This window comes from Gastrolobium bilobum, unplaced genomic scaffold (assembly GCF_033153095.1).
Source record: "Gastrolobium bilobum isolate Gb01-03AN ecotype WA unplaced genomic scaffold, APGP_CSIRO_Gbil_v1 utg12578, whole genome shotgun sequence".
NCBI classification, from domain to species: Eukaryota; Viridiplantae; Streptophyta; class Magnoliopsida; order Fabales; family Fabaceae; genus Gastrolobium; species Gastrolobium bilobum.
In genome coordinates, this window is record NW_026897471.1 from 242,295 (window position 1) to 314,383 (window position 72,089).

The window sequence follows — 72,089 nt, forward strand, 5'->3', positions numbered from 1 at the left end:
CTGTCTTCCACACCCTTAAACCTTCCATGTATGTGTCTAAACCTTTCATTCCCTTTCTTTCTCCATTTTTTATGTGCCAGCGCCATCTTTCCTATCTTCTTTGTCATTGCATTTATGCCCTTCATGACATCACGCAGTGAAAATCCACCTTCAGGTTCAGCTATCTCCTCAACCTCAGCCACATCCTCTTCCTCCTCCTCCTCCTCATCCTCCGCCTCTGGCTCAACAATGTGGTCATCTGGGGAAACATAAGGAACCTCAACCTGGGGCATACCATTGAACTCCCACACACCCGATCGTGTGTTCTTAGTAATCTTACACTGCTCCAATAGACGCTTTCCGAACTTGCAATTATAGCCCGTGGTCTTCTTCAACAGCTCAGTCTCCATGGGAACACCAAAGTGAACCAATATCCTCTGTACCAGACAGGCGTATGGAAGATGACCCTTATATTTGGCCTTAAACATAAACCAACAGATATAGTGCCTCCATTTCACCATCTGGGCATGTCGAATAGCCCACATAATGGGAATGTCATGTTCCAACACCCTGGAATGATTAAAAGATCGCGGAAACAGAACGTGGGTGAGGACATAGTGTAGTATACGGGACTCCACAGAAAGCAACCCCACCGTATAGTGCAAGTGTTCCCCACAGGCTCTTCTCTGCTCCTGCACGGCATCCTCTCGTACATATCCTGGAAGTACTACACCACTATCAGCGTCATACGCCACAGTCTGAGAAGAGTCAAAATCATAGCCGAGTATCTCCGACCATGCAGGTGCCGTCATGATGATCTCTATTCCACAGACCCTCGACTTCAGCTCGCCCTGTACGTAGCTGAGGTTATGGTAGAAGGCCCGCACCATAAGCTCTGAATACAGACATAGGGTCTCGGCCAACACCCTCAGATGTGCCGCCTCCAACACCCCCACAATTTCAAATCCCTCTTTATCAAAAAAGGTTGTATCCAAAGATTTTGGAGCACATAACGGCCGGTTCAAATGGTCACGTACGAATGAAGCGTGGACGGCAGGGTCTTTCTCAAACAGATACCCATACGGGAGGTCAACAGTATCAGGCTCTTCGTCTTGTGGCCTTGACGAAGAAGCCGCTCTTGCCTATGCTTGGTGCGTCTCTCAAGTGACTCATTGCTCTCATCACTTGGTCTTCTGCGGCCCGTCATTTGTTTAGGGTACCTACAATGAAACATGTCAGCATTTAACTATATGAAACATGTCATGATGGTAATGAAAACTTGCAACATAAGGGCTGTAAACCAAAAGCAAACTTTTCCCACATACAAACTTTTCAAACAAAAATATTCACACAATGCAAAAAAATAAACCTTAGTGGATTAGGGTTACAAAACCTAAAACAAACACTTTGATTATGGTTCAAAAATTCAGACAGCAAACAAATAAAAAAAATTCCAAAACCTAAAACACAATGCAAGTTAAGAAACCTTACCTATCCTTGAGATTTCACGATTTGGACCGTATTTTGGTGCAATCCACACGCCTGAGGGAAGGGTTTGGGGCGTTCTTCAGCTGCTCCTGCGGATTTGGGGTTTGGGCCGCCTCCTTAGTCGATTAGGTTTACTACCCCCCTCTGCCGAATTTGGGGGGGGGGGGGGGGTTTAAAAAACAAATCCGTCGATATTTAGTCGACTAAATATCGTGCCTTAGTCGACTAAATATCCCAAAAATTTAGTCGATCAAGATGATTTTTTAGTCGACTAAATTTGGTGTAGTCCACATTCTGAATTTTGACCATTTGCTCGACTAAAACTTCAAGGTAGTCGACTAAAAGGGGGAAGGTTGGTGGATAGTTCTGGATCAGGGGCAAATTGGTTATTAATTAATTAATGAGGGGCAAAAGGGTCAAAAAGCCTAATTTTGTAACACTATTTTTTTACTATTGTCTTTAACTCCAAGAGCAACTGGCTAAACTCAGGTACTCTTTCTCTATTCTTCTTTGAATATTATAACATAATAAGCTTTGGAGTTTGGACAACTTATTTTATTAGTAGTGAAGTCGTCGTAGGTTTAAGAAGAAAATTTAAAGGTTAGTCTACATTACATACTTTTCTTAAAATATTCTTCCCCCACATTTTCTATTTCATGAGCTGGATCAATGTTTAAGAAGAAATTGCGAAACTCATTATTCGATCTTAAAATATATGTAGACTGAGTGTGTTCTATGATTGTTTTTTCTCTGACGAAGGAATAGAGAATTTGATGCATTTATAGTTTCAACATTTGGACGTATGTGAGTTTAGAAAGAATACATTTTATTATTATAAATGAGCCAAGCCAAACTCAAGCCAAGCCTTTATCCTTTATAAACAAGCTAAGTCGAGCCTAGAATTTAACTCGTACCAAGCTAATGAGCCAAGTCAAACTCAATATTTTTCATAGGCTCGGCTCAGCTCAGCTCATTTACACCTCTATGTGCAGGGAATGAGGGTCTAAAAGTGTAACTTAAGGGATGCAAGGGTTTGACCCAGTGTTTTAAAAGCCAGATCAGACCTGCCAAGTCGACCCAGGTTTTGGTAACCCGGTGAGGGCACCTGTTCGAGCTGGCCATTGGATCGGTCATGCATCGCGGATCAAATGGAACCTGGCGGTTAAGCTATTTTCTCCATTAAACCGATTTTTGAAAAATTGGACAAAATATTCCACTTTTGACAGTGGTGCCTATGGGAGTAAGTCGTGTTACCACATACCACTAGGCTACCCTCAGTTGTTTGTCAAAATGCACCTTATAATATATTTATTATATAATTTAATATAAATTTAGGACAAAATCTTCCACTTTTGACAGTGGCTAGGAGTTGAACCCAGCCTATGGGAGTGAGTAGTTGATAAGTCTCCAATTTATTATGTATTAAAGGTTAATATGAGCATGAAATTGATTTAAAAATAATTAAAAGTTATGATAATTATAATTAAAGTGTTATTTTATTCTCAGTAATATTCTCATAAAAATTCTTATATTTTGCAATAATTTTCAGCTCAATAAAAAGATAAATTGGAGAGCTCAAGTGGATTTGTTTTGAATTTCTGAATCATATAATTGATTGAAGATCTTATTGAAGATTCTCTTGAATATTTTTAAGGAATTTGTTTCCTTTAAATATAAAAGAGAAGATTTTAAAGATTTGATTAAAGATATGATTGGAGATTATAGTAAAGATTCCATTGAAGATATTATGAGAAATTAAAAGACATAGCTTCATCACTATAAATAAGGGGCTCATTCAGAAACAAAAGAGCTTTTGAACAATTGAGAAGAGCAAATCCTACTTTGGAGAGAGAAACACGTCTTTCATGCTTTGGAGCATCGGGAGCGATTTCAATTCAAGAACAAGCTAGGGGTTTTAAGTATTCTTCACGCCATCACATCAATGGAGTTTGGGAGATTTTCTGTACTTTCTATTGTCTTTGATTTCGCTATGTTAGGCTAGATTTTTTTGTAACTAAGGGTAGATGAAACCCAATTGAATTATTATGTTTATCAATTAAATTGTTCATGTAATTTTTCTTTTTATAATTGAATGAATTTATCTATGTTTAATGCTTTCTATGAGTTTGCTCCTTATAGATTGATTTAGGGGAATTGTATGACAATAGATATGTTGGTGCATGAACCCTGATTTGATAAATTTATCATAATCCTTATGATCTAGGGATAGACATAGGATAATTATGCAATCTTTAGATTCTTGTTGTTAATGCATATTGTCTTAGGGAATAACTGGGGAACTGAGATTCTTCCAAGATTACATAAAATTAAGATAACAAGAGATTGAACCTTAATTACTTTAGAGGAATCTATTGACATTATATTAAGGGCAGTTATTTAATTGTTTAATCCATAACATAAGAAAGATATTGGGAGAAATCGAAACCTTAACTACGCTCTTTCTTGATTTTCAAAACCAAATTCTTTTTCTTTGTTTGCTTTAAATTATAGAATTGCATGTTCTTGCTTGTTCTTGATCTTCTCTCTTTTCATCTCAAATTCGATTATCCAACTAAATCGTTGTTAGCGAACTAGTGCTTGAAAACCAATCCTCGTGGGAACGATCTCGTACTCAGTACACTTTTATTACTTTTACGACCGGTGCACTTGCCGAAGTTGCAATAGTAGTGTTACCATTTACCACTGGGCTACCTTCAATTGTTGATCAAAATGCACCTTATAATATATTGTATAATTTAATATAAATTTAATTAAACTGGTTGAACCAGTGACCCAGTACCTTGACCAAGTCGATGACCGGGCCGAGTTTTAAAATACTAGTTTGACCTCTTATATTGGCCTTAGTGGCCAACCCATTGGACTGGACCAGTGTGACTTATCCAGAACAAAAGCTCACCAACTTAGTAGTTTGCAATGTCAGAGTGTCAAGATGTATGGAAATTACATCGTATGATGTGTATATTTTTAGGATACTAGTAGGTCATTTTATAGCTGACAGTCTCAAGCTTATAAGTTCACTTTCGATCAGTCTTTACAGATTAACTTCAGAGAGTGCAATTGGTCTAAGTGTTTTGCCAAAAGTTGGACTTTAACATTCCTTGGCTGAGTTGATTCCTCATATGTGGCTATGTCGATCTCGCCTTTATGATTGACTACTTGGCATATCAAGTTGAGTGTTGTATAGCAACGTTATGCTTGACTACTATGTGTTTGTTTACAAATCAATCGGCATAGCAATTGGGATGAATTTGATAAGGGAGAGAAGACCTTTCTAAGCTTTTTTGTTAAGTCGTGCACCTTGTTATTTGATCGCTTGATGTGTTTGATCATACATTACGTGTGGAAGAATTTTTGGACAATGTCTTCTCGTCTACTATGATAGTTGTTTCGGTGGCTGATTGTGGCCATGTGTTGTCTTATAAGTGGTGAACATTCCTTGATTCTCGCATTGCATCATGAGAAAGTTTTGGCAATTATAGGCTTGTCTATGTTGTATTAAATGCACGACGAAAAATCTAGTTCATAAAATAATAGTTCATTTTTCTGTTGGCTTTTCTCTATATATTCTTCAACCTATGAAGAAACATGTCTACCAATAGATAGAAAACAAACATTTGGAATGATACCATATTGACGTGTCCATTAATCAACATTAAAATGGATTAATAACAAAAAATAAGGTTGTTGCAAATCAAAAGGATCAGAACAATTCATTTACACCGCTAGCTAAATGCCATACACCATATTTTTTTGACTTTTGCTACTGCCATTTCCACCCGACATGTGTTATATAATTATTAGATCTTTAAACCAATCATAGATTAACAATAGGAAATTAAAGGATAAATATTGAGTTTTACCAGAGTGAAGTTGTAAGACATCGCAACAGTGCAATTACAATGTATGTTGTGTTTCCTTAATTACTGGAAGACTTTAGCGAGGTATTGTGTAAGAACTTGCACCGTTAATTAAGGAAGTTAATTAATTAATTATGTGAAATTAGGAAATAATTTCATAATAGACCCTAATAATTATTATGAGGCTTAAATAATTATGGTAAGTGAGTAATAATGCAAAAAAGTCGCTTTTCGGACGAAAAACACAGATACCGGTTCTGCTACTCGGTATAAATGCGTACCGAAAAAGTATCCCGGAAAATTATAATAAGTGCATGATAATTCCTAGAATATTAAATAGGACTAGTAAAACAAGTTTCAAGTTAAAATAATGAGAACTGGTGCCAGAAACTGATATTGGCTATGAAAAGCGCGTACCGGAAAGGTGCTGCGAAAAAATAAAATAAAAATATGATAAATCTTGTAAAAATGAGTAGGTTAAGAATCCTGAGTTTGGGATTAAAAGGCTAAGCGTAGAAATTAACGATAATACTGTGTGTTTATGACTTAACCACCTATATATAGTGCTTGGCACTAAACCCTAGGCTGATTCTTCAGCCACTATACGTGTGTTTTGGGGCCAGCTGCTGCCACCTTCACTTCTTAACCTCTTTGGCTTGAAAATCTCCCAAGTTTGCACCTTTCTTCTCATTTCTCTTCATCTTTAAGCCTCTGTTGGTTGGGGAGTAAACTTGAGAGTTGGCATTGTGAGGAGTTGTGGATTATATTCAGAACTTCCAGCCACTGTTGGTTGGGGAGTAAACTGAGTTTCCTTGTTTTGAGTTGTTGGAGCCTTGTTCTTATTTGTAGAAGCTCCAAGTAGCTTCTTTTGTGAAGGAAGAACTCATTTTGTTGGTCCATTTTCGTTCCCTTCAAAGTCAGTACCTTGGAGTTGTCATGTGAGCTCCAAGAGCACCTTTGGTTGGCTGTTTCAACCTTGGGTAAGTTTACCACCTTTGATCATGAGTTTAATGGGTTAAAGTTAATGTCTTGGCATGTTTAATAAGTTAAACAAGTATGTAATCTGAGTATGAACCTTAATATACCTAAAAATGGAGTCTTGAACGTTTTGAAGTAGTAAAAGATGAACCTTGGATGGATATATTCGCGAAATGCAGAAACTGCATTCTGTCGCGAAATATCCGGATATGGATATCCGGATATTCTGGATTTCGAAGAACAGTGAAGGCACTGTTCGTACAAATTGTCATTTTGGGTTGGTGGAGCTATGATCGATTTATGTGGACTTCTGTAGTAATTAAACTAAGTCAGAATCAAGTGATTAAGGGCTTATGACTTTGTGAGAAGTCTAAAGATGTAAAACGTAAAGGAAGGGCGTTGTTTTTGAATCATATGCTTGTTGTGCATAAATATTGATAATATTGTTGGTCCAAACAGATTGTGATCTTGCTGTTTGTGGACTCTAAGGTATTGTGGACTCTTGACTTGGATAGCTAGCTTGCAAGGTAAGCTTTCGTGTCCCCGGTTTAGCCATTGTCTGTTCCACCATACTTTATGGGGGGATGGTTATATGCATGATGTGTTTTCATGTATTGTTTTGCTGAAATTCTATTGAACTATTAAGTGCAAATGCTATATGATATGTATGTGGTGTTCCGCCATGGGGTATTCCTGTGGGCGGGTACAACATGGGCTGGTATTATGTGGGTAATAGACGTATTCCTGTATTTCTCTGATCAGTAGAATAGTTATAACACACATGACATGAATATCTGTTGCATTGCACTGATTTTGGAACTGATATTGAAGTACTGCTTTTAGAACTTATATTGCACATGTAAGTGAGCTTGGGGTGAAAGATCCTTGAGGACCCCTTGTCTTACTGAGATTTCTTGTTTAGAGATCTCACCCCACGTTTGGGGACGTTTATTTCAGGTTCAGGCATTATGGGGGCTGATGCCTCTAGCGGCAGGAGGCCAGAGCTTAGTTGATGATTATTGCTGTTTATTATGCTGACATGTTGGATGCTGGATATTCTGCTGATGTTATGTTTTCAGTTGCTTTTATTATGCTGTTGATGTTGAGACTTCTGTTGGGCTTGTGCCTTATTTGGGTGAGCATGGGGTTTGTCCGTGCCACTTTATGTTAGTACTTTAAGTTGAGTTGTATAACTTAGTAGGTTGTTCGGTCTACGTGTTGTAGTTCCGTGACTAGAGACTTATATCTGTTATTTTAATTAATGAGGTATTCAGTTAGCTGTCTTTTGCAATTTACATACAGGCGTGGTCTTATTCAAATGATTAATTAAGCAAGTTGGTAATGATAATGACGTCATAAATGAAAAGATAAAGATATTCCGCATTTTTAATTAAGCGCAGCTTAATACGATGATATGATAACATTACCGGATATATACGAGGTGTTACATATGGGACATGGTCTATAATCTTTGAAATTTGGACAATCATATCACCAATGTATACATCTAGCACCCTTTTCTTATTTGCTCTTCGAAACTTTGCCAATCATGCGAAGATAAGTTGCCTTAGCTTTCTTGAGTCTGAAAGACATTACCTTGTAATAATAGCTTGAAATCTTTGTGATGAATTTCGTTTTTGTCTTGTTGCCTTAGTGCATGGGTGGACGTTTGCTTGTACTCACAGTAGGCATCTATGAGGAAGAAGAGGCAGAAGCCTTATTGTCTACTAGCTCGCTAATGTTAGGAAAAAGGTAAAAGTCCTTGGGACAAACTTTTTTTAGTTCGGTATAATCAACCCATATATGTCAATTCTTGTATCTCCTGACAATATTATGTTTGACAATCAAGTGACATATTTAACTTCAAGGATAAATCTAGCACAGAGGAGGTCCCTTAGTTACTCTTCGATCACTAGTTGTTTTATGAACATACCTAGGAAAATGATGATGACTGAGTTACCCACATTGACGAATATGCTCCAAACCTAGATATTCACTATGCTTTGGACATTACTAAGGGATTGTCATGGCTTGGGTTGGTGTTTTCGTGGTCCTCATTTTCAAAAAAATAAAGATGGGTTCGAAGTATGTTGTAAGACATCTTGAACTTGGGGTGGGCTCTAATGGCTATAGTGACTTTGAGGTATTTCTTTTTTACTCCTTTAAACTCTCCATCTTCGACGAAGCTGCCCAAAATGGTGTGAATGATTCCCCAACAAGCTTCGTTTGAGTAAAACTAATCTTGGCTATTGGGAGCCTTGGAATGTCGATGTTTGGTATCCTTGTTTGGCCAGGGGACTTATCTCAATGGCATTCTCATCGAGATAGAGTTCTCTTGTGATGCGAGGTGTTAGGAAATCAACACCAATTTCCCTTTTCAGGACTTGTTGATAATGGTTTGCAAAAGCAAAATAAATGTTCCAATAACAACTATGAAACAACTAAACACCGAGCAACACAAATCAATTGTTTAATGTGAAAAACCTCCTCAACATGAGGAGTAAAAACCATGGGACCGGATTCAGAGTCCACCTAAATTCTCCACTATCAAAAAGTGAGATTACAAGGGTTCCAACAATAATTACAATCAATAAGAGCACCAACAAGCAACTCAACAACAAGTTGTACCAAAAACACAAGATACATATATATAAACAAGCTTATGTCCGATATTAATTCCAACTACTAGAAGTATCAACTCCCAAATTGCAACAATTAGATTAAAGCGCAACAAGAGAGGAACACACTGTCCAATTTTGAGAACAATCCAACAGTTGATCAAAGAGATATTCCCCTTTGAACTTCATTTCCCGAAACAGAGCAGGAATTATAACTCCCTTTATTTGCAGCTAAACAAATCCCTCTTGAAAGCTCCAATCGACAAGCTACCTGTTAGATATGAAGTGCATTGAGTGTACAACTTGCTGTCAAATGTTCAACACGATCCAAAGGTGAACGAATAAGAAATTGCTCTCGCAAGTATGCTGCCTTATGTAGCACTCTACAGGAAACTATTTCGGTTTGGAATTTTCTGGTGAAGATATAATCCTCCAAATAGAAAAACCACAGTTGGATAAGAAGAGTGATGAGTTGGGAATATGCAAAAAAAATCCCAGCTTGATCCGACGGTAGACGAAGGAGAAAACATAGAATGAAGTAGATTGCTATTGAAATTTCTTCTCCAGCGATTTTCCAGAAAATTGCTCTGTCCTTCTTTTCCCTATGGTTTCTTTCTCTTTCTCTATGGTTTCTCTCACACTCTTTTCTCTATGGATACTGAAGACTTCTTCAAGTAGGAACCCTACTTTTCCTTATTGGGCTGGACTTGACTTTAAAAATAATAAAAGCCCAATAAATCTCCCCCAGTCCAATGAGGGAGATTACAAACATCAATCATCAAGTGGAATTCATGCCAACAACAATCCGACAAAATTCAAACTTCTCTCTAGGAAGTGCCTTTGTCATCATATCTGAACCATTGTCATCAGTGTGAACTTTCTCAAGCTCCATTTCTTTGGCTTCTAGCACATCTCTTATCCAATGATACCTTACATCAATATGTTTGGATCTTTTATGGAAGTTAGAGTTATTGACTAGGTGTACAATGCTTTGGTTGTTACAAAGTAAGATATTTCTCTTTTGAGTGAAACCAAGCTCTCTCAAAAACTTCATACATAGCAACTCTTTACAAGCTTTGGTTGCTACAATGAACTCCGCTCTGTTGTAGAAAGTGCAATTCACTTTAGTAATCTTGATTGCCAAGAAACCGTACCACCTGTAATGAGAATAATTAAATCTCTTGCACCATCATATATGGGGCAGGATCTTTTGATACAAAATCTCAACTGTTGATTTTTTTTTTTTTTTGGTTTCCCAAGGTATCCTCCAGCTGACAGCCGAAGATTAATCTTTTTGAGGCGGGAGATCACATTAACTGTTGATTTCGTGAATCAAATGGTTATAATTTATTGGGTCATATTTATTAATTAATTATTAATTTCCAATAATTTATAGTCGCTAGATTGACGAAAATCAACAGTTAAGATTCAATTTCAAACTTATTTGTTTGACACAAATGTCAAAGGATCTTGTCCATATATATATACATATATATATATATATATATATATATATATATATATATAAGAGATGAATATTTTGACTCTAGTGTAAGACTTACAAGTCTTACTCTTCATCTTAATCGTTAATTTCCGCTCATCTAACGATTATAGTTTAGGAAATCATACTAATTAATTAATTATTAATTAAACTATAAATCACAACTGTTGATTTCTGTCCATCCACGACTGAGATGAGGAGTAAAACTTCTAAATCTTACTCTGGAGTCAAAGAACCTTCTCCATATATATATAATCAATTTACTACGATATATAATTTATATTTTTCCAATTCAATAATATTGTATATAAAATGCGATTTGTATTTATTAAACCGTTAAATTACAATTATTCCTTTTTAAATTATTTGCATTAAATTTTATAAATATTAATAAAAATAATAGTATGATTAAGTGATTCTTATTTTTGTACATTTTAAAAGTATATATTATGTTAATCTTAATTTTGTAATGATATAAAATATTATAAATATGATATAAGACATTTAAATAAGCCACCAAACTCTAAGGGTGGGCACAATTGGTAATGAACCGTGCCCCAAGAATTGGGCCTTGTGTTCGATTCTCTGTAGCAGCTTTTAAGGGCCAAAGGTATACCTTTGCACTCAAAGCCTCGTTTGGGGAATTAGTCTCACCTCCTCTTAGGTGACAAATATTCAAAGCACCCGCTGTATCAATGAAGAGCTAGCCTTAGAGACTGTACTTCGAGGATAAAGTAACTGGAGGGGATTGAATGAGAATACCTCTTGGTAAAGCAAAATAAATAAATAAAAATAAGCCACCAAAACTATACCTAAATAGGCTAACATGTCTTCATGTAAATCAATGGATTTATGCCTTTAAATAAGTTAACAAGTATAATTTCAAAACATAATAATAATAATATATTCATGTTCATTTAAATAAGTTGGATCGTAAATTTTTTTTATGAATTCACTAAAATATAACCTTTTAACTGAGTAGCTTTTAAAAGAATAGTAACTTATTTATACTTAGCCTGTTCTCATCCGTAGTAGGTGAGGGAAGGACCAACTACTTCACAACAACTTTATAATATAATTTGCCAATTTTATTATGAAAATTATTCTCAGCCAAAAATAACGACAAGGCATGTAACACTCCGTTCTAGAACCGGTTTGTTAACATTATGTATGACATTAGACGCAGTTACATTCACAACAATTGAATTAAAGTACGGATAAATTTTTTCCTTTTTATTTATAAATATTCTTGTTTAAAATTAATTTCGTAATTAAAACAATTCGAATAACTGTAATCGTAACTTAAACTTTAAGTGGAACACTTAATGTAGTTTTATTTAAACCATACGTTGCTACCATATTGTGCCAAGTAGTCCCCTTAGACCAACAAGGCTTAAAACTCATTTTTATTGTTATTTAACACTAAACATCTACACTTTTAGTTATTTAAGAAATTTTATCCTACTTTTATAATCCTCATCTCCCAATATGTTTTATATCTCTTCGTTATCTACGGGTGGATTCAAACCGCGCTCAATTCGAAGTACCATAGCTCAAGTTATGAAGTTTTGAAGAAAATGATGTTGAATTACACAGGGGTCCAGTGCTGGTAGTGCTGGAACACCGACTTCCTCACGTCATCCCGCACTGACAGCGCCAACTTTGCCGCTCACAGCGACGCGGTCTGGAGATTTCACCCTACATTAATATTTTACCCATAACTTGAGTTATATTTATCCGATTGACGCAATCTTGGTCTCGTTAGAAAGTTAAGTAAAAGATCTATAACTTTCATCAAGATATAAGGGTCAAAATATATCATATATCATATGAAAAATGGACAACAAGACATAATATCATTATATTTACATTGATTCTCAACCCCAAAAGTTTTCTTTCACCTAATAGACATTATACAACCATTTCAATACATGATTCTTGCCATTTCAAGGCTCACATGATATCCAAAGAGGCTTGAAAGCCCTTCTATCACATATATGCAAATACAATTACATAATGATCAGGGTTCTAGAACTTAGGCTTAACAAAACACATGATCAAAGCTATTTTGCTCCTTTCAACTATCAAGGATGCAAAATGACTATGGTCATGGTCTAAGTCCCCAAAAATACATACTGTTAGTCCACTAAAATATTACTACTAAATGTGCATCCTATACATATCTTTCTACCAAAATATAAGATGCAATCAAATATAAATACATATGAGGCACTTCAAAACAATCATATCACATGCTATCATATGGAAATCTACTCAGGCCTCTTGCCTCGTTCCCGACCTGCATCATCCATGCTAGTACCTGAAATAACAGTTCCCAAACGGGATAAGATAAAACTCAATAAACCCAGGGTTCTTGGAGAATTCCTCCAACTCCAGAGTTCACTTCCTGCATGAAGGGTTAGTATACACATAGAATGAACTACATCATATATCTAGAGGCACTATAAGTAATGATTTAATCACAACATACTCATGCATTCAAATGGCCAAAGAATTAAACAATCAAATCATCACACACGCTTCAATTGCATCTTAGTCCTTTCCACTAAACATACAACCTAGCCCCTAGTGCTTGTCCATTGGCCCTTTCTCCAATGACACACCAATACTATATGAATGTAAACATACCATAATACTAATATTACCACTCAATCATCCATTCATTAACCATTACTTCCATAAAAGCAATGGTGGAACAACAAGAGGGATTAACCTCCAAGATCCAAAGGTTTACCTTTATTGTTTCCAATCTACCTTTGTCCTTCACCAAGTTCCACAATCAAGCTTTCCTCTAGCTCACTTATCCACACCAACCTTTCTTGGTATGACACTTGGTAATTCCTTCCAATCACCAACGTTACCTAAACAAAATCCAGAATTCAATCAACAAAGAATTTATTTGGAATTGTTATTAAAACAAGCTTTCCTACTCAACACCTCTATTTAGGTGCATATTCTATTAACTTATCAATAGTCCCATGGTAACTAAAGGAATCCTTCCATTCACATTAGTCACACAAGGCACCACAATGCTTGACCACAAGGTTAGGCTACTTACCAATCCTTGAAATAATTCAAGTACCCAAACCAAGCTCCATTGGTTCCCTCATGGCTTGATCACTCACAATTGGTCCACTTGCTTCAATCTAGCAATCATATGGACACAATCAATCAAGGCTCAACAATGCAAGAAAATCCACACTTTTAAGCATAATTTTCTAAGATTGTTGAAACTAACTCAAATCACAAACTGACTTCACTTCTACCGTTTATTTACGTTTCCTAACAACTTTTACAAAGGAATTTAGTCTCAATCTCTCTCCAACATATCCCACTATTCATGCATTTTAATAAACTAAACTCTAACTATTGCTCAAACTCAAAATAACCAAATGAGTTAGAGTTCTTACCACAAACACAACCACAATGATCCAAAGAAGGAGTTCCAAGCCACAAGAATGGAAGACTTCACCTCAAGCTCCTCCAATATCAAATTTTTTCCCCTCTACCAAGAAAATATCTCCCTCCACAAGGTTTCCACTCAAAACTAAGTTAGGGTTAAGAAGGAGGGAAATATTTGAAGTGATTTAGGATTTGGAATCAATGAAAATGGTTAAGAAATGAGAGAGTTGTGATCTTAGGGCTTGAAAAGCTTCTCTCATCTCCCTCCCTCTCTTTGGTGGCTATCAAAGAATAAGAAAAAAAAATGAGAGAGTTGTGTGGTATCTTGACTTAACTTACTTAAGTTAAGTTCAATCGGGTAAAAATTTATCTATCTAGTTAACTCTGTTCTCTTTCAAACTTTACCCAAAGGCCTAAAATATTTTTCTAGGAATATTTCTACTTTTACTTTTTTATTTTGGGTATTTTTACCTACACACACTTTCTCCATAATTTTCACCGACTGCACTTTTTATCTCAAAAGTGACCCTAATTAATTTAATTAGGCCTTTTACTTATTTCAACCCACTAATACATACTAAATTACTTAATTACATGTAATTTACTATTTAATTAAGTTAGGAATATTATAAGGCACAAAAATAATAATTAAATGTTGCATGCAGATAAAATTTTAGAATACGTATGCGTAGGGTCCTAATGGTGTATTTTTTATTAAAACTTTTTCTAACATTACATGTATGATTCGTTTTTGAAATATCAATTATTTTGTAAAAAAAAAATAGAGCATATAGTGGCAGAGCCACATATAACTTGGTATGGTCTTGGTACGGGCTAAATTTTAACAAATTGTAGTTATTATATATAATTAATTATAATTTGGCCAGGGTTAAAATTATAATTTGGCCCGTGTTACAATTTATAATTGGCTTCATCAATAACTTAAAATATTTTTGATAAAAGATTTGGATAAGTTGCATTAAATTATGTGTTCAATTTCTACTTGTATAAAAAAATAAAATATTTTTATTAAAAATATTCAATAAAATTATAACTCTTTTTGGTGTGTTGCCTGCTCAAGTGCTCAATATTTAATATAATTTAGATATATTATGATATAAACTAACTAAAATTAAAAAAAAATATGCGTATAATTTTTTGATCCAGGCTCAAATTGGAGCTGACTCCGCCATTGAGAGCGTGTTGCGTAACAGTTCATCTTTGATAAATAATACTTTGGTTTTCATTTTTTTAAATTTGATTAATAACCATTTTTATATATCTAAAATAAACTAATCTAAACACGTTATGATCATTGATCAATATAGTATTTGTAACTTAAATTTATATTAGGATTATGATAATATTTATTATTCTAATTTTTTAATTTTTCAACCTCAAAACGACATCATTTTAGTGAACATCTGATAAAATTATTTAAAATAATATTAGATACTTCAAAAAAAACAAATTATTTAATAAGACTAACGTGAGATTTGATTTAATAATAAAATATATTAAAAAATGTCAAATAATGTTGCTAACTCTCTTTTTCTGATGACATGTGAGCAAGTGAGAAAATCGAGGCTCCTCCAGTATATATTAAGTTGAAAATTTATCGGAGAATTGAAGATTCCTCTAAAATATTCCTCATCGGTAGCTTGATGCTTTGTTTATAATTTTGATAAGAGACAAGTTGCATATAATTGAACATATTATAATTGATGAAGTAGAATATAATGTGATGGAGGGATATAGAATAAGTTGTAACAAAATTGTCAAAAGCGAATAAAATAAAAAATGAGTTTGTTTTTTGTCGATGTTATTTTAAATAATTTTATCTAATGTTTATCAAAACGACCTTGTTTTGGAACGGAATCAAGGTATTTTTATAATTTTAATTTATTTCAGGATTATAATAGTCTTTATCACTCTAATTTTTTAATTTTTCAACCCTAAAATGACGTCGTTTCGATGAACATTAGATAAAGTTATCTAAAGTAACATCGGAAACTTTTTTTCCATAAAAAATACTAAATACTAAATTAATGTTATTTTATATTTTTGAATTAAATGAAAAATATTAAATAAAATAAATAAACTTCATTTGATTATTATTTATTTTATTTTATTTCAACTAATTAAAATAATAATAATTCTTTTCTATGTTCCCAATGCATCCATTAAAAGATGAAGTTGAGAGATGGTTAATGTCCCCTCTCTCACGCAAAATACAGAGTAAAAAACCTCTGTCTACGCTTCAACCATGTCAGCTGTCCGAGTCATCTCGACCAGTACGATCCAAGCTCCGAGTCAGGCTGACGTTGACTCAACTCAGTTTCAGAAAATCCATTTAACTCCATGGGATCTCGAATCCCTCAACCTTCGGATGAACCAAAAAGGGCTTCTTTTTCACAACCCCATCAACGCAGAAGACACACAAATCCAAATCCAAATCAAGAACCTCGAACGCTCACTTTCCTCCACTCTTGCATTCTTTCCACCCTTCGCAGGTTGTCTCATCATTACAGAACACAAAGACAACACTGCATCCGCTTTCATCGCGTGCAACAACGTCGGTGTACTGTTTGTCCATGCCGTAGCAGAGAACACTAGTGTTGCTGACATCCTTAAACCCAACTACGTTCCTCCAATTGTTCACTCCTTCTTTCCACTTAACGGAGTTAAAAACAAAGAAGGCACATCGCAGCCGTTGCTAGCAGTGCAAGTCACCAACCTAGTTGACGGCATCTTCATTGGCTGCACAATCAACCACGTGGCTGCTGACGGCAAGTCGTTTTGGCATTTCATCAATTCATGGGCTGAAATCTCACGTGGTTTCGATAAAATAACCAAACTCCCATTACTTGAACATTGGTTTCTCGATGGCATTAACCCTCCAATACGCTTTCCTTTCACAAAGAAAGAGACTCAACACTCCGAAAACCCCAACCCACATCCGAAACCACTACCTGTTCGGATCTTCCATTTCACGAAGGAAAAAATATCGCAACTCAAATCAAAAGCTAATGCAGAGGCCACCGCTCAAAAAATATCTTCTCTCCAAGCGCTTTTAACTCACCTTTGGTGCTGTGTGATTCCTTGCAAGCGAGTTGACCCACAAGAAGAGATTTGTTACTTGTTAGCAATAGATGTTCGGAGGAGATTGGTTCCACCGTTGCCAGAGAATTATTTTGGAAACGCATTGCAGGTTGGTGTTGTGACTATGAAAGCAGGGGAACTACTTGAAGGTGGGTTTTGCAAAGGTGCTTGGGAGATGAACAAGATGATAGCTTTGCAATCTGATGAGAAGGTGAAGAGTCACTATGAGTCTATGGCGAGAACCCCAATCCTGCTTCAACCGGATCGGTTGTCTAATAGATTCGCCTTGGCCACGGGAAGTTCCCCAAGGTTCGATGTTTATGGTAACGACTTTGGTTGGGGAAAACCTGTGGCAGTGAGAAGTGGCGGTTCAACTAATATTAATGGAATGGTTACCATGTTTGCTGGGGCAGAAGAAGGTAGCGTTGACCTTGAAGTGTGCCTTCCTTATGAGATTTTGGAGTCCATGGGAGATGACCCTGACTTCATCAACGGCATTTCCAACTAATATTTATTTGGGTTTAGATCCATAGGCGTGTATTATAAATAATGAATGATGACATCTACTTTATGCTTTTTTAGTTTGAGCTATGTTATTGCCCGTGATTGAATTTGAAAGGTTACGGACTTACGGTTATGATTGACAGGTTTGGTGCTCGGTCTGTGTAAGGAATAAGATGGAACACTGAACATTGTGCCACTGTTCATCAATTTTTTTACTTAAATGCCACACGAACAGTATTATTTTCTAATCTGCCACGGTGCAAGTTCGCTTCTGACACAAGCGACCTCGGTTTGCTGATGTGTCAGCTTTCTGGTGGTGTCAGAATTCGCTTCTGACACAGACGACCTCGGTTTCAAGAATATTTTAACCAAGTTCTTCTTAGGCGAACTTCATTTTTTTTGAATTTTTTTTTTTTAAATTTAATACTTGTTATCTACTAAAAATATGACACGTCAGCAAACCGAGATCACTTGTGTCAGAAGCGAACTTGCCCCCGAGGCAGATTGGGAAATAACACTGTTCGCGTGACATTTAGGGAAAAAAGTTGGTGAACAGTGACATTTTGATCAGTATCCCGAATAAGCTACATTTTTACTTTGCCGTGCCGTTCCATTTCTATGATGTAGTTCTCGAAAAGAAACCGGATGCTCCGTTACGATGCCAATCTTTGTACCATCCCTAATAATCTAGAGTCGTGTTTGTCACGTATTCCTGTTTGGATGTTGTTATTTTTAAGCTAGAAGGTAGTTATAAGTTAAAGCTAAATTTTTTTTAAAAAAGAAGTTAAAAGCTGTTTGAAAATTACATAAAAATTTTAGCTTAAAAACACATATTTTAAGAAAATTATCTCCTTCTATCTTTATCACTCTTTATTTTAAAAAAAATACACAATTGAAGAAAAATAGATAAGAACTTAAAAAAAAGTTTTTCCTAAAACCTTTTAATTTTTAACTTTTTTCTTTATTATAAAAAAAAAAACTTTTCGTTATAAGAACTTTTTTCAAAACATGTTTAGCCTAAAGGATTTTAATATCCTTAGAATTAGAGCCCAATACTCCATATTAAGATTATTGGCGTGTAGAAGAGTATGTCTCTAATCCCACACAGTTCAATAGAAGGCTAATATATCTTCCTCTAATCTTCAGCATTCATTTCTCGCAAAGTAAGATTGTGGGGATAGCAGGTTATAACGGGGGCCTCTGTATAGGTGTGTAAGAGAATCAAAAAATTGAATTGATATGTGAACTAAATTGAACTGATTTTAAAAAAATTGGTTTTTAGAAACCAATTTAAGAACCGAACAGAACAGAATTATTTTCGAATCGAACTGAATTATTTTATCTCTTTATTTTTTTATTTTTTTCAAAATAGGTTTGACCCAAATCGATTCTGAACCGAACTGAACTGTTTTTAAATAGAACCAAACCGAACTGTTTTCAATTCAAACTGAACCGTTAAATCAATTCGGTTCAGTTCTTCAAAATATTCACTTTAATTCGATCCATGCACATCCCTAATATTGGCCTATGTCAAACTGACGCAGGACACAATTATTCTATAACATTCATGTCCTTGTAGGCTATTTGGTGCACGTAATAAAGAAAGCTTTGTATAGTTTCCATATAATCTAAAAAATAATAATTCCCCATTAAATCCTGCTAACAAGTATGGAATGGAGGTAAGAAAAATAACCCAAGTTTAATCATATCTTAACTTTACTAAAGCATGTCTTTAGATTTTATTGAGTACACATCTTATCGTTTCAATTGATCAAATTTGTAATGATAGTAGGCCAATTAAGTCTTGTCGTGTTTGTCCGAAAGACAATCTAAAAGTCCACAACTAAAGACAATTTAATGTGTTTTAAACAAACAATAATAACTAAGAGACCATCACGTAAATCATCATTGTTGCACGTTACGTGTGCGCTAAGGGGTTCACCCTGTTGCAAATCCAATGGGGTGGTGGTAGGTACAATGCAAATGAGTCTATCTTACTATCATAACTATGAGTAAGGATATTCTTACTATTAAAATTTTCTATTATTAACTTATTACCTATCTAATCACCATTGAATTAAAAAAAAAATGCTAAAAAGTTTTTGAAAAAAGAAAAATTTTTGATCCAATAGTGATTAGATAAATAATAAGATAGTAGTAGAAAATTTTGATAATAAGAATATCCTTCCTCCGTAACAATATACGCACACATGCACCACTAATATCTTTGCGCTCATAGTCAGTGGCTTTGCACACATGCGGACTGATCCAAAATTGATATTTGTTTTTGACTGAGTCGGCCACTAGTATAATTCTTGTTTTCGTTATTTATTTCAATTTTCCAGTTTAATGCTTGTTAGAATGATAGAATCTACTCTTAGATTAGCTGATGTTAATTTCTCTTTGAGTTATGTTCAATGCCTATTTAAAGGCTCTGTTTGTGTTTTAATAAAGTGTGGCAGAGTTGATAAATATTATTAATGAATCATTTATATGAATATAAAATGCCAAATAAAAATAAATCAAAGTTATGATTTTGCATATCTTGTTAGGCCATCACAAAGTTAGAGAAAAGATAGAGGAAATAAGAAAATTAGATGCCAGGATATTTCTCTCTATTGCCTATTTCAAAAATTGCAGCCTTCTTGTGATTAGAGCTTGATGGCTGATAAGGTCTAACTCCAATATAAATAGGCTACAGAGGAGACCTAACCAAATACACTGAAAAGAATTTGTATCCACTAGGTCCACCCATTATGAAAACTAGTGTTACACTAAAATCTACACTACTGCTCAACTAAGTCCAATACCAACAAATGCCATAAGTCCAACTTAACATGATCATAATAGATTAATCAAAATAATAGAATTCGAATATCTATTAACCTAATTAATTTTAAAACATAAAATTAATTAATTAATATTGCACACATAAAGGAAATTTTTTAACGTTCTTTCCCTTGGGCTATATTAATTGATTTAATATTATTTTGAAAATTATTTTATTTGAAAATGACTCAATCAGGTTAATAACTAAAAAATTAGAGTAAATACCCTTTTTGGTCCTCAGCAAATTTCACGATGTCCGCTTTAGTCCCTAGCAAATAAAAAGGCCCATCGTGGTCCCTAAGAAACTCAAAATGAACCCATTTTAGTCATTTTGAGGACTAATATGGATCTTTTTTAAATTTGTGAGGGATCACAATTTCAACTAAATGGGTACATTTTGAATTTCTTAGGGACCACGATGGACCTTTTTATTTGCTAGGGACTAAAACGGTCATCGTGTATTTACTCAAAAAATTATTTGATGTTGCCATGATTTTGAAAAACAATATTCAAATTCCAGCATCTCAATACAATTTAATCCAACATAACCCAATAATATAGGAACATGACGATCAATATACCAAAAATATCATAGCATAAGACCTTCCACACTCACGTACAATGAGTATGACATCTTCATGAATCACGAATCTAGTAGTGTAGTAAGAATTAGTGCCAAAATGTGTTCAACAATGTAACACACTAATTCTTATTGGTCCTCAATGTAATTTCTCAACAACATGAAATTACATGAGTGCAATTTCCAAGCAACACGAAATTACACTTCTTGATGCAATTTCTCAACAACATGAAATCGTATCACTGCAATTCACATGAAATTGCTTTTCTTAAGCAAGCCAGTATGTCACAGTACAACATGAGATCTCAACAGTGACAACTATATATCTTTAAACTTCACAACATGTTTAAAGACAATTATGTTTCTCAATCGACAAAAGAAAAATAATAACAAAATAACGATGATCATCAATCATAAAACTTCAATAGTTCTTATAAAAAGGCATCAGTCTGCATGCAGAATAACTGAAAGCAAAATAAATAAACATGGTTGCCACTAATCAAGGGAATGAAAAGAATTTAAGATACCCATATTCATCACATGTTCCTTGAACAATACGGGTCACAATCCCTTTGTCAATGGATCTGCCAACATGAACTCAATCCTAATATTTTCAATAGCAATGTCACCTTTTTTAACCAAGTCATTGATTGTGTAGCATTTGATTTCCATGTGTTTTGAAACATTGTTAACCTTGTCATTCTTGGAATAGAACACAACTGCAATATTATCACAATAGATCGCCATAGGTTTGGATATAGAGTTCACTAACCGCAAATCAGAGATAAAAATTCTCAGCCACACTGCTTGAATAAAAGCACCATAACAAGCGACAAACTCAACATACATAGTAGAACTCATGATGAGAGTTTGTTTTGTGCTTTTCCATAAGATAACACCACTAGCCAACACAAAAATGTATCCAGAAGTTATTTTCTATTGTAACATCCCGTATATATCTGATAATGTTATCATACTATCGTATTAAGTTGCGCTTAATTAAAAATGCGGAATATCTTTTTCTTTTCAATTATGACGTCATCATCATTACCAACTTGCTTAATTAATCAATTAAATAAAATCATGCCTGTAGGTAAATTGCAAAAGACATCTAACTGAAATACCTCATTAATTAAAATAACATTAGTATGTCTCTAGTCACGAAACTACAACACGTAGACCGAACCAACTATCAGTTTATACAAATCAACTCAAAAGTACTAACAACATAGTGACATGGACAACTCCCATGCTCACCCAAATAAGGCAACAAGCCCATATAAGTCTCAACATCAACAACATAATAATAATGCGAAAAACATAAACAGCATCCAGTCCAGTCATGCTAGCAAATAAGCAGTAATACCATTAACTAAGCTCTGGCCTCCTGCCGCCAGAGGCATCAGTCACCATACTACCTGAACCTGAAATAAGCATTCCCCAAATGTGGGGTGAGATCTCTAAACAAGAAATCTCAGTAAGGCAAGGGGTCCTCAAGGATCTTCCACCCCAAGCTCACTTACATGTGCAATATAAGTTCAAAAGCAGTTTATCATCATCAGTTCTAAAATAGTGCTATGCAGCAGATAATCATGTCATGTATGTCAATTCTATTCTACTGGTCAGAGAAATGCAGGATTTATATACGTCTAATACCCACACATAGTGCAAGACGCTACTTGCATCCACCCCGGATCACCGTCTTGTATGACGCCACATACTCAGGCTTACCGTCAAGATGGAACAACACATGCATATTAAAAGCCATTACACATAAAGCTCAACAACATTTCAAATATTCAAAGCATGTAACACAGCATGCATATAACCATACCCCCATCGGACATGGTGGAACCATAACATGGCTAAACTGAGGACACAAAAGCTTACCTTGCAAGCTAACACCCAAAGCCAAGAGTCCACAGCTCAAGTCCAACACACAGCAGATCACAATCTGATATGGACCAACAATACATCAACAATCATACTCTACAAGTATACAACATAAAGACAACGCCTTTTCATTACGTTTTACGTCTTAAGGCTTCTCACCAAGCCATGAGCCCTTAATCCCATGATTCTGACTTGCATTAATTAATTACAGAAGTTCAACTTCCTCAAACTAGGGTCCACAAACCCATAGATCAGTTCTGGATGAACAGTACGCTACTGTTCCTCACAAACCCAGAATATCCGGATATTCCTCGGGGGCATATCCGGATATCCAATATCTGGATATCTCTCTAGCAATATCCGGATATCAATATCCGGATATTCAGATCCCCATATCCGGATATCCAATATCCGGATATTTTACGAGCAGATATCCGGATATTTTGCGACAGAATGCAGTTTCTGCATTTCGCGAAGATATCCTTCCAAGGTTCCATTTTTAACACTTAAACACGTTAAAGCATGCATTTTTATACCCTTAAAGGTTCACATACCATCTGGTTACTTGCTTAACCCATTTACATGCAAAGTTATCACCTTTAACCCATAAAAACCCATGATCAAGGTTGTACAACTCACCAAAGGTTCAAAGCAGAGGCAAAGGGCTGCTCTTGGAGCTCACAACCAGCTCCCAAGGTTCTGACTTGAACACCAAACGAAATGGACCAACAAGAAGAGTTCTTTCTTCACAAGGAAGATACTTGGAGCTTCACAAGCCAAGAACAAGGCTCCAACCACCCAAACAAGGAACTCAACCCTAAAACTCTCCTTCAACCAGCAACACAACTCGAACACAAGCCACTACTCACTTTCCAAGATGACCCTCACTCACACCAAGTGTTTAGGAGAAGAGTTTGTGAAGGAAATGACCTCAAAGCTCAAGAAATGGTGAAGGCAAGTGAAGGAGACACCAAGTCAGCAAGGAGACCCACACTCAGCAGCCACTCACGCACAAAACTGATGAATCAACCTAGGGTTTTGTGCATAAGTCATATATATAGCCACTTAACCACAATATTAACTTTAATTGCTACGCTTAGCATTTCAATCCCAAACTTTGGATTCTTAACCTACTCAATTTTACAAGAATTATCATATTTTTCTTATAAATTTCGGAGCACCTTTCCAGTACGCGTTTTTCATAGCCAGTACCAGTTTCTGGCACCAGTTCTCATCATTTTAACTTGAAACTCATTTTACAAGTCCTGCATATTATTCTAGTAATTATCATGCACTTATTATAATTTTCTAGGATACTTTTTCGGTACGCATTTATACCGACTAGCAGAACCGGTATCTGCACTTTTCTTCCGAAAAGTGACTTTCAACATTCTTAATCACTTACTATAATTATTAGAGCCTCATAATAATTATTAGGGTCAATTATGGAATTATTTCCTAATTCCACATAATTAATTAATTAACTTCCTTAATTAACGGTGCGGGTTCTTACATCTATCATTTGAGCAATCAGCAAAATCAACATCTGAATAACCAATCACCTTGAGATCTTCTACTCTTCTACACACAAGCATGAAATCATTTGTTCGCTGTAGATATCTCATTACTTTCTTGGTTGCAGCCCAGTGATCATGACCTGTATTTGATAAATGTATCCCAAGAGTATTGACAACAAAAGCAATATCAGGTCTGGTGCATACCTGTTCATACGTGAGGCTCCCAACTGCACTATCACATGGAATATTTTTCATCCCTTTATTTTAAACATTATTTCAAACTTTAAGCTTTAACTCCCTCAAACTTGGTTTCCTCAGGTTTGTTTGACCCTGCAAAGTAGATTTTATATGGATGAAAGCACCAGAATCCAGCCACCAAGACTTTAAAGGAACATCAATCATATTCGATTCAAAACATACCAACAACTCACCTTGGCCCTTTTGTTTCTTAGCTAACCAAGCCTTGAACTTGTAGCAATTGATTCTCTCGTGACCCTTTTCATTGCAGTGAAATCATTTCATAAGTGCTCCTCCATATTTTTCATTGTCACCTTTCCTCTTGAAATTTTAAGATTGCTTAGGAGCAAGAGAATTGTACCTTTTGAATTTCCCTTTATTCTTGTTGAAGAATTTTTTTTTATCATTGATGGACAAAGAGTAAAGGCAAACTCATTCTTTTCTTTTTTTAACTTCTCTTCTTCAATAGCACATTTCTCAATCAGATCATTAACACCCCAAGTTTCATTCTGCGCATTGTAAGTAGTCTTAATCTGGCAAAAATCAGCATGCAAAACATTCAGAATATGATTCATAATAAAAGCATCCTGAAAAAATGATATTATGGGCCTTCAACTTGTTTTGAATGTGGATTATCCTTAGTATAAATTCTCTGATTCCATAGAAGAATAATATTTATATTAGTTAGCCCGTTCACTAGATATCCAGCCTCAACTTTGTTGAAAAATTTAAATCTCTCACCAATAGCCTCAATAAAAGCCTTAGCATTCAAATCTTTAGGCAAATCACTAAGCACATGCTCAACAATTAACCTCTTTATAGCAATCAGGCTCAAACGATTAGATTTCTTCCATGTGACTGTCAGTACTTTCATCAGTGGGCTTAGGAGGTTCATTTTTGCGTAAGGCCAAGTCCATGTCAATAATTCCTAGTGCAAATTCAATATCTTGTCTCAACTTCTTGTAATTCGATCTAGTCAGCATTTCGACAATGACATTATTATTGTTAAGAGAAAATTTAACTGATTGACACACATAATACAATAAATTAGTCATGAGCAATAACTAAAATAATTAAATATCATAAAATCCTCTTGAACAGAGTATATAATATATAATTATTTTTCATCACATGAAGATTTAAGAACGGAGAGAATTATATATAATTGTCTAAAATTTATCCCTTTTGGACAGATAAATTTTGTAAACTATATATCTCTATAATTCCAACTTAAAGACATCACATGTAATATACAAAAATTTATCCCCTTAGGGCTGATAAATAATTTTCAATTACATGTTACCATCAATAAAATTTTATCTTCATGTAATTTATAAATTATCATATATTAAAAAACTCCTTTGCGCAGGTAATTAACATATAATAATTATTAAAAATAATAATAACAGTGTATAAACCAAACATGCTCAAACAACACGAAACACTCTTCCAACATGTGTTTCTAGAAATTATATTGTATTTGTCAATCAAAAAGAAATTTACTCATTCTCAACCACAATTATTAAAATTATGCACCAAAATAATAATATCACAAGGATATTAATATTGAACGTACTAGGTAATTTTATAATATTAAAAATATTAGATAAGAACAAAATGCACGAGACATGCTATATCTATTAACAACAATTCATAGCATTAACAATATATCCATTGGACAAGGACACTGTGATAGACCCAATGTGAACAAAATGGGAAGGAGTCAATATACCTATTGCCAACGGTAATATTTTTCAAAAATATCGGAACATGCCATCATATATTTCTTTATATTTGAGTATTAAAAAAACTCCAAATAAAAAATAACCAAAAAATATTAACGATAAGAATTTAAAAAATAATTCATGTGTTGCACGTATTCAACAAAATTTTAAACATGATTCAGTTTACGCAACACGAGATAATCTCAACAAAAAATATTTGCTTATTGAATTGAAAATCATCATGCTTTGAAATATTTTGCAACAAAACAATAAAATAAAAAAAATAAAGAAACAAACAAAAAGGTCATGCATGCAGTTGATGGTTCCGATTTTAGATTAACAAAGAACACAAAACAAATTGCCATCATCAATCATCATATTAAGATTATACGGTTATACACTAGCACCCTTGACTTATGTTAGAAATATATTGTAATTAAGGTTTCCTTATTTTGTATTAGGTCTGATTACATTAGGTTTGGGCTTAGCCCATTAGTTTGTTTATATATTGTACATCCTTCATCAGGTAATACACACAATATTATTTTAAATGTTCCTCTCTTTCTCTCGTTATTTAACATGGTATCAAGAGCCTAAGGAACTTTGAATTTTTTTTTTTCGGTGAACCCACTGTTCATCGTATTTTACAATTTTTTTTCCCGGAACTGTCTCGTTGTCAGTTTCCGGACGATTTTCTTCCGCATTCACGCTTCTGTACCGTCAACCACCACCGTCCAGTGGTATTTTCCGGCACGCAGCCTACCGCCGTGATCGTCTTGACAACGCGGTCACAACGACATCGGCCGCCCCCTCAGAAGACGTCCCACGCGCTCTCACGCACGCGTGCAAGTTTCAACACCCTTCTCCAAACGGCGGCGCGTGGAGCCTCCTTTTCGGCCGCGGCTAGTTGCGATTTTTTCGTCTTGCTGAGATGATTCTGGATCCGGTCTTGTTTTTCTGTTTCGACATCTTTTTGCGTTGATGCATAGATCCCTCTTCTACCAGTTAGTTGTGTGATCTGTTCTTTCTGATTTTTTTTTTATTATGGACTCTCATGTCTCCGATGTTTCTGTTTCTGGGACTCCGGCTGGACAAAAGTCGGAGTCTACTATTTTTTCAAATTATATCCTTGCTCCGTTGAGTGTGGTAAATTGGATGGGTCCAACTACGATTCTTGGTCTTCCGATCTGCAACTTTGGTTGGATGGGAAGAATTATCAATCCCATCTTACCACTAAGGCTGAATCTGTGGCGGAAAATGAGCACACACGATGGAAGATGATTGATGCTCAGTTGTGTAGTCTCATTAAAGCTACTCTTCATCCGTCTATTAAGCAGATTTTTCGACCTGCTAGTACTTATGAAGCTGTTTGGAGTCAGGCAAAAGCACTGTACACTAATGATACCAGGCCCAGAGACTCTATAGTGTGTGTCAGAAATTGATGACTACCTTTGCTCCTCGGGACTTCCATTGTCCTATGACTGAATATTTGGGGAAAGCTCAGAGTCTACTTCATGATCTTAATGAACTTCTGCCTCTCACTGGTGATGTTACTAAGGAACAGGAACAACGTAATACACTTTTTATGTTGTTCATTTTATATGGTTTGCCTGACCGTTTATCTGCCAATCGGGATCAAATTTTGGGATCTGCTACAGTTCCTACACTGGATTCCGTGATGTCTACCTTGCTTAGAATTCCCTTTAAGCCCTCTACGTCATCAGCACCTCCTATGATGCCTATACCCCCAGTGGATTCTGTTGACTCTTCCGCTCTTGCTGCTCAAGGGTATGGTCGTGGACGTCGATTCTCTAAAGGAAAGCTATTATGCACTCATTGTCATCAGACCAATCATACTGTTGACCGCTGTTGGAAGCTTTATGGAAGGCCACATCCACCTCCTCTGAATGCTCATGTTGCTCAGGCTTTCTCTAGTACCTCGGCTTCAGAGTTACCTTCCAGTGCACAACCTCCAGCTGCTCTTCTGAACGAATTTGTGACTTGGTGGTCTGAGAAGCAAACATCAGGTCCTACTGCATCCATTGCTCCCACTGGTAATTCTTTTGCTGGCATCTCTCAGTTGCACTCTATAGGCCCTTGGACTCTTAATTCTGGGGCTTCTGATCACATTTCTGGTAATAAGTCCTTATTCACTTCCCTTTGTACTACTGGTTCTTTTCCCACTATTACTATGGCCAATGGGTCTCTGGTCCAATCAAGGGGGATTGGCACAGTTCTTCTTTTACCCAATTTATCTCTGGATCATGTTCTATATGTTCCCGATTCTCCTTTAAACTTACTTTCTGTTAGTCGTTTGACCAAATCCATTGACTGTGTTGTTTCTTTTACTAAAACCTCTGTCATCTTTCAGGATCGGAGTTTAGGGAAGGAGATTACCAAAGGATGTGAGTCTCAGGGCCTCTTTCAACTAGTTCCCTTCTTCTTCAGCCTGCTCCACTGTGGATTCTCCTCTTACTATACATGCTCGTCTGGGCCATCCTAGTCTTGCAATGCTTCAGAAGATGGTTCCACATTTATCGTCTCTTTCTACTTTAAATTGTGAGTCTTGTCAGTTTGGAAAACTTACTCGTAGTTCGTTTCCGAGTCGTCTTAGTCGTCAAGTTGTTTCTCCTTTTTCTGTGGTCCACTCTGATGTTTGGGGACCAAGTCGTCATTCTTCTACTCTAGGTTTTAAGTACTTTGTTACTTTTATTGATGATTATTCCAGATGTACTTGGTTATTTTTAATGAAAAAGCGGTCTGAGTTGTTTTCTATTTTTCAGTTATTTTATAATGAAATAAAAACTCAATTTGGTATTCCTCTTCGTACTTTTCGTAGTGATAATGCATGTGAGTGCTTATCTCATCAATTTCAACAATTCTTTTCATCTCATGGCATTTTTCATCAAACATCTTGCCCTCATACACCTCAACAAAATGGTGTACCTGAGTGCAAGAATCGCCATCTGGTTGAAACCACTCGTGCCTTGTTAATTGATGGCAATGTTCCATACACATTCTGGGGTGATGCTATACTTACTGCATTCTATCTCATTAATCGCATGCCATCATCTGTTCTAAATCATAAGGTACCTCACTCTATTTTATTTCCCCATCAAGCTCTATATCCTTTAACTCCACATGTGTTTGGTTCTACATGTTTTGTTCATCATCTTGGTCCAGGTCTGGATAAGTTAGCTCCCAAGTCTCATAAATTTGTTTTTCTGGGTTATCCTCGATCTCAAAAGGGTTACCGTTGCTACTCTCCCACTTTACGTCGATACTTTATCTCGACGGATGTCTCTTTTTTTGAATCAGTTCCCTTTTTTGGATCCTCTACTACTCCTGTGGACACTTCTACTACTCCTGTGGACACTGATTCTGTACAGTCATCCTTCCCAGGTGACCTTCTTTACCTTCCGTCTTTACCTGTTCATGTTTCTGACTCTCCTTCTATCACCTCCTCTGCTGATGAGAACGAGCATAGTTCGTCAGATGTATCTGTGGACTCGCATTCAACTGCATCTCCTCCCACGACTTCGGTCCCACCTGCGGATAATGACCTTCCCATTGCTCTTCGTAAGGGTACTCATGATACTCGCCCTCCGGCAAGGTATACAGTCAATATTAGTTACCATCGTCTTTCTCCATCATATTTTGCTTTCCTTTCCTCTTTGTCCTCTGTATCTGTTCCTAAGACTACAGGTGATGCACTTTCACATTCGGGATGGAGACAAGCTATGATTGATGAAATGAGTGCTCTTCATCATAATGGCACATGGGATCTGGTGCCTCTTCCTTCTGGAAAATCTGTGGTTGGTTGTAGATGAATTTATGCTGTTAAGGTTGGACCTGATGGTCAAGTTGATCGTCTTAAAGCTCGCTTGGTGGCGAAGGGTTTCACTCAAGTCTTTGGCTTGGATTTTATTGATACTTTTTCTCCTGTGACAAAAATGTCTACTGTTCGCCTTTTTATTGCCATAGCTGCTATTCGCCATTGACCTCTCTACCAACTGGATATCAAGAATGTTTTTCTTCATGGAGATCTTGAGGAAAAAATTTATATAGAGCAACCTCCTGGATTTGTTGCTCAGGGGGAGTCAGGTCTTGTTTGTCGTCTTCGTAAGTCTCTCTATGGCCTCAAACAATCTCCAAGAGCTTGGTTTGGTAAATTTAGCAGTGTTGTTCAACAATTTGGCATGACTCAGAGTGCAGCTGATCATTCTCTCTTTTATCGTCATTCTGTTTCTGGATCTATTTATCTAGTGGTATATGTGGATGATATTGTCATCACAGGAAGTGATCGTGGGATCACTCGATTGAAACAACATTTATGTCATCATTTTCAGACTAAGGATCTTGGGAAACTTCGATACTTCTTGGGAATCGAGGAGGCCCAATCTAAAGTTGGTGTTGTGATATCTCAGAGGAAATATGCTGTGGATATTCTTGAAGAAATTGCTCTGTTGAATTCAAAGTCTGTTGATACTCCTATGGATCCAAGTATCAAGCTTGTACCAAATCAGGGGGAGCCCTTTTCAGATCCTGAGCAGTATAGAAGATTGGTTGAAAAATTGAACTACCTCACAGTCACTCGGCCTGATATTTCCTTTGCAGTTAGTGTTGTCAGTCAATTTCTCAATTCTCCATGTCAAGAACATTGGAATGCAGTTATTCGTATTCTTAAGTCTATCAAGGCATCTCCAGGAAAAGGCTTTGAATATGATGATAAAGGTCATGATAAAGTTGTTGGGTACTGTGATGCTGATTGGGCTGGTTGTCCAGCTGATAGGAGATCTACTTCTGGGTATTGTATTTTTGTTGGAGGCAACTTGATTTCCTGGAAAAGTAAGAAACAAAGCGTAGTTGCCAGATCAAGTGCTGAAGCAGAATACCGCTCCATGGCGACTACTACTTGCGAGCTCATCTGGCTTAAACAGCTTCTTCGAGAGCTTAAGTTTGGAGACACTGGACAGACAACTCTCATTTGTGATAATCAAGTAGCTCTACACATTTCATCAAATCCAGTGTTTCATGAAAGGACCAAGCATATAGAAATAGATTGTCACTTTGTTCGAGAAAAAGTTCTTGCTGGTGAAATTAAAACTAGCTTTGTACCCTCTAATGAGCAATTAACAGATATGTTTACAAAATCTTTGAGGGGTCCTCGAATAGAGTTTATATGTAACAAGCTTGGTGCATATGACCTATACGCTCTAGCTTGAGGGGGAGTGTTAGAAATATATTGTAATTAGGGTTTCCTTATTTTGTATTAGGTCTAATTACATTAGGTTTTGGCTTAGCCCATTAGTTTGTTTATATATTGTACATCCTTCATCAGTTAATACACATAGTATTATTTCAAATGTTCCTCTCTTTCTCTCGTTATTTAACAACTTATAATGCTACAACCAACAAATACAAAAAACAAATGAAAAAACTAAACCATAAAGTAAATTAAATAGGACAAAAAAATATCACTTCCAAAATGTCATCGTCATATGAATTTTGATTCAAAGCACAAAAATAAAAAAATAAAAATATACAAATCGAAAATGAAAAATTAAATTTTTTGTAATCATACTATAAATTCCAGTATTCAAAACACAATATATATTGAACAATATTCCACCAAAACACATATATCATATATCAATAGAAAGATCTTGAAATGTAGAACAGAAGGCCTAAACTTTCAATTCAATCAAACAATAAATTCACCAATTAATGCATAAAGTTTCGACCTCTATAAAAAAAATCTCAATTTCTTTGATTCCATTCAACAACATGGATTCTATAATTATATGGACAAGGCTCTAATACCAATTGATAAATTTTATGTAATGAATCATGCATATGGTTATAAAATACCAAATGAAAATAAATCAAGTTTTGATTGTGTGTACCTTGTTAGGCCAACACAAAATCGGAGAAAAACTAAAGGAAATGAGGGAACTCGGTGCTAAGATCTTCCTCACTGTCGCCTATTTTGAAAATGGCAGTCTACTAGCGATGGGAGCATGATGACTTATGGGGCCTAAGCCTAATATAAATAGGCTAGCGAGGGGACCTAGCCAAATATTTTGAAAAGAGTTTGTGTCCACTTGGTCCACCCATCATGGAAACCATGATCACACTAAAGCATACTCTGCTTCTCAACTAGACCCAATACCAACAGATGCCATAAGGCCAACTCAAAATTATCACAATGAGCTATTCAAATTAATAGAATTGGAATATCTATTAACCCGATTAATTTTAAAACACAAAACTAATTAATTAATATTGCCCGTAAAAAGAAAAATCTCTAAGAAGAGTAACATTTTCATCCGTGTGTGTTTTATTGTCATTTATTTTCTCTTGAGTTCTAACTCTTGCTAATCAGAGCTTGGTTCGTTCTTCAAACGGGCTTCTTGAGAGAGTGAAACATGTGAGGTGAGTCTACCAAAAATAAGTGAATCACTAAAGGTTCCTTCAAGTGGAAATAAACGAGTTTCGTAGCCACTCATCCATATGTTTAATGGGGAGTGATGCCGAAAGCGCATAGAAATTGCTAAACAGAAAGTTGGGATTTTTATAAAAGAGTAATCTTCCGATTCTCAATTTCTATTAACAAAATATCAAAATTCAATTCCTAGAATAAGGGTCATAAGCACCCTTTTATAGACTAATTACAAATTGATTCAAAATTCTAAATCTAAAATTCTAAAAATAATAAAACTTCCTAAAATAAATATAACAGTAATTAACATCTAAAAATAAATAAATAATTACAAATAAAAAATTCAAAATACATCCCAAATTACGCCAAATATGTTGCTTTCCTTTTCTTCCCAAACAAATCACAATCACATATGCTGCTTTAATGGGACTTGGATTCGATTGTAATTTGTTATATTTCAAATCATTGCATCTTTCAACAATTGTTTCATACTTATTGGACCACAATTCTAGTTGACTACGAGCTTCTTGAATCAATGGTTGGGCCATGTACAATGGGCCAACTGTAAGTGCATCATTCTCCCCTATTAGAAAAAGATTCGTCCTCGAATCTTGTTTATCTTCACTAATCGAAATTCCTTTAGACAAAAACTCAAATGATAAACTTCCTCTATTAGATCTTCATAATATGATTCTCCATCAGATTTATTATAGACTGGATTATCATCATAAACTGAATCTTCATCATAAGATGGATAATCATCATAAACTGAATCTTCATCATAAGATGGATAATCATCATAAATGGGATAATTATCAACAATCGGATAATTACCAACAATTGGATAATCATTATAAATTGGATTATCATCATAGATCAGATCATCATCACAAACTGGATTATGATCATAGACTTCAAAGTCAGGAATTCTGATTTGCATCTCGATATCTTGAAAAATGGACTGATTCCTAGGTCATACTTCCCAATTTTGTCCCTGGTTTAGAATCCCCAAGGGATTGACATCCTCTTCTTCGTCATCAGATGCGTCATCTAATTCCATTCCTTCTTCGGATTGAATGCTAAACTTTGTCCACGCAAGTCACCGCTCCAAATATTGAATTTCCATGCTCTGCACCTCCACAAGAGTTTGCTTCAAAATTTGAATTTTCATACATATTTGCAAGAAGTCGTCTCTCAAAATCTTGAGTTCTCTTTCTCTGTGCCCGCACACATAGTCGCTTCAAAACTTGGATTTTCTTGTCCAACGCTTGCTCAAGTTGTTGCTTCAAATCCTGGATCTGCCTTCCGATCTCTTAATTTTCTATATCTCGCGGGTCAATCTGACGCAGTTGTCTATATTCTTCAGGAACGAATCCACGTTCCTTACCCTTGTGACTCCGCCGCCGTCGACCTTCACGATTCTGTTCAGCCATTGGTTGAAGGCAACCTAGTGCTCTGATACCAAATGATGTCGAAAGCGCATAGAAAAGTGGCTAAACAGAAAGTTGAGATTTTTATAAAAGAATAATCCTTCGGTTCTCAATTTCTATTAACAAAATATCAAAACTCAACTCCTAGAATAAGCGTCATAAGCACCCTTTTATAGACTAATTACAAATTAATTCAAAATTCTAAATCTAAAATTCTAAAAATAATAAAACTTCCTAAAATAAATATAACAGTAATTAACATCTAAAAATAAATAAAAAATTCAAAATACATCCCAAATCTTTAATCTCAAATCACGCCAAATATGTTGCTTTCCTTTTCTTCCCAAATAAATCACAATCACATTTGCTGCTTTAATGAGACTTGGATTCGATTGTAATTTGTTATATTTCAAATCATTGCCTCTTTCAACAATTGTGTCATACTTATTAGACCACAATTTTAGTTGACTACGAGCTGCTTGAATCAATGGTTGGACCATGTACAATGGGCTAACTGTAAGTGCATCAGGGAGAAGTACTAATTTTGAAGTGTAAAAATGAAGACATTGTTCAAATCACAATATTTGTGGGATCTTGTTGAGGAAGGTTTTCTTGACTTTGATGAAGTTGCTAGATTAAGGGAGAATAAGAAGAAGGATGTAAATACAATTTTCTTCCTTCTTAAGAGGACATATTTCCAAGGATCATGGGTGCAACTTTATCTAAGAAAGCATAACAGGTCTTGCAAAAGCAATATCAAGGCGACAACAAGGTTATGGTAGTCAAATTACATACATTTCAGTGTGAGTTTGATGCTGTAATGATTAGAAAAAATGAATCAGTTTAAGATTTTCTCGCTTGAGTTTCAGCAATAGTGAGTAAAATGTGAATTTATTCCAGATATGTTAAATCATGCTCTAATAGTACTACATAAAATTACTATGCTCTTATGATTATTGATGATTATTCTAGATTTATATGGACACTTTTCTTATCACATAAGCATGAGTACAAATCTTTTAAGAAGTTAGCAAAACATATCGTGAATAAGAAAAATATGAAAATTGTTCATATTAGAAGTGATCATGGTGGTGAGTTTGAAAAGTTTTGTGATAAGCATGGCATAGGCCATAATTTCTCTTCTCCTAGAACACCTCAACAAAATGGAGTTTTTAAGAGGAAGAATAGAGTTTTAGAAGAACTTGCTAGAACTATGATTAGTGAAAGCAATCTTCCTAAGTACTTTTGGGCTGATGCAGTAAGTACCGCTTCTTATGTGATATATCGTACACTAATTAGGCCTATCCTTAAAAAAATCTCGTATAAACTTTACAAAGGTAGAAAGTCTAACATTGCATATTTTCATGTGTTTGGTTGCAAATGTTATGTCTTGAATAATGGTAAGGATAACCTAGGTAAATTTGATGCTAAAGTCGATGAAGGCATATTTCTTGGTTATTCTCTTATTAGCTAAGCTTATAGAATTTATGATAAAATACCCATGATTATTGAAGAATCTATTCATGTTGTTTTTGATGAAACTAACTCTTTCTTACAAAAAAGTCTTGTGATGATGATATTGTAGATACTTTGGATGACTTGTCTTTGGAAGATAAGAATGCTAACAACAAGGAAAAGGAAAATATTGATGATCAAAGGAATCAACAAAGTAAGCAACAATAGCTACAAAAGGATTAGAAGTATGCAAAGTCACACCATATGGTTGCTATAATTGGAGATCTATCAAAGGGAGTTTCTACAAGAAGTTCTTTCAAGAATACTTGCAATCACCTAGCTTTTGTTTCTTAAGTTGAACCCAAGACAATCCGGGAAGCTATTCAAGATGAGAATTAGATGCTTCAATGCAAGAGGAGCTAAATTAATTTATAAGAAATGATGTTTGGGAACATATCGCTAAACCGGATGATCATCAAGTGATTGGTACTAAATGGATATTTAGAAATAAACTTGGTGAAAATGGTTTAATCACAAGGAACAAGGCAAGACTAGTAGCTAAAGGGTACAATCAAGAAGAATGAATTGACTATTATGAAACCTATGCACCCGTTGCAAGATTGAGGCAATTAGATTGCTACTTGCATATGCTAGTATATATGATTTCAAGCTATATCAAATGGATGTCAAATCTACATTTTTAAATGGTTTTATTCAAAAAAGGTATATGGTCAACAACCACCCGGTTTTTAAAGGTTTGACTTTCCTAATCATGTTTTTCGGTTGAAAATGGATTTATATGGTTTAAAACAAGCTCCAAGAGCTTGGTATGAAAGGTTGAGCAAATTCTTACTTGATAATGAATTTGGTAGAGGTAAAGTAGATACTACATTATTCATAAAAAGAAAGCATAATCATTCTTTACTTGTGCAAATTTATGTTGACGATATTATTTTTGGTTCTACTAACGAATTTCTTTGTGAAGAGTTTGCAAAAATGAAAGGTGAGTTTGAGATGTCTATGATGGGAGAACTCAACTATTTTCTTGGATTGCAAATAAAGCAAGAAAAAGAAGGCATATTCATCAATCAAGGGAAATATTGCAAAGAGTTATTCAAGTGATTTGGGATAGACCAAGCTAAACCAATAGACACTCCAATGAGAACTTTAATCTCAATCCACAAGGATAAATATGGTAAATTGGTTGAGGTAACAAAGTATAGAGGTATAATTTGCTCTTTATTATATTTGACCGCTATTAGTCTGGATACTATGTTTTTTGTTTGCTTATGTGCTAAATATCAATCTTGTCCTAGATAATCACATTTAAATTTACTTAAAAGGATTATGAGATACTTAGTAGGCACTACACACGTTGGTTTATGGTATCCTAAGGGATTCCCACCTACTTTAATTGGACATTCTGATTCCAATTTTTCTAGTTGTAAATTGGATACGAAGAGTACAAGTGGTACTTATCATTTGTTTGGAAATGCTCTAGTCTCATGACATAGTAAAAAGCAAGTGAATGTTGCTTTATCAACCGCCGAAGTGGAATATGTAGCCACCGAAATTTGTGTTGCCCAAGCTTTATGGATGAAGCAACAATTTCAAGACTATGGTTTATTCCTGAGTCACATACCAATTAAATGTGATAACACTAGTGTAATTAATTTGACTAAGAATCCTATTATGCACTCTAAAGCATATTGATATTAGGAATCATTTCATTAGAGAACATGTTCTTAAAGGAGATGTCAATATATAATTTCTAGAATCTCATGCTCAATTAGAGGATATATTCTCAAAACCATTGTCTAGAGATCAATTTGAGAACTTAAAAGTGGAACTAAGATTGTTGAATCTCATCTCTTGATTTGTATGGTTTGTTGTTAACACATATATATGGTATATCTTTGATGATTTTTATTGCTCTAATACCTTATTTTAATGTTTTGATAAATGGTTTGATGATTACTAGTCACTGCTTTAATGCCACTCAAGTAATAAATGTCTTTGAGATGCTATTAAAATCAAATTTATTTTTCAATGGCATTTATGTAAATACCGGAAATTTTGGAAATTTTATTGTTTCTAAGTCATTTTAACATATTTTTTAGATTTTGATTCATAATTTTGAATATATGAGCCTATTTTGACTATAAGTTGACTTTTTGATACTTTCTTATACTATTTGGTATATTTATATTTGTGCACTTTTTGAAGTTGTCAAAACAGATAGAAATACGTTAGAATTGAGAAATTTTGATTACTTTTATGTTCCTTAAGTGTTTGTCAAAGAATAAGAAAATGTTGACTTTTTCTATTAGGGGCAGCATATAGGTAGGGGGAGTTTGATTTTGATTTCTCATGCTATTAACTCCATTTCTCAATTAAGTATTTGTCATCATTAAAAAGGGGGAGATTGTTGAACCATAGGTCATGAAGACTATGATATTGAAATTTTGATGATAACAAAGCACCTACATTAAACAAACATAGCTCAACGTGGAAGCTCTCAATGGGAAGACATGGCAACAAGTCAAAAATGGTACTAGAAGACCAAAGCACAATACAAAATTGATAAGGATGCTCAAATGTGAAAAGTCAAGCTAGAAGTCAAAGTATTTCAAGTTTAAAAGAAGTACTAGAAGGCTCAAACTATAAAGATATTTGAAGACAAATGAAGACATAACTCTATATTATTTGTAATGTCTAGTTTAAGTCTTAGATCTTATAAGAATGAGTTGATTGAGCTTTATCTTTGGAAATGCACAATTAGACCATAAACTCATATTAATGACACATATACACTTAGATCATGCATACGAGGTCCACAAACATCAAGAGATGTTATATAAGTGTGAGACATGATCATACATATGATATAAGTCACTAGAATTCATTTAGAAATCACTTAGAGGTTTTAAATTTCGAAAAACTAGCAGGAAATTGTCATCTGCATAAAAGTAATCGAATACTTTTTGTGTTTGAAGATGTAATCAAATACCTCATGAACAATATTCGAATACTTGCTGAGTTTGAAGAAGTAATTGAATACTCCCCAAGTAATCGATTACTTACTGTCGTAAGTGACTTAAAGCTTAAATAATTCAAATTTTTAGATGTCCAACGACTATTAACTCAATTGGGAACATATAAGTACATGACTTTAGGGTTCTAAACATAAGAATTAATAAGGAAAAACACGAAATCACACAGAACTCAGAATAGAACCCCAATTGACCTATTTTTGCATATCTTAGAGGAAAAACTCAATTACTCTCTCATTTCTCAATATTTTTCTAATCTTTTTTTTTGTACTGGACATGAAGAGATTGCTTTACATTTGTTTGGCAAGAGTGAATTGTTGTAATTGATTTTGGAGAATTGGAGAGACCCTATAGGTGATAGGTTGAGTGTGATCAAAGGTTTGATCATAGACTTGTAAAAGACTTCATTGTAAAACGGTTTTTTTGGCATTGGTTAGAAGCTATAACATAGCGAACGGATCGACCTTAGTGTAGATGTAACTCTCCAGTGGTTAGAGAATGAACTAGGATATATGCCAGTGTGATTCTTTCTTACCCTTATCTCTTTGATTTTGATCAATTGATTTTATTTTGATTCATTGTATATGTTTTTTTGAATCTTTTTAAGGGATATGAATTGATAATTTTCTGTTTAATTTCGTTCTTGCATGTTTTATTGAAAAAGGTTGCCATAAACATTGATTTCTTCTCTTTTCCAATTTATTTTTGATTCCGCTGTTTAATCTCTGAATTGGATGTTATATGAGATGTTTTAATTCTGTTTTTGAGTTAAGAAAAGTTTGATACTTTGTAAGTTTCATTTTTGGTTTAAGTTGTTAAAGGGTTGTCTTTTATTGTTTCTTGAAGAAAAAGTAACACACAATTCATCCCTTCTTTGTGATTGTTTAACCATCTTTGCTTTTCAAAAATTGTTTACACTTATACCATGATCCTTCTGTGCTTCAATTCTTTAGCCATATTTCTCTTTAATTATGCTCTCGTTAGCCATGCCCCATTATATCCTAAATAAAGATTTCTTGATCTTCTGTGCATGTTATTAAAATGTAAAGAGTGAGAATATAACTAAGCCTATAATAATATTGATTCAGTGAAAGTTTAAGTTAAACACGTAACTCTAAACACTTGAGTGATGAGTGAAATAAGAATTCCGATGAAGAGTGAGTTTAGATTGAGCTATCTATACTTATTTGATTGATTTTTTGCTTTGGTTTTATGAGTTGCTTGCTTTTGGAAATTGTCTAATTGGTTGCTTGTTGTTAATGTTTTGGATTGAATGTTAATACCAATAAATTGAGTCACTTGCCTTAATTGATAATTCAGGGACATACGGCACCCATCGAACGTAGGGTTTACAAGTCACAGGAAAACGAAAATAAAACGTAACTAAATAGTAGAAACGTAACTAGAACGAAAAGAAAACGAAACGGAAAACGTAACGAAACGTAGTCAAGGTTAGCTGAGAAAGATGAAGAGCAGTCCATAATAGCTCTCTCTTTCATTAGAAGCGGGTCAGAGATTGGAAATAGAGAATCCTTTCCAATGGAAGAGGAAGAGTATTAAGGATGACACTGAGTCACTGACACATTAGCTGGGACACTTCAATTATTGAAATTTTAAATACAATCAAAATCTTAATTTGAATAAGAAATTATTCATCAAAAAATAATATAATTAATTTTAAATAATTAAAACAAAAATAAACTAATTTAATCGCAAATAATTAAAATAAGAAAATAATGATGAATCTGGATGACTACAAGTTACTCTCCAGACTCCAGCGCGGGCACAATATATATAAATTTTTGTACTCAGCTTGAAAATTATATTATCTATTAATTTAATTTTGCATATAATTTTCTTATTTTTTATTTAAGTTTATTATTATTAATTTTAAAATATTATAACCTGACGAATTTTTGACTTATACAATTTAGTTAATAAAGTTAAAATGATGTTATGTCGTTTGTCAATTATATATATATATACAATTGATGTTATGTCGTTTGTCAATTATATATATATATAAAGTTAAATTGAAATTTACATGTGTATTAATATTTTATTTTAAAATATTTATATTTTTAATAAAATTTGGTCAAATAAAATCATTTTATTTTTATTAACTGATATAAGTATGTTATTGTTTTTTTTAAATATCACTATTAATTCGAAATAAATTGAAAATTATAATATTAAATACTAAATCAAGAAAATTTATTTTTAATAAATTTTAAATAATTTTAATTTTCTTATAATAGAGTGCCAAAACAGAATATAAATGAAATTTTAAAAAAGAATTTTACTCAACAGCTATAAATAATTTTAATCTTCTTTTAATACATGTTACGCTCACTTGAAATAGAAACACAATTATCTAATTGCATTTATGAAAAAAATCAAAAAAGTGTAATTATAATTAGATGAATAGTTTTATTTATATTTTAAGAGATGAATTACGTAACATGAATCACTAAAAACATTCTCCTCAGAAAAAAGAAAAAGAAAATCTCATGAAAACCACAAAAAGCCAAAACAGTACAATTACAAAGTTGACGTAGTGGATCCCACTCGTACCCATTCTCTCGTGTCTTAATATGTCCCCACCCTAACATGTTGTTATGCATTATTTAAGTCAAATATTTGATAAAAAAATTATTACTATCAAACATTATAAATATTACATTATCAAAATCAAAAGGCCCACACTATGCATGGTACATGGTAGGGGTGTTCAACAACCGATCCAAATCGATTCAAACCGTGGTGACCGAACCGAAAAATCGTTAATCGAATAAACCGAAAATCGAAAAACAAAAAATAGAAAAAAACCACAAATTTTAATTGGATTGGATCGGTTTTTGGATAAGTTGATGAAAACCGATCCAATCCAAACTGATCCAATATATTAATTTCCCTCTACCTACTTGGATCTTTCCTTAATCATAGTCTAAAAATTTTTAAACCCAAGACTCATTAACCCATCATCTAAACCCAAGAAAAAATCTAGTCACATCTCATCAACAAAATTTTATCTTTGTAGAGCTTCATATCTCATTGCAAAAAAAAAAAACTATATTATAATATACTAATGCTTTTTTATTTCAATTTTTTTTACAAAGCCAATATATACAAAAGATGTTATTTGTACAATAATCATGAAATAAATTTTAAGATTTTCAAAAAATCAAAAACCGATCCAATCCAAACCGAAAAAAATTGGATTGAATCGGATCAGATTTGGAAAAAAATTCAAACCGAATGGATGATTATATGATCAAACCGAAAGGTTTGGATCAGATGATTTTTTCTTCCAAAACCGATCCAATCCAGACAGCGAACACCCCTAGTACATGGAAAAAGAAAAATCCAATTAACATAATTTATTATACCTTTTATAATTAATGCCACAAGTTCCACTTTTTTTCTATTTTTTTAAATATAATATGAACATATCACCTCGGCTCATGCAAACTACTCGTTACGGACCAATAAATCTTTGATGTTATTGTTGTATGTCAGTACATTCCACCAATAGAAATATTTTTTTTTTCTCTCCTATGATATGTAATACTCCGATTGATGAGATGCACAGAATCTTGATACAAAAGTAGCACTAAAGATTTATTCGACCATCATTTTTTTTTACTTTAGATATAGGAGCATATAAGGTCTTGGGCACTCCCATCCTTTGAGCTAGCTTATGGGGTGGTGTATCTCAAAGTTCTTTACATGGTATCAGAGTCTCACCGTTCTCCGCTTTAAAGTGGAATTAAAAAAAAAAACACAAAAGGTAAACCAAAAATGGGTCTGTGCAATTTCCACGCTTCTAGCCTAAAGGGCTCTTGTGTGAAGGGGCGTGTTGAGATATATAGTCTCACATTGATTGGATGAGCAACTAATATGGTCTTTACGAGGACTTGGGCACTCCCAAACTAGCTTTTGGAAAGTGCCCAACCTTTGAACTAGCTTTTAGAGTGGTGTATCCAAGGTTCTCTAGACTCTGCTTTTACACTATATATATACACACAGCTCTGGCTTAGCTTCACCAGAAGATTAACAGCATGGGAGTCATCCGAGTCATCTCCACCAGTACAATTCAAGCACCGAGTCACAACAATGGTGACTCAACTCAGAAAATCAATTTAACCCCATGGGATATCCAGCTCCTCCCCGTTGACACCATCCAAAAAGGGCTTCTTTTTCACAATCCCAACAACACACCAGACACACAAATCCAAATCCAGAACCTCAAACACTCACTTTCCTCCACTCTTGCATTCTTTCCACCCCTCACAGGCCGTCTCATCATTACAGAACACAAATGTAACACTTGCTCCGCTTTCATCGCGTGCAACAACGTTGGTGCACTTTTTGTTCATGCTGTAGCAGAGAACACTAGTGTTGCTGACATCCAAAAACCAAACTACGTTCCTCCCATTGTCCACTCCTTCTTTCCACTCAACGGAATGAAAAACTATGAAGGAACATCACAGCCGTTGCTAGCAGTGCAAGTCACTGAGCTAGTTGACGGCATCTTCATTGGCTGCACAATCAACCACGTGGTTGCTGACGGCAAGTCGTTTTGGCTTTTCATAAATTCTTGGGCTGAAATCTCACGTGGTTACCAAAAAATATCAAAAGTCCCTGAACTTGAACGTTGGTTTCTTGATGGCATTGACTGCCCCATAAGATTTCATTTCACAAACAAGGAAGAGAAACAACACCCTGAAAACTTAAAACCACATTCACCACCTGAGAGGGTCTTCCATTTCACAAAGGAGAAAATTTCGCAACTCAAATCAAAAGCTAATGCAGAGGCCAACACAGATAGAATATCTTCTCTGCAAGCGCTTTTAACTCACCTTTGGCGCTCTGTGATCCGTTGCCAACGTCATGACCCACAAGAAGAGATCCATTATCTCATGATGATAGGGTTTAGACCCAGAACGGTTCCACCATTGCCAGAGGATTATTTTGGAAACGCTGCTATGTTTGGTGGTGTCACCATGAAAGCAGGGGAACTGCTTGAGGGTGGACTCGGCAAGTGTGCTTGGGAGATGAACAAGATGATAGCTACGTACACTGATGAGAAGGTGAAGAGCCACTATGAGTCTTGGGTTAGAACCCCATGGTTTCTTTCGCAGAGTAGCGTGGCCGGTCGTAATTCCTTGGCCACAAGCAGTTCCCCAAGGTTCAATGTTTATGGTAACGACTTTGGTTGGGGAAAACCTGTGGCAGTGAGAAGTGGCAGTGCAAATAAGAGAAACGGAAAGATTACTGTGTTTGCTGGGTCAGAAGAAGGTAGCATCGACATTGAAGTGTGCCTTCCTTATGAGATTTTGGAGGCCATGGGAAATGACCCTGACTTCATGGATGCCGTTTCCAGCTAATAAATGAATTCAATGAATAATATTAGTTTATTTCAATTCCGATCCTTGGGTATGTATTGTTTACTGATGAATACATAGATGTTCAATTCCTTACCCATGATAGAAAGGTTTGATGTTCGGTTTCTGTAAGGAATAAACGACTATGCCATGCCGTTACGTTCATAGATTGTGCTGTGATCTTTGTTCTCCAGAAAACTCTTTTCTTAATCAACTCTTAATTCGTTGTATATTACTAAAAACGGTTACATGTTCCATTCATGGGTCACGTTCTTTGTTCATTAAGGATAATTTTATTATGTACATAAAAGAGGATAATTTTATTACACGATGTATACGAAAAATGCACTTTTCACTTGAGAAGAATGATTCTTTTCCCATGCAATAGACAAGCATAAAAGGACAATGTCAAACCAATGTTAAGCGTAAAAGTCGTTTCCTTAGCTTTTGAACTCTTCAATGTAAATAAAAAAAGCATTAAATAAGTAAAAATGTAAATTAAAAATATTTACTTGTATGTGTTGGAATAATAGACAAAAAACGTTCAAATAATAGATACGTTTAAAATAAAAGAGAGAAGGTAAAAATATTAGGTGAATAGAAAGAGAGAAACGCAGGGTGAAGTAAATATAAGAAGAGGAAAGACATGACATACCTATGCCATGTTATATGTTTTGTTTTAGAGGAAAATGTTTATCATTTCAGGGGAAAATATTTTTTTTTTTTTGGTAAACAGGGGAAAACATTTTTCCTGTTGTAGGAGAAGTGTCTTCTCTTGCTATTCATACATCGATTTGTGTGTTAGTTTTTTTTTTTTTTACAATGGGGTCCACCTTGAATATGTGTTTGCAGGAAAAAATTTCTTCTCCTGTGAAAGGAGAAACACAAAGCCCATCATTTTAAATGACATAACTTTATGTTATTTTAGATGAAACGACGTCATTTTGGTGTATAATTGATAATATTTTATATTCTCCCTCCTCCACTTCCTCTTCTTCCTAATTTTATGGGAGAGAGAATATAAAAAGTGACCAAATTTACATTAAAACAATGTCGTTTCATCAAAAATGATACAAAGTTATGTCTAGGGATGTAAATGGGCCAGATCGCCTGTTAGGGGCCTCTGGCCCAGCCTGGCTTGTTTAACAAATAGAATAAGTTTGTGCCTATTTATACAAAGCCTCTTTAAAAATCAGGCCACAGACCAATTTTGCAAAGCCTGGCCCGTGAGCCTTCGAGCTGGCCTGTATTTTTTAATAAAATTTATTTCCTATAATATTGTAGGGTAATTCCCTTAACTATTTTAGCCACTTTTCCCCATTCTCGTTGCAAACATATTTTTCCTTTACCTTAACGAACAATCATACCCATAAACTTCCCTGTGAGGTTGTGACTGAAGATCATTTCGTCCCTTTTGCTACTATAGCTTTTGGTCCCCAACTCATCTCTCTTTATCTCTCACTATCTTTACTTTCAAGGTTATTATCATTGTGCTTGTCTACTGTTTTTCGAGCATTTTTGTTGAGGTAAATGACTATTTGCAAGTACTCTCTCTCTCTCTCTCACACACACACACACACACACACACACACACACACTCTAGCCATATAGAATACTATACACATGTTGCGACTCGACAAGTGCACCGGTCGTTAAGTAATAAAAGTGTACCGGAGTACGAGATCGTTCCCACAATGATTGGATTTTCAAACACTAGTTCGCTAATCGCGGTTTAGTTGGACAATCAAGGTTGAGATGAGAAGAATTGAAATTGAAAATAATTAATAACATGCAAATTAAAATTCAGAATTAAAAAACAATTAGAAAAGATAAGTGATTTAACGATTTAAAAACAAGCGTAGTTAGGGTTTCAACTTCCCCCAATATCTTCGTTATGCTATGAATTAAACAGTCAAGAATCTGCTCTTAATATAATGCCAATATTCTTTCTAAGTTAATTAGGGTTCAATTCCTTGTTACCCTAAATCTATGTGATCTTGAAAGAACTCTAGTTCCCCGATTATTCCCCAAGAAAACATGCATTAAGATCAGGAATTTAAAGATTGCACAATTACCTTATGTCTATCCTAGATCACAAGGATTATGATGAATTTATCAAGTCAGGGTTCATGTACCAACATCCCTATTGTCATACAATCCCCCTAAATCAATCTATAAGTAGCAAACTCATAGAAAGTATTAAAAATAGATAAATTCATTCAAATATAGAAATAGAAGAATTCAGAGACAATTTAATTCATAAACATAAAGATTTAATTGGGTTCCATCTACCCCTAACTACATAAAAACTTAGCCTAGCATACTGAATTGAAAAACAATAATAAAGAAAAGAGAACCTCAATCCTCCATTGGTGTAATGTTGACTTGGTTCCTCAGTGCTCCAACGCTCCGCAACAGGATTCCTCCTTCAGGTCTCTGTGTAATTCCTTGGTGTGTCTGTGTATTCCCTTGACCCCAAGCTTCCTATTTATAACCTTTTAAGCCATATCTTTTAATTCTCCATCCTATCTCCCTATGAATCTCTATCCATTAATAAATCAAGATTGATTTGTTTTCGCTTTTATTCAGAATATTGCAAATCTATATCAATTAGAAAATCAAATCAAATCTTGGGCTGATTGGGTTCGCATTAAGCGCTCAAGCGCGCTACTGGGCGCTTGAGCGTGCTCTTGTGCACAGAATTGCTTGAAGTTGTCTGCCCATACGCGCTCGAGCGGCCAACTGGGCGCTCGAGCGTGCTCCTCGATGGTAAACTCTTGTAGTGTTGGGCGCTTGAGCGTGCTGTTGGGCGTTTGAACGCCCTGGATTGCTCATTTTAGCTGATTTTCCTGCCTGGACGCGCTCGAGCGTCCATTCTGTGTGCTTGAGCGTGCTTTTCTGGCCCTTGACTTGTATTATTTTGGCTTCCTTTGGTACATATTAAGCTACAACTCTTTGTCATGATTTCTTCATCACTTTTTAGCACCAATATGTGTGGTTTTACCTTCAAAATGCAAAGAAAATCAAAATGTTAGCTCAAATTATTATCTTATGATTTATATGCTGTAAAACCTTGAATTCCATGCAATCTACTGCATATTCCTCATAAAATTTAGCCTAAAATATGGTAAATCAAAGGTTTATCAATACACACACAAACACACACTCTAGCCATATAGAATACTATATATGATGTTGCCGTTCAGGAAGTTCTTTTTTCAAGTAATTATTTTTTCTTCACTTATTAGATCTATCTCTTAATATTTGGTCTTTTCTCTGTATTTTAATTTATTTCTAGGTTATATCTCTTTGGGTATTTTTGGCTTGAACTTCTTGTTTTATTTATTGTGAAATCTAAATTTTTGAAGACAATATTTTAATGTTTGATAAATGATGTTATTTCCTATGATTGTCTGCATGTGGGTTTCATATTACTTTTCTTTGAGCATTTGTTCAACAGTGTCCTGATAAACCTTTAGCTTATCATGTTTTTAGGGCTAATATCACATGAATCACATAGTCAAATGCATGAAAACTTAGGTTTTATCGTGAAAAAGTATAAATGTTGGATTTTGATCTAACGTAATTTGTTCTTGCGTGTTTTGAAGGTGAATTGACATAAATTTAGGCAAGAATGAAGTAAAGAACTTAGAGGAGAAGCTTGAAGATCAAAGAAAGTCCATATAACACATTCCATAAGCAAATTGAAGACTGGAAGAGCGTGCTAAAGCCCGTTTCATCGTGCTAACAGGCGCTATCATGAAGAAATTTCCTTTTGAATAGAGCGCTTTAACGCGCTCAGGCAGAGAATCAAGGTGTTATTAGCGCGCTAACACGGTTCAAATTTAGGACCATACTGTTGAATCCGTTTAGGGCACAAACTTTACACCTATAAAAGGAGATTTTCAACACTAATAAAGGAGCTTTTGAAAATTCTGATTGAGGAATCCTAATTTGGTGATAGAAGCGCGTTTTTCATGCATTGGAGCATCAGAAGCGAGTTGATTTCAAGAACACGCTGGGAGTTTTGAGGATTCACCATGCCATCACACCAATAGAGTTTGGGGGATTTTCATCACTTTCTATTATTTCTGATTGCGTTATGTTAAGCTAGATTTTTATGTAGTTAAGGATAGATGGAACCCAATTGATACTTTTTTGTTATGAATTAAATTGTCTCTATAATTCTCCTTTTTATAATTGGATGAATTTATCTGTTATTAATGTTTTCTATGAGTTTGCTCCATGTATATTGATCTAGGGGAGTTATATGACAATAGAGATGTTGGTACATGAACTTTGAATTGATAAATTCATCATAATCCTTATGATTTAGGGATAGACATACGGTAATTATGCAATTGTGTGATTTTTGATTTGAATTCATGTTTTCTTGAGGAATAGCTAGGGAACTAGGATTCCTTCAAGATTATATAGAATTGGGGTGTCAAGGGTTTGAGTCTCAAATAAATTAGATGAATCCATTGGCAATATATTAAGGGCAATTACTTAATGATTTAATTCATAATATAAAGGGGGAATTGGGGAAATTGAAATCCTACCTATGCTTTTCTTGATTGTTAAAACTACTTTCTTCTATTTTCTTGTTTTTAATTCTAAATTCTTATGCTTTTGATCAATTTTAGTTTTAAATTCAAAGTTTCTCATAATTTTCTGTCCAAATAAAGCGTGAATAGGGAACTAGTGATTTAATTTTAATTCTCGTGGAACAATCTCGTACTCACATACACTTTTATTACTTTTATGATCGGTGCACTTGCAGAAGTCGCAACAAGTTTTTGGCGCTGTTGCCGGGGATTAGAATTTTCAACATTAGTAGGAGCTATAAGCAATTTTGATTAGACTTTTTAATTTTTTGCAATTTATTTTTTAATTTTCATTTATTATTTTTATTTTTACTCAATTTTTTTATTTTCTGATTTATGCGAGGTACTGTTAATCCACGATCCTTGCAATTCGACCCAGGGTAGAGAAGACAACTAGAAAAAACAGAAAAATCATTAAAGAAAGAAAAGAAAAAGAAGCTTCAAGCTCTACGAAACCAAAAAAGGAAACCATGACTCATAACAACCCAATTTAGAATCCTTCGAGGACATTGGAGATTACAGACTCCAACTAGAGTTATGTAGACATCAAGCATTGTTAGGCCAAACGTAGATGCTAACAACTTTGAGATCAAGCCCTCATTGTTGTCATTGATTCAAATAGAGCAATTTGGTGGAGGAGGAGTTGAGGACCCACATCTTCATCTTGAGAATTTTCTGCTCTTGTACGATACTTTGAAGATGATTGGAGTATCTCGATATGCTATTTTACTAAGGCTCTTCCCCTTTTCACTGAAGGAAGACGCGAGGAATTGGCTACAGATATAACCTCAGGGAAGCATAACAACCTGTGATGATCTCTCAACTAAGTTTCTAGCTCGATTCTTTCCTTCTTCTAAATTGGCTAAACTCAAAACTGATATCTCATGCTTTTCTCAGAAGGATAGTGAATCACTCTATAAAGTATGAGAAAGGTTTAAAGGATTACTAATGAAGTGTCCACAACATGGACTATTGGCTTGGGAAAAAGCTTACATTTTCTTTTTTGGGATGACACCTGCTTTAAGATGTTTGGTCAATGCCGCTTCGAAAGGATCATTGAAAATCAAGACTCCAGAAGATGCACGTAAGTTGCTTGAGTCCTTAGCTTCTCAAGAGTTTGATAACGCTCCAGTACCATAAAGGAGAGCTAGAATCATGAAGTTGGAAGGGTATGATGCATTGTTGGCTCAAAATGAATAGATATTGCAAATGAATAAGAATCAGGAACAATAATTAGATGCTCTTACCAAATGGTTAGTCTCTCAACAAGTATCTTACATTAACACTCCTACAGTGATTTGCGAAGTTTGTGTTGGTGAACATGTTTCCGTAGCGTGTGATGTGATAGGAGCACCATAATCTGCTCAAGTAAATGGGATCTGGTATGATCAAAAGAATCAGAGCAACCCTATGAGGAATCAATATAATGATACATACAACCCATGGTGGAAGAATCATACGGGTTTAAACTACAAGTCATCACATCAACTGAATCCACCTCTTCTGGTGCAACAACCTCTTACACAGTAGAGTAATAACTCTAAGTTAGAGAAGACTCTTGCACAACTCTCAAAGACCACATTTGATTACATTCAAGGCACAAATACCTTAAGAGAACACCTTCCTTCATGCAAGAGACTAGGACTACATTATGGAATCAAGAACATTTCATAAGTAAACTGAAGACTCAAATTCGGCAGCTATCAAGGCAGATTTCTGAAAGAGCTCAAGGTACATTTCCAGGAGATACAGTCACTAATTCTAGAGAGCATTGCAAGGATATTATTACTAGGAGTGGGAAGGTCATTCAACCCAAAGAGACCTTTAAAGAAAAGAATAGTGCAGCGGATCCTATAGTTGAAGATGAGATGAAAGAAAAACAAAAACAAAAAGAAACAATTGTAGTTGAGAAGAGCAACGCGGAGAAAGTTAAAAAAAAGGAATTCTAGTGGGAGAAGAAGAAAGCTCTAGAAAGGCAAGACAAGCATTTGGATCTCTCACCTTATGCTCGTATTCCTTACCCTCAGAGGCTTAAGCAAGAGATTTAAAAGCAACAATATATGAAGTTTCTAGACATTTTCAAAAAGTTACAAGTCACCATCCCTTTTGTTGAAGCTCTAGAAAACATGTCCAACTATACAAAGTTCGTGAAGAATCTACTATCAAGGAAGCGTAAGTTATGGGAATGTGAGATGGTTACATTAACTGAGGAATGCAATGCTATCATCCGAAAGAAGTTGCCTCCAAAGCTTAAAGATCTAGGCAGCTTTAGCATTCCTATATCAATTGGGAATGCTGAAGTAGGTAAGGCACTGTGTGATCTTGGAGCTAGCATTAACTTGATGCCATTGTCAATTTGTAAATCTCTATGAATTCGTGAATTGAATCCTACAACTATCTCTCTACAGTTAGCTTGCGAGGTAAGCTTTCGTGTCCTCGGTTTAGCCATTGTTGGTTCCACCATACCCCATGGGGGATAGTTTATATGCATGATGTGTTTTCATGTATTGATTTTGAAATGTTGTTGAGTTGTTATGTGCAAGTGCCTTATAATATGCATGTGTTGTTTCACCTAGACGGTAAACCTGTGTATGTAGGAGACATGCCATAGGATGATTCTGTGGGTGGGTGCAATTGGTGTCTTGCACTGAGGTAGGTAATAGACGATGTAAATCCTGCATTTCTCTGGCCAGTAGAATAGTTGACATACATGACATGATTATTCTGCTGCATTGCACTGATTTTGGAACTTATACTATTTTATTGTTTTTAGAACTTATATTGCACATGTAAGTGAGCTTCGGGTGGAGAAATCCTTGAGGACCCATTGCCTTACTGAGATTTTTGTTTAGAGATCTCACCCCACGTTTGGGGCTCATTTTCAGGTTCAGGTACCTCGAGGGTTGAGACTGAAAGTAACTGGCCTTGAAGGCCGAAGCATGTGAGAAGGAAAAACAAAAAATTTTCTTGCGGAAACACACATGCAATAAAGACTCTTGCTTTAAGACAACATGATGTTACCTTTGTTTTTTATTTTAAACCACCAAGGAGGTCAGTGTCAGGTTTGAAGGGTTCAAACCCTCTAACGTTGATCCACACCACCCACGTCAAGATGCAAGAACACTTTCTTGAAAGCCACCAATTGACCACCACGAAGAGGCTTGCTATGCGCTCAATAGGTGAAGAAGGAGGCTAGGTGAATGTGTTTAGAAGAGTGATATTTTTAGCCTAAAATATCACAAAAGTGGCGCATGGAATAGAGGAGAATTGGCTAGGTATTTTTCTGAAAAACCTAAGGAAGAACTACACTAAAGTTAGTGCTCAAGAGGATGAGAGAAAGAGCTTTTATAAATTCAGATTTTTCTCCAAAAAATCATCCTTAAAGTGGCGCACAATCAAGGGAGATAAATTCAGATTTTTTTCTCCAAAAATCTGCCTTAAAGTGGCGCGAAATCAATTTTAAATCTCCTAACTTAGGCGTGACTGGTGACCTATGTTACACCGAGATCAACATGGGACATGGGATTAGATACGATAAGACACTCCGCCACGTTAATTTTAAAACAAGTTAAAATTCGACACGTTAGGACACATTTTGATATTATATAATATTTTTAATTTATGTAGTGTATATTATATTTAGTATTCAATAATTTAACAAAAAAATAAAGCTAAACTTATAATACCCATCAATTTTACAAAGAAATATAATATATTTCAAATGTTTATGTTAAACTCAATAAAATCGTAATAGTAATCTAACGAATCTAATAGTTGGAACTCAAAAAGCAACGCAACGTAACCTTTGAATTTTTTTGAGTCTTTGCAACGAGTATTGAACTGCCGGTGAGTGTTGGGAAGTGTCGAACACGACATGTCAGGATTTTTGAAGTGTCGATGTTTCATAGCTGGTGACGACCAATCCGAACGTGACATACTGCAATACACGTATAAATAATTTTAAAATAGCAATAAATTCATAATTTTTTTAAAAATTGCAATTAATTAATTTTTTTCCCATATATAAGACCCAAAGTCATCCACATATTGAAATACATATTTTACGACATACTTTACCATTAATATATATTAACACTAACGTTGATTCTAATTTGTCAAAACAAACTGTTAATAAATAAAAAGTTTAGCATTAACTAAATAAAAAGTAAATTAAAAATATTTACTTGTATGAGTTGGAATAATAAACAAAACTGCTTATGTATATTAAATATGAAAAACATTTTTGTTTTTATTGTAGAAATTTTTTCTCTATTATATTTATATAAAAATGAATGAGTCTTATTTAAAAAGAAAAGAAAAAAGTTAATAAAATTTATTTATTTTTATATGAATGTGACATAAAAAAATTTCTGTAATAAAAAGTAGAAATATTAAACCTATATAAAAAATGACAAAAGTGTTGAAATAATATATAAAAAAAGATGATAATATTATAATGTGATTGAAAAGAGAGAAACGAAAAGCCGGGACGAATTTAGGGCTTTTTGACCGGAATAGTTTAAATTTATAAAACTTTGACCGAAATAAGTTTATTGTCAAACTATTGCCGGGTGTAATGCATCACGACGCATTGTGTCAGTCGCCGGAATAAGAAACGGTGGGGTATCTATCGTTTTAGAAAACTTTCCAACATGTGACATTGGTACTACACCACACCACTTCTAATGCCTTTCTGTTCGTCTCTCGCTTCTCAAACCTCAAATACAAATGCTTCAACTCAACTCTATCTATTATTATATTTCAATTGTTGGTATAAAATTATTTCTTATATATATATATATATATATATATGACCTCATATATGTCTTACATTTATTATATATGTATAAGTGAAAAATTATTTTATATATTAAATCCATAATAATATTAATAGAATAGAAATAGAAAATAAAAATTGTGGCAGAAGAAAGCAATACACGGTAAGTTGCAACTCCAAAACCCAATGCAATATTTGTGATGGACGTTTGATTCTCGCGCCTGCTCATGTGTTCAGCCTTTGACCACTGCATGCAAAGAAAATGGTACCTGGCCAAACGTTTTTCTGATGTGCCTTGGCAGATTCTACCACCGGTGGCCTTGGCAGATTTTTTTTGGTTTCATTCCTGCTCTCCTCCTCTAGGTACATTTCTCATTTCCTCTCTTGGTTTCAGTTTTCATGGTCCCTTTATTTACCTTAACCACATTCTAACTCCATTTAAAGATGACTTTACCTAAAGTTCACGTAAGCAATTTCGGTTCACTAAAAAGAGCGTATTAATTTCTTTGGAAGGAATTAGGATCAAGGCCTCCTTGGCATAGATTCAAACCTGTGGGCTGTGGTCTTAAAATTTTTAATTAAATTATAATAATTTAGTAAAAAAAAATCTCTATATATTAAGGAAAATTTTTGTACATAATATCATATAAAATGAATAATTTTTTTTGACTATTACATAATACTAGCATCAGTAATAAGTGAAAATATATTTAAAAATATAAAATTTTGATGTTTATACCCATTGATTGGAGTAAGGAATCACGATATATATATATATATATATATATATATATATATATATATTAAGAATAAATATATATATATATATATATTAAGAATAAATTTCTTTTTCAAAGAGTTAAAAAAACGCTATTTCATTAAAATGCTTTTTTATATATGTCCTTTTTCAAGGCACTTTTTTAAGGGCTTGATATTTTTTTAAAAGATAAAATTATCTCCTACATATATATAATAATGTACAAAACCCATGTAGAGTCATATGAAGAGAAGAGAGAGAAAATGAAAATATGAACCCCACACATTTTTATATGGGTAGGTGATAAAAATTATCTCTTACAATATGAGAGATATTAAACACTGTTTTTAAACAAGGATTCCATTTTTGTCCTCTTTCCAAATGTAAAATATTTATCACAAGATAGAGTGTAATTTAAAATCATATTTGAATTGAAATTATGATATTGATTTTGACTCTTTCTCTATCCTCTCTTCACAGGTAGAGTCGGCAAAACAGGTTCGGTTCGACGGGTCAACTCTTTCTGCTTGCCAAACGAGGTGGAGCAGGGCGAGGCGGACTGTCTTATTTTTTGGCGGGTTGATGGCGGGGCAGAGCGGTTCGGTGTAAAATAAGTTCGGGCTAACGGGCCAACCCGTCTCGCCCGCCAAACGAGACGGGGCAGACCGAGTTTTTTAGCCCACTTTCAAAAATGGGACGGGACAGATTGGTTCATTTTTTGACGGGTTAATGGTGGGGCAGGACGGGATGGGTTGTCCACTTTGCCACCTCTATTCACAGGATCCCATCTATTTTTATATAAGTAGAAAAAATAAAGGAAAATAATAGTCTCATGTTGTAGGAGACTACTATCTTATGTCATAGACACTTCGATAGTTATGCTGCCATTTTTTACTTTTTTTTTTTTTTTTAGTGGTGGACCCCATCACTTTGTGTTTTAGCATAATATATGTTCTCTCCTACAACATGAGAGTAAAGAAGCCCAAAAATAAAACTATCTTCATGTTAGAGGAAAAACATTACTCTTAAATATATATTGAAATTATCGCGTTTAAATTATTTTTCTATCTATCGCGGCAAAAGTCTCATTATTGATTTCAACAAGACATTTTTTCCCACGAACGTTTTTTTAATACCACCGTTGTACATACATTTACTTAAAAAGGAATACTTTTATTCAACTTTTGAAAAAAAAATTCTCACTACATTGCCAAATTTTCTAGATTTAAAAAATGTATATATTAAATTTGGTACACTCGTAGTATTTAAAAAAATTTCCGTCACATTGCGTGGGAGTTTCACTGTAATAGTCGCTAAGACAATAAGCGCCACTTTATAAAATTGGTGTGTTATTCTAAAAAATTTAGTAACTTAATGTAGACAAGCCTGCGAGAGACTTTCAATGCTCGGCACTTGATAATGTTATTGATAAGTGTCAAAGACACTATGTTTTTATTGTCAAATATAGTTCAAATAATAATTAATATGATTAAGAATGTAGTAGTAATTAATAAAATCTTAAAAGATATTAAAAATACCAACAACTAGATAAGATTCTAATTTTTTTTTATTGTTTCAGGTTGTTTCAGACATGAAGGAACAAATCACTAATTTGATGGTAAAGGCAGTTGGGAGCAGTTGCAAAGGATAAGGATCAAGAAAAATAAAAAATTAATCAAAATTAATCCTCAGCAAACCTGGTCCAAATTAAAAAGCCCATTTTTATTTTTATAAAAACGCACGTTAGAGCTCATTTCATAAATTCGAAAGAGGAGGTAGAGGAGCGCATTCAGAAGGCAGAGGAGCGGATGAACGGTCAAAGCTTCATCGTGGAGACCGAGTTTTATATTTCTTTTATGAATTATAATTTCTTTTCATCTATTGTTCTTATTTTCCTAACTATGTAAGGCTAATTTTCTTTAAGTAGTTAGGGCGAGATGGAACCAATGGGTTCTTGAACGCTGTTTGCCTTTCTTATAATTTATATTCATGATTTAAAGTTATGCAATCAATCTGTTTCTTATTGATTAGTTTTATTTATGAACTAATCACTCGTAGATAAACATATGAGTCGTGCATGACAATAGGGATGTTGGTGTATTGATTTCGATTGGTTGATTTCTGGAATTTTTATGATCTAGGGATAGACTTATGAATTCTATAACTGAATGTTCTTGCGTTAATACTTACTTTATGAAAAACTACTAAGGGATTAGGCTTTTGAGTGGAGTAAAGGATTGGATTACCAAAAGATTGAGATTTAATCGAATATAGAAAGAACTGTTAATAACTGGATCTTGAATGTAATTATTAGAATAGGTAAAGTAGTTTGGAAACCATTAGGGAAGTTAAGTCCTAGCTACGTATTTTATAAAACTTAAATCCAATTTTCTAGCATTTATTAATTCTGAATTTAATTTCTTGAATATTGAAAACTAAAAATAAGTAGTTTAAAATTCTGTTTTAATTTAATTAAAATATTCTCAAGAAACCATTCACGATCGGTCCAACTTTAGTTAAATAGATAAATTCGTGCTTGGTCATCAGTCCTCGTGGGATCGACAACTTATTCTTATCACTTTATTACTTGTATGACCGGTGCACTTACCAAAGTCGCAACAAGTTTTAGGCGCCGTTGCCGTGGATGCGGACCCCGCTATTTCTCACTTTCTGGAAGAACCATTCATGGCCATTACAAATGTAGTGGTAGTTGAGCTGAAAGATGAAGTGATTCGAGAAGAGGATAGAGACCAGATAAATATTGTTGCTTTTATAATTAATTCTCCATCACTTACATCCTCCTCCTCAGATTTACATGCACAATTTGTTGAAGACAAAGGAGGTGGAAGAACAAGACTCAAAAATCCTCATCTATTAAGAACTAAAAGCAAACCCAAGATTAAGATAAAGAAAACAAAAAAGATGACTATGTCCAAGGGAACAAAGCTAGCTTTGATTCTTTGTTACAAGCCACCTTGATCATCTGTCAACGTCAAGCTAATGACGTTAAATAAGCGCTCATTGGGAGGCAACCCAACAAATTTTGTTATTTTCGTTTATTTTTATTTTTATTTTTTTAGTTTCATTTTTGTTTTTATTTTATTTTATTTTTATTTCTTTAGTTTTAATTTATGATCTCCGTGGTGATGTATTTTGACAATTTTCTGATGCTACTGATTATTTTTCTTGTTATTACGTTCTCTTTGTTTTTAAACATGCAGTTATTGTTGAAGACAGCAAAATTCTAAATCTGAAAATGGGGAGCACCGCACATATAGTGGCATTCAGTACAATTATGATCCCTGTGATGAGTGCGAGCTTCAAAAATTTTCTAAAAAACAAGGAGTTTTCTTTTTCTTATTTCCTATTAACTTTTTATTTTCTCTTCTTTATCTGAATTATTTATAATAATTAGATTATGCCAATGGAAGAATTAGTCAGTGAAATTAATTTATTATGTGATGACTTAGAATATATTTTAGTTTTTTAGGAATAAGCATTGATTGAGTTAGTCTAAGAGTCAGTAAGACTAATAAAATTATAGTATGAGTCATTGAGAACGAGCATGATTTACTGGATTGCACACCTATAGCCGTGAGATTTGAGCTTAAACAGAAAATTATTTTCGGTGTGCACTTCAGTTTTGAAAATACTTCTAAAACTTGTTTTGTTTCTCCTTAAAATAGTTGTTTACATGCATGTTTGAAATGATTGAGGCATTTTATTGTTTTAGCTATTTAGCCAAAAAGCTAACCATTATGATATCCTTTGTTTAGCCCTTTGAGCCTAAGCCTTTTCATTTCTTAATAACCTCTAGTTTTATTTAGCCACTCCACAAACACATCTACCCTAAATTGGATTGGATTATAGATATTTTATGGTAGAGTGTAAACATGAGTACTTCATCATGTAATTCTAAGTGATGAAAAAGGAGGTTGGATGAGTTGAGCAAAAGTAAAGGTTGGAAAATGGTGAACAATAAAAATATTTATTGCTTCTGTGCAAATAAAAGTATTGAAAAATGAAAATGAAAAGTATTGGGGGTTGAAAAAGAAAAATACAGAAAAAAATTAAAAGTGCTGAAAAAGAAGAAGGACGAAAGAGAGAGAAAAAGGATTATCTGTTTAAGTGTTTACACTTTACCATGATCTTTCCGTGTTCCAATGCTTTAGCTAGTTCTCTCTTATTTATCCTTCCTTTAACCAAGCCTCATTACAACCTGAATAAAGGCCTCTTGATCTTTTATGCATGTTAATTAACTGTAGAGAGTGAGATTATGACCAAGCTTATGAAAATATTGATACACTGAAAGTTTGAGTGAAACATTTACCCCGAGTAATGAGTGACTTGATGTAATATCAAATAATAATAGTAATTTATTTTTGAATTACCGTTAATTGTTACACATTAGAACAGTATTATCGTTCCATAAACTAGTAGTTTGACACTACCATAATGTTTCACTCAAAAGTCATTAATACTGTAAAATTCATTTACAAAGAAAAGTAGAGTATAGCTTCATTTAAAATTGTTTAAAAATAGCTAAATGAATAATTATGTTTAAAATCCTGAACTTGACAAAAAATTCTTTTAAAGTTATACAGTGAATAATTTAAACTCGCTTATAAAGTTGATGTAACTGTACATATTTAATTACATATTATATTAATTAAACTGTACATTATTTTTTTTTATCAATTAAATTATATATTATTATGTAAAAAGTTGTGCATTACTAAGGAAATTTTTTTCTGGATTTTGGAATTCAACCCGCAGATACTCAAACCGTCAGTTGCAATATCAAATAATAATAATAAAAATAAGATTAATTGTGTTGTTGTATAAATATATATATATATATATATATATATATTTATTTATTTACAAAATAAAATAATATTAATAAATATATATTTATATATATATAAGTAAATATTATAGGTATTCAATAAATAACATTGTTATTTGTATTATAATAATTTAACTAAAAGTAAATAACAAAAAAAATTATAACATTATATATATAAGCTATCTATTATATGCAGTAAAAGATTTCGTTAGTAACATGAAATATTATATGATAGTAAACTATTGTGGTATACAATACAAATATTGCTTTATAGTAAAAGTATAATAATATTATAGTTATCCTTGTATACGCAAACAAAAAAAAAAATAGGAATAATAAATCATCTAGAAGAGGCAATGTGGAAGATGAGATAGGTTTGATAAGACTCTCTTAATATGTAATTATTGTTTTTTTTAAAGGTTAGTTAGATTTGAAGGAAAATATATTTAGTTTGATTAGAATCTAATTATATGTAATGATAGGCCAAGTTAAAAAAGGGTCAATTTGATTGCCTATATATATGTAAGAGGGGTTGTTGAATGAAGAAGGAAAAAATAGAGAATCAGAGGCGGAAAGGAGACGGAAAGGGAGAGACAGAAGCGGAAAAAAAAAAGGCAAGAGAAGGAAGAAAAAAAAGGGAAGAAAGGTAATATTGAGAGATAAAAGTTTTCTCTCATTTTCTCTTCTTTTCGCTATTCTTTTGAAATTTTTAACTATACTGTTATTCTGCCTAATTCCTTTCTTTTCTACTTGATTTTATTCATATCTTTAGCTTTATTATTATTTAGTCCTAAGATCTTTTTTTTTTAAAGTTGATTACTGGTTAATGAGTTATTTGGTACCAAAAAAATATTAAAAAAATGTCTAATTTTAACTGTAAGATACTGCTGTGAATTAACCCATAAAGTTTTGGGATCAGATAGTTAAAGGGTATGGGACGCCTTATCATGGTTTGAGCTCCGTCATACAGAACTTTTCACATGCAGGAGACCCACAAAAAAATTGGATATTTAAATATCTTCAGTTAAACATGATATAATATAGTGTTTATTATTATTCTATTGCTGTTTCATTTTTCTATTAATTAAGAGAATGATATTTTCTGTTACTACAGCTGAAAATGGTTATAGTTAAAAAAAAGACCTCAATATTACTGAAAAATGTTCTCATGTTTTATTTGTGTTGCTAACCTTTCCAGAAAATCATAATGCCTAGCCTAAGCTTGTCAGGTGAAGGATGGAGTATCAATGTTACTCTTACGATGATCGCATGGAATTCTATATTGTAGTAGGAAATCAAGAAGTTGCTGCAATATTCTGTGCTGAAAGTGTTGAGACCTACACCTATAGACTAGATTAGGATAAGATCCATGTATTGTATAATTATGTGATTTAAGGATGTAAAATATAAATAAAGTGATGTAATATATAGTAGGATGTAGGACCAGTGTAAAATAATTCCAGTATGTACCTGACTCAATGATATGTATAAAGTCACGTTGGTAGATGTTTATATAGCTCTTTTTAATTGTTCTTATCATTAATAGTAAAGTTTAAGAAATCAGTTTATATCTATTAATAACATTAGCACCTCTCCATTTTATTTTATTTTGTAAATCTCCATTTTATTTCTTACTATCTAATAATACAAGAAAGTATAATTAAAAGAAGTCAGGGAAGATTCTTTACAGTGATTAAATTATAGAGGATGTTACATTTTATGGTATCAGAGCAGCAGTCCAGGTAAGAAAAAAAAATTAAATTATTATAGTTTCTTGGCATTTTGTCATAGATAATGCATATTTTAAATTATTTTAAAGAGCTTGATCAACTCACTATCATTAAATAATATATGTAGATCTATGGCAGATACAAGGCAGACATCTTCAACTTATGAATTAGAAGTTAACCCAGTAATTGATGCGTTTACCCGAGTGACAGAAGCTCTTAGAGAACAGATTGTAACTAATCAGCAAATTATTCAAGAGCTGAGGGAGGATCGTGCAACCAGAAATCACACTCATAATTCTGAAAGTGAAAATGGAGCTAAAACTGCAAATACTCAGGGAGGACCTAATGTTGATTATAAAGGACTCACTGAATTTCGTAAGCATAAATCTTCCACTTTTCGTGGAGATTATAACCCTGAGGTAGCCATGGAACGGGTAAAAGAACTTGAGAAAATATTCCTAGTAATGGATTATCCTAATACACATCGTGTAAACTTTGCCACATACTTGTTGATTGGAGAAGCAGAATATTGGTGGACAAATACTAAAAGATATTTCCAAAGCCAAGGAACAGAGATCACTTGGACAATCTTTAAAGATGTTTTTTTGGAAAAATATTTTCCTCAAAGTGTAAAAAATAGAAAAGAGATAGAATTCCTTGAACTGAAATAAGAAAATATGACTGTTGGGGAATATGCGGCAAAATTTGAAGAACTATCCAGATATTCTAATTATGTACAAAACCAACCTAATGAAAAGTGGTTGACAACTAAATTTGAATATGGATTAAAACCTGAACTAAAAGTATGATAATGGGACATCAAATCAGGAATTTTTAATCCTTAATAAACAAGTGCAGAGATATTGAAGCAAACATGAAGGAAGCTGAGAAAACAAGGGAGAAAGACAGAGCCTCAAATCGGAGGAGGAATGATGACAACAACAAAAGGAGGTTTCCACGGGCCCAAAACTCGGGAAACAATTTTGCTGGCAATTGAGGGAGGAAGAATACGGGTCAGACAAATTCCCAGATTCAGGTATGTCTAAAATGTAAGAAAAATCATGTTGAAGAATGCTTAGCTGGTAGAGGTGTGTGCTTTAAGCGTGGGAAGCCTAGACATATGTTGAGAAATTTTCCTCAGAATGAAGGTCAGAATTCATCAAACTAATCGACAACAAAAGAAAGAGTTTTCACCCTAAGTGGTCAGGAAGCGGCTCAAGCTTCAAACTTAGTTCAAGGTACGAGCTTAATACAAGATTCTCTTATAACTGTACTTTTTGATTCTGGGGCTTATCATTCTTTCATATCCTTATCTTCTGCTCAAAAGTTAAATTATCAATTTTTCATTTTACCTTCTTATCTTGTAATCTTTCTTCCTACTGGAGAAAAGATAACCACATCTCGAGTCTGTAGAAAGTGTCTTTTTCAACTCGAAGGGAAACAGTTTGAGGTAGATTTAGTTTGTTTGCCTATGATTGATATAGATGTAATTCTTGGTATGAATTGGTTGTCTGTTAATTGTGTGGTCATTGATTGTCATAATAAAATTATAATTTGAACAAAAGAGTCAGAACTTCCTAATGAATCGTTATTCTTGTCAACTTCCTAACTTAGAAAGAGTTTGTTAGATGAAGCACAAGGATATGTTCTCTTTAATCTTTCAAAAGCAAAGGCTAAACCTGATGTAGCCAGTATCCCTATTGTCTCTGAATACTCAGAGATTTTTTTGAATGAAATTCCAAGTTTATCCCCAAATAGAGAAATTGAATTCTTCATTGACCTAATACTTGGAGTATGGCCAATTTCTATTGCACCATATAGGATGTCACCTGTAGAGCTTGTTGAACTAAAGAAACAATTAGAGGAACTTCTATCAAAATAGTTCATCAGACCAAGTGTGTCACCTTGGGGAGCACCAGTACTCTTTGTCAAGAAAAAGGATGGAAGTATGAGGTTATGTGTGGATTATAGGAAACTAAATAAAGTTACCATTAAAAATAAATACCATTTGCCTAGGATAGATGACCTTTTAGATCAGTTGAGAGGAGCCATAATATTTTCTAAAATAGATTTGAGGTCAGGATATCACCAGATTAGAATTAAGACTGATGATATTCCAAAGACAACCTTTAGGACTAAGTATGGACATTATGAATATTTAGTGATGCCTTTTGGGTTGACAAATGCTCTAGCTGTATTTATGGATTACATGAATAGAATTTTTAGGCCTTATTTAGATCAATTTGTAGTAGTGTTTATTGATGATATTTTAATATACTCTAGAGATGAAGAAGAACATAAAGAACATTTAAGGATAGTTTTACAAATTTTAAAAAATAAACAATTATATGCTAAACTTTCAAAATGTGAATTCTGGATGAAAGAAGTGAAATTTTTAGGGCATGTGATATCAAAAGAAGGAGTGTCAGTGGATCCTAGTAAGATTGAGGTTGTAATGCACTGGGAGAGGCCTAAGATTATCACTGAGATCAGAGGTTTCCTAGGATTGGCAGGATATTATAGGAAATTTATAAAGGGATTTTCACAATTAGTATTACCTTTAACTAGATTAACTAGGAAGGAAAATCCTTTTGTGTGGACACAAGAATGTGAGTATTGTTTTCAAAATTTGAAGAATAGGTTGACATCTTCACCAATTTTAATAATCCCTGATCCATTAGGAAAGTTTGAGGTTTACAGTGATGCATCTAGAAAAGATTTAGGATGTGTCTTAACGCAAGAAAGGAAAGTTGTAGCTTATGCATCAAGACAATTGAGACCTTATAAGGAAAATCATCCCACTTATGACTTAGAATTGGCTGTAGTAGTGTTTGCACTCAAAATTTAGAGGCATTATTTGTATGGAGTCAAATTTACGGGATGGCATTTACGGGACTCGGGAATCTATGCATAATAAAGGAGTCATGAGATGACCCGCTCTTTAGAGTCCGTAAATAAAGATTCCCTATTTCGGCAAAAGCTAACCCTAGACCGCAGGGGTTGATACGTTTTTCTTGACATAGGTCAATGGGATGGATAACGGAGACGAAAGGACAATTTACACGGAAACCAAATAGGTATAACACTTTGATCATTCGATGAACTCAACTAGCTCTGGGACAACAAAGCATTGTTAGTGCTCTGTGTTGTCATTAGATGGATTGGGCCAAATGGGTCCAAGCCCATTTATGTCAGTGGCTATGTTGGGCCTGATGGGTCGCACACAAACACCTTAAGTTGTCTTCAATTCTAGCATATGTGTTTTGGGCCCAATAAGGCATAATGGGCCTAAGTTGGAAAAGCCCACATATTGGGCCAAGAGAGAGTAGGTGGCATCATGGGTCAAGTTGGACTTGATCCATGATGTAACCTAATTAATTTAAATGTTAAATTAATAAAATTAATTTGAATACTAATTTCGAATTGAAAATTTGAATTTAAATAAAATTAATTTAAATTCTAATAAATTTTAATTTTAATTTTGAATTTTGAATTTAAAATTTGAATTTAAATATAGTCATTAAACTAGATTTATTGAAGATGGAGAAAATAAAGAAAACCAATCTATTAGATTGATTGGAAACAAATCAATTGGATTGATTGATCAAAATTAAGGAAACCAATTAATTAAAGTAATTGGCTGAAATTGGGGAAACAAATCAATTGGATTGATTAACCAAAATTAAAAGAAACCAATTAATTAAATTAATTGGCTGCAATTAGGGAAACAAATCAATTGGATTGATTGACCAAAATTAAAGGAAACCAATTAATTAAATTAATTGGCTGAAATTAGGAAAACAAATCAATTGGATTGATTGACTAGAATTAAGGAAATCAATTAATTAAATTAATTGGCTGAAATTTAGGAAACCAACCAATTGGATTGATTGGATAAAATTAAGGAAACCAATTAATTAAAATAATTGACTGAAATTGGGAAAACGAATCAATTGGATTGATTGGATAAAATTAAGAAAATTACCCAATAAGATTGGGATTTGATGAGGGCGCTGATTTGACCTAGTCGTAGTTTAATGAGTCGCCACATCTATATATAGTCACTCTTCTTCCTTAGTTTAGTATCACTTCTTCTTCTCTAATTTTCTCTACTAAAACCTTAGCCAACACACACATCAGTGTGGCGGCTATCTCTCTCTTGGAATAACCAAAGGCACTACCCAAACTCTATTCTTCTCTTGAGTCTAGCAACCTCCATTGAAGGATATTGGGCATTCAAAGAAGTGTTCTTTTCTTACTAGACAACAAGGTGGTGTGAATTTCCATCGGAGGAAAGTTTGAAGAATTGATTAAGAACGCATTTGATCAGGAATAATAATCCGAATAAAGCTATCTACTTTAAACCCTAACATGTCTATTGCATGATTCATGGGTTAAACATGGTTGAGGGTAGGCAAAGGCTGCTTCTTCCGCACAAAAAATGTAATTTTTTCCCCTCTTTTATGTTCATGGCCTACAAAAGGCTACTTTCAGCTACATCTGATACCATGGAGCTGGAAGATTGGAGAATTAATAAGCTGGAGTTGAATGTAGCTGAAATGAAATTCAAGTTGAACATTGTGGACATGAAGCTCAATGATGAACTACAACTGGAGGTGAATGACCACAAAAAGAAGATTAATGAGCACCATATAAAGATTGATGAACTATTAATGAAGATGCAGGCAGAGTTTGAAAGGGTGGAGAAGGAAATTAAGCATGTGTGTAGGTGTGCTAGGGTGTTTGCTGGATCCATTATTATTGTGTTTGTAATATATATATATATATATATATATACATATATATATAGGGGTAAACATTTATACAGCCACTTTAGATAAGCTTATCTACAGCTACCGTTTATAACTATGTTCTCCTGGGAGAACATAGTTATAACATTAAAGTTGCTTTTTTCTCTCTCTCCACGTCAGCAGACAGGTTCTGAAAAGTAAATGAGGAGAGAGAAAAAAAAAGCAACTTTTAATGTTATAACTATGTTCTCCCGGGAGAACATAGTTATAAACGGTAACTGTAGATAAGCTTATCTAAAGTGGCTGTAGAAATACTTTTGCCATATATATATATATATATATATATATATATATATATATATATATATCTTGCAAGTTGGCTGGAGTGAAATATATCATGTGGTTCTGTTTCGATTTGCTGGTGTATGTAGCATTACATGTTGTAACATTTTTGGAATGTAAAGATTTGTAATGGAAGGAACAGTGTTGAGATTTAATGAATTGTTGTTCATGAAATGTATATAGCATGGCTTATGTATTTGAAGTTATGTTTATTGGCACAAGATGCAGATAAAAAAGATTGTTGGTCTGTTAATAGCAAATGTACATTCTTGTTAGTCATGACTGATATCAGCATGAACAAGGGGAAATGTCATTGTTGGTCTGTTAATAGCAAACGTACATTGTTGTTAACAGAAATATAGCAGGGACTAAAAAGAACCCCCAAAATTTTGTTAGGGACCATAATCGACCTATGAATTATAAAACAAGGACTAAAAAGGTCCTCGATAGAAAATGTTGAGGACTTATAAGGCCACTTAATTGCTGATGGTTTACAAATGCAGTGAAGCTACATTGAATACATTAATGACACAGAACATTAATGGACTCAGCAAACAGAACAAACAGGGAACTTATGATGGACATTCCCAAACAGAACAAAAAAAATGCCATTTCATCAGCAAAAACCATTGTTGATAAAAACAAAACTTATTTTTTTACATTGAAGCTACAGTGAAGCTACAATGTAAAAACAGGGAACTGATAATGGACACAGCAAACATAACAAAAAATACCATTATTGACAGAAATCACAAAGTGTATCAGCAGACAGTAGGTGCGGACCAAAATTTAAAAATTACAGCATTGAATACATTAATGACACAGAACACAGATAGTAAGCAAACATTTTGCATTCATTTCATCATATCCTAGTTACAATTACTAACCATGGCCAACATGCCACAGTCATACAAAAAAATTCCACTGACATATTTCCATGAAGGCCAATACATGTGTTCCAAAAAATCATAATGTTCCTACTAACTATAGCTATAACCAGAGGCATACAAAAAATGGCCTAATGACATATTTCAACAGGGCCAATATCAAAGTATTTTCTAAAAAATACCCTAATTACAATTCCAATCAATTCCTATATCAGAGGCATCCAAAAAATGGCCTAATGTCAGTGAATCTGAATGGATTCCAATCAATTTTGTGGGGCTGGTCTTGGTGGCTTGAACCCTGGTGTAGACATGAAGCTCATGAATCTGGCCTAGGTGCCACTACTTGTTGCAGTAACCGTCGCATTGGTCACAACCTCAGTAGGATTGCATGGAGGTGGGTTGTTGCCTCTTTATGCTCTTGAACTTGGTTGAACCTCAGTTGTTGCATGTTGGCTGCTTGTCTCTGGTACATGGCATCCTTGACTCATGACTATTTCTTCAACTGTCCTTGATTGAATTTCAACACTAACTGGTTTTTGCTTTGACCTTGAAGGAGCTGCAGGTCCCTTACATGTCTTGGGGTAATAACCAGTCTCACCACATTCAAATTAGACAGTTAACGCATGCAAAAAAATACCTCACCTTGAAATTGGGGCACCCAAAAAATGCTCTATTTGGATTTGTAATGGTTTTGGAGGTGTAAACAACATTGTGCCTCCCACATTTACACAATGGAGCAGCTCTCCTTCTTTCACTTCTGGACCCAAATAAACTACAAGGGCTTGAGCTCCCCCTCCCAGAAGAAATATTCATCTCCTAAACACTAAGTTTCAAATAAAACACCAAATTGAGGATAAACCTTAAATTAGAAAACCCTAAATCAGTAATACCCAAATTCAAACCTTCAATCTTCGAGTCAATCCCCTTCTCTCTGGTTTAAGAAGAACCCTAAACCATACGACGACGTTCCTTTGAAGAAATTGAGAGGGAAGGACAACTTAACGTACAATTGGATTTCTTTAAAGGATTCTGAGCAACGTGGATTATGGAGCTTTAGACCAAGTCGTTCCACCTCCAACGTGGCAGTGACCATGCCCATTAACGTGACACATCAACTCCGTCAATGACGCCGTGTGTTTGGGATTAACAGAAGGATCAACGTGGGACCTATTTGTCTTTGTTGGAGACTATCCAACTAATTTTTTTTAGGGACTAAAATAGATACTGAATTTTTTGTTAGGGACCAATTTAAAATTTACTTTTTAAAAAAATAACACACAATTCAAGAAAAGCTGATAAGAGTTTAAAAAAAAGCTCTTCCTAAGAGCTTTTGTCTTTTAACTTTTTTCTTCATCATAAAAAAACTTTTTATTATAAGGACTTTTCTTAAAATCTGTTTAGTCTAACTTCTATTTATAAGTAACTTCTAGTTTAAAAAAGAGAGATCCAAATCGGCACTGTGACTTTTAACTTTTTTTTTATTATAAAAAAAATCTATATAATAGATTTTCTGAAAATTTATTTGGCTTATCTTCTATTTATAAATAATTTTTAACTTAAAAAAATGATTAGACAGCCACTAGCCACTACAATGATTGAGAAAGATAACAGATAAAGTTAGTGACACATTATGTACAAAAACAAAAAAGACGGTGACGCATTAGGAGAGAGAGATATAATAAATTTTTTACTTTTTCAAGTCTAATTGATTCTTCCTCTGTTAATTATTGAAGAAGTTGGGTTACATGAGTAATTATAATTTAAATTCTTAATGTTTTAAATATTTTTAATTTTCTAATCAATTGTGAAAACAAACTATAAATAAAATTTTAAAATAGATTTTTATTCAACAACTATAAATATTTTTAATCTTCTTCTAATACATATTATGTTCATTTCAACTAGTAACACACTATAAATTCTTTTAGCTTCAACTGAAGATTAACACCATGGGAGCCATCCGAGTCATCTCCACCACTACAATTCAGGCTCCGAGTCACAACAATGGTGACTCCCCTCAGATAATCAATTTAACCCCATGTGATCTCCAGTTCCTCCCAATAGAAACCATCCAAAAAGGGCTTCTTTTTCACAACCCCATCAACGCACAAGACATACAAATCCAAATCCAACAGCTGAAACACTCTTTTTCCTCCACTCTTGCTTTCTTTCCACCCCTCGCAGGCCGTCTCGCCATTGTCGAACATCACGACAACACTTCAACCTCTCACATCGTGTGCAACAATGCAGGAGCACTTTTTGTTCACGCCGTAGCAGACAACACTAGTGTTTCTGACATCCTTAAACCAAACTACGTTCCTCCCGTTGTCCACTCCTTCTTTCCGCTCAACGGAGTGAAAAACTATGAAGGAACATCACAGCCTTTGCTAGCAGTGCAAGTCACCGAGCTGGTTGACGGCATCTTCGTTGGCTGTACAATCAACCACGTGGTCGCTGACGGAAAGTCGTTTTGGCTTTTCGTCAATTCATGGGCTGAAATCTCACGTGGTTACCTTAAAGTATCAAAACTCCCAGCACTTGAACGTTGGTTTCTTGATGGCACTGACTGTCCCATAAGATTTCCATTCACAAAACAAGAAGAGAAGCAACACCTTGAATTCTTCAACCCACAGTCACCACCTGAGAGGATCTTCCATTTCACAAAGGAAAAAATAGCGCAACTCAAAGCAAAAGCCAATGCAGAGGCCAGCACAAACAAAATATCTTCTCTGCAAGCTCTTTTAACTCACCTTTGGCGCTCTGTTATCCGTTGTCAACGTCATGACCCACAAGAAGAGATCCATTATTTCATGGCGATTGGGTTTAGATCCAGGATGGTTCCACCGTTGCCAGAGGATTATTTTGGAAACGCTGCTACGTTTGGTGGTGTCACCATGAAAGTAAGGGATCTGCTTGAGGGTGGACTCGGCAAGTGTTCTTGGGAGATGAACAAAATGATAGCTTCATACACTGATGAGAAGGTGAAGAGCCACTATGAGTCTTGGGTTAAAACCCCAAGGCTGCTTTGGCTGGGTAGCGTGGCCAGTAGTAATTCCTTGGCCACGAGCAGTTCCCCAAGGTTCAATGTTTATGGTAATGACTTTGGTTGGGGAAAACCTGTTGCAGTGAGAAGTGGCGGAGCAAATAAAAGAAACGGAAAGATTACTGTGTTTGCTGGGTCAGAAGAAGGAGGCATTGACATTGAAGTGTGCCTTCCTTATGAGATTTTGGAGGCCATGGGAAATGACCTTGAGTTCATGGATGCCATTTCCATATAATGTGGGTTCAAGGCATAATCTTTGTTTAATTAGTTCAGTTCCGATCATGGGGTGTGTTTTGTTTAATGAATAATAATATCTTAGTTTCTGATTTTTAGTTTCAGCTCTGTTATTGTCCATGACAAAAATGTTTTACGTTCGGTTTCTGTAAGGAGTAAACTACTACGCCATGTCGTTACATTCATAGATTGTGTTGTGAACTTTGTTCCTGTAGCGGGAGCTTTGATAAACAGGGGAAGGGAGAAGAAGAATTCAAGGGAAGAGAGGGAAACTAGAGGAAGGGAAAGAAATTGTGAAACCTTTTTCCATTCTTTTTATTGCTTGCTGATATTGATATATATCCACTATAATTAGTTACAACAGTATTTTTTTTTTCTTTTTTTGAAATACTAGTTACAACAGTATTAAGTTTTTACGAAAATAACAAAATAAAGCAACACGCAATATAAATGAAAGGAACACATGGTATTGGTATTGATTGTGGACTTGTGGGTTTAGTAATCTCAACTATGATTCATGACTGGAACGGTTTGCTACGGTTCCCCAGAAACCTCTGATTTTATTTTTATCAATACTTTAAATTACTACGGATCTTCTCACGTGAAAGAAAGTATTTTTTATGTCACTAATCGATATGTATATTTTGTTTTGTTATTTTTATTTTTATTTCTTAATGATGAGACCTATCTTAAACATGTGTGTAGGATACTTAAAATTTTGGAAAAAAACTTTCTCATGTGAAAGAAAGTATTTCTTATGTCACTCATACATCGATACTCATACATCGATATTTGTGTTTTGTTTTATTATTTTTATTTTAACTTCTTAATGGTGGGACCTATCTTAAACATGTGTGTGTAGAAAAATTTCTTTTCTCATATGAAATGAGAAAAATAAAACCTTAAAATTTTATATGATTAGGTTATATGAAATTTTTATATCTATTTCTCTCTTCACATACATTAAATAGGTAGGATTCAATTATCATTAATAAAAAAAAAAAGATAAATACAAAAAATTTATATAACTAGATAATGTGAAATCTATATTCCCCCGGAAAAAATCTCCTATTGTCACATTAATTTTTTTTAAGCTTTTGTAATTTTTTAATTTTTCTTTGTAATAGTGATTCTTCCGCTATATAAATATCTCTATAGTAAGAGATATATGTCACCTTCAAGATAAGAGAATGATTGCCAATACTTAATTCGCCGAAAAATGTTAAATATTCCATTCATGGATCACGTTCTTTGTTCATAAATAAGGTTAATTTTATTATATGATATTTTATAAGAAAAATGCACTTTTTACTTGAAAACAAAGATTCTTTTCCCAGTTCACCAAAAAAAAAAAAAAAAAAAAAAAAAATTCTTTTCCCATACAATAGACAACCGTAAAAGGCGAAAAAATTATGGAACATCCGGAAAATATAAAATATCTTTACATATCATTATGCACGCCATGACGCTAAAGTCACTTTGGTGGCTTATTTTATTCATATGATCAAAATCTTCACAGTTGATTCTTTGAAATATTTGCACATAAATATTAGGAGAATAGTTTCTTATATTGTTAGAGAAATTAATGTCTCTCCTACTGACTCACCAAAAATCGTGTCTTACTTTAAAAAAAAAAAAAAACAATTGGTGGGCTCCATAAATTGATTCTATTTGCAGAAAATTTAAAATGTCTTATATAACAGGAGAGAGTTAAAATCCATAAATATTTGCACATAATTTTTGAACAAATACGGAACGAATATGGAATGCAGAAAATCTCTTGGACTATAAATACATACTTTTTATTTCATTCTTCGCATCCAATTTAGAGAGAAAAACATCAAGTGCCTCTTGAGTATTGTTTTAGGTGAGGTGTATTGTTTTAATATAAAAGAATTTTTTCTTATATTATACAGAGGTTATAATTTCTTTCACTTAATAAAAAAAAATTATACTCTTATTCATGATTTTTTCCAATTGGATTCTTTTACATAAATATTGTATGTCACTTCAATTGATGTATTTGTTGATTTCTTAACCGATTGAATTAAGATAAAGTTTTTTTTTTTGAATGTAAAATTAAGATAAAGTTAA

General features: G+C 34.1%; 4 protein-coding genes and 1 non-coding gene across 5 annotated transcripts; 4 read left to right on the top strand and 1 right to left on the bottom strand.

The window, feature by feature from the left end:
• The first annotated feature begins 16,131 nt into the window (after positions 1-16,131).
• On the top strand, positions 16,132-17,475 carry LOC133307187 (protein ENHANCED PSEUDOMONAS SUSCEPTIBILITY 1-like). Its single transcript, XM_061507646.1, has one exon. The coding sequence runs from the start codon at positions 16,132-16,134 to the stop codon at positions 17,473-17,475; it is 1,344 nt and encodes a 447-aa protein (XP_061363630.1).
• Positions 17,476-27,728: 10,253 nt separating this feature from the next.
• On the top strand, positions 27,729-35,806 carry LOC133307177 (uncharacterized). Its single transcript, XM_061507627.1, has 6 exons — positions 27,729-28,247; positions 29,641-29,836; positions 33,881-34,135; positions 34,730-34,895; positions 35,096-35,381; positions 35,687-35,806. Exons 1-6 carry the CDS (start codon positions 27,729-27,731, stop codon positions 35,804-35,806), a joined length of 1,542 nt encoding a protein of 513 aa, XP_061363611.1.
• Positions 35,807-42,692: 6,886 nt separating this feature from the next.
• On the top strand, positions 42,693-44,021 carry LOC133307181 (protein ENHANCED PSEUDOMONAS SUSCEPTIBILITY 1-like). The gene has a single exon (XM_061507638.1). It carries the CDS (start codon positions 42,693-42,695, stop codon positions 44,019-44,021), a length of 1,329 nt encoding a protein of 442 aa, XP_061363622.1.
• A 5,468-nt stretch (positions 44,022-49,489) lies between these two features.
• Positions 49,490-49,596, bottom strand: LOC133307188 (small nucleolar RNA R71). Its single transcript, XR_009751013.1, has one exon. It is a non-coding gene; the product is annotated as a small nucleolar RNA R71 (small nucleolar RNA).
• A 19,071-nt stretch (positions 49,597-68,667) lies between these two features.
• Positions 68,668-70,042, top strand: LOC133307184 (uncharacterized acetyltransferase At3g50280-like). The gene has a single exon (XM_061507640.1). It carries the CDS (start codon positions 68,668-68,670, stop codon positions 69,994-69,996), a length of 1,329 nt encoding a protein of 442 aa, XP_061363624.1. The 3' UTR covers positions 69,997-70,042.
• The last annotated feature ends 2,047 nt before the right edge of the window (positions 70,043-72,089 follow it).

Coding starts and splice junctions, on each gene's coding strand:
- LOC133307187 (XM_061507646.1), top strand. CDS start 16,132: ATGTCAGCTGTCCGAGTCATCTCGACCAGTACGATCCAAGCTCCGAGT.
- LOC133307177 (XM_061507627.1), top strand. CDS start 27,729: ATGACTGAATATTTGGGGAAAGCTCAGAGTCTACTTCATGATCTTAAT. Junction 28,248..29,640: donor CTGCTCTTCTGAACGAATTT/GTGACTTGGTGG, acceptor GATTCTGTACAG/TCATCCTTCCCAGGTGACCT. Junction 34,896..35,095: donor AATATCAAGGCGACAACAAG/GTTATGGTAGTC, acceptor TGATTATTCTAG/ATTTATATGGACACTTTTCT.
- LOC133307181 (XM_061507638.1), top strand. CDS start 42,693: ATGGGAGTCATCCGAGTCATCTCCACCAGTACAATTCAAGCACCGAGT.
- LOC133307184 (XM_061507640.1), top strand. CDS start 68,668: ATGGGAGCCATCCGAGTCATCTCCACCACTACAATTCAGGCTCCGAGT.